At 47.9% G+C, this 70,803-nt stretch overlaps 3 protein-coding genes across 12 annotated transcripts; 2 read left to right on the forward strand and 1 right to left on the reverse strand.

Moving 5' to 3' along the window:
- The first annotated feature begins 17,227 nt into the window (after window positions 1–17,227).
- On the forward strand, window positions 17,228–20,474 carry LOC123410207 (aspartyl protease family protein At5g10770-like). Its single transcript, XM_045103105.1, has 2 exons — window positions 17,228–17,441; window positions 18,902–20,474. The coding sequence occupies exons 1-2, from the start codon at window positions 17,345–17,347 to the stop codon at window positions 20,182–20,184; spliced, it is 1,380 nt and encodes a 459-aa protein (XP_044959040.1). The 5' UTR covers window positions 17,228–17,344; the 3' UTR covers window positions 20,185–20,474.
- Window positions 20,475–20,708: 234 nt separating this feature from the next.
- On the reverse strand, window positions 20,709–25,925 carry LOC123410208 (uncharacterized CRM domain-containing protein At3g25440, chloroplastic). Of its 6 annotated transcripts, XM_045103106.1 has the most exons (7): window positions 25,788–25,925; window positions 25,348–25,702; window positions 24,851–25,252; window positions 24,485–24,723; window positions 24,109–24,413; window positions 23,344–23,633; window positions 20,709–21,193 (listed from the first exon to the last, which is right to left on the reverse strand). In XM_045103106.1, exons 1-4 carry the CDS (start codon window positions 25,859–25,861, stop codon window positions 24,532–24,534), a joined length of 1,023 nt encoding a protein of 340 aa, XP_044959041.1. In that variant the 5' UTR covers window positions 25,862–25,925; the 3' UTR covers window positions 20,709–21,193; window positions 23,344–23,633; window positions 24,109–24,413; window positions 24,485–24,531. The 6 variants fall into 6 exon arrangements, with proteins under 6 accessions (XP_044959041.1, XP_044959045.1, XP_044959043.1 ...); XM_045103110.1 differs by lacking the exon at window positions 24,109–24,413 and having other exon boundaries at window positions 23,344–23,622; XM_045103108.1 differs by lacking the exon at window positions 24,109–24,413.
- Window positions 25,926–26,169: 244 nt separating this feature from the next.
- Window positions 26,170–45,395, forward strand: LOC123410210 (aconitate hydratase, cytoplasmic-like). 5 transcript variants are annotated; one of them, XM_045103115.1, is made up of 21 exons: window positions 26,170–26,356; window positions 26,615–26,725; window positions 33,413–33,573; window positions 33,660–33,752; window positions 33,848–34,033; window positions 34,103–34,264; window positions 34,960–35,104; window positions 35,210–35,352; window positions 35,534–35,590; window positions 35,670–35,749; window positions 35,820–35,895; window positions 36,289–36,474; window positions 36,596–36,663; window positions 36,788–36,906; window positions 36,991–37,112; window positions 37,324–37,422; window positions 37,797–37,932; window positions 38,035–38,276; window positions 38,440–38,538; window positions 38,616–38,858; window positions 44,865–45,197. In XM_045103115.1, the coding sequence occupies exons 1-21, from the start codon at window positions 26,353–26,355 to the stop codon at window positions 44,937–44,939; spliced, it is 2,607 nt and encodes an 868-aa protein (XP_044959050.1). In that variant the 5' UTR covers window positions 26,170–26,352; the 3' UTR covers window positions 44,940–45,197. The 5 variants fall into 5 exon arrangements, with proteins under 5 accessions (XP_044959050.1, XP_044959049.1, XP_044959047.1 ...); XM_045103114.1 differs by adding an exon at window positions 45,226–45,395 and having other exon boundaries at window positions 26,192–26,356; window positions 37,797–38,276; window positions 44,865–44,973; XM_045103112.1 differs by having other exon boundaries at window positions 26,193–26,356; window positions 37,797–38,276.
- The last annotated feature ends 25,408 nt before the right edge of the window (window positions 45,396–70,803 follow it).

The following is a 70,803-nucleotide window of genomic DNA, read 5'->3' on the forward strand; positions in this document are numbered from 1 at the left end:
CTCAAACATTGAGCGTGTGCTCAGATTATCTGAGTATGACAATCACTTGAATCAAGTGGAGTTGATCTTCCAGATAAGATAGTGATGGTTCTCCAAAGTCACTGCCACCAAGCTGTGAGAGCTTCGTGATGAACTATAACATATCAAGGATAGATACAATGATCCTTGAGCGATTCGCGATGTTTGACACTGCGAAAGTAGAAATCAAGAAGGAGCATCAATAGTTGATGGTTAGTAAAAGCACTAAGTTTCGAGAAAGGCAAGGGCTAGAAGGGATACTTCATGAAACGGCAAAGCAGTTGCTGCACTAATGAAGAGACCCCAGATCAAACCCAAGCCCGGGACTAAGTGCTTCTGTTATGAGGGGAACGGTCACTGAGGCAGAGCAACTCTAGATACTTGGTAGATAAGAAGACTGGCAAAAGTCGAAAGAAGTATATTTGATATACATGATGCTGATGTGTACTTTACTAGTACTCCTAGTAGCACGAGGGTATTGGATACCGGTTCGGTTGCTAAGTGATTAGTAACACGAAATGAAAGCTACGACATAAACGGAGACTAGCTAAAGGCGAGGTGACGATACGTGTTGGAAGTGTTTCCAAGGTTGATATGATCAAACATCGCACACTCCCTCTACCTTCGGGATTGGTGTTAAACCTAAATAATTGTTATTTGGTGTTTGCGTTGAGCATGAACATGATTGGATCGTGTTTGTTGCAATACGATTATTCATTTAAAAGAATAATAGTTATTCTATTTTCTTGAATAATTACCCTCAATGGTTTATTGAATCTCGATCGTAGTGTTACACATGTTCATAATACAAGTGCCAAAAGATAAAAAGTAATAATGATAGTACCACTTAGTTGTGGCACTGCCACTTGAGTCATGTTGGTGTAAAATGCATGAAGAAGCTCCATGCTATGGATCGTTTGGACTCACTTGATTTTGAATCACTTGAGACATGCAAAACATGCCACATGAAACAAGTAGAGTAACTTGTTGGGAGTAATGCATTTTTGATGTGTGCAGTCCAATAAGTGCTAAGGCACGCAGTGGATATCATTATGTTCTTACTTCACTAACGATTTGAGTAGATACAGGAGTATTTACTTGATGATTCACAAGTCTGAAATGTTGAAAAGTTCAAAGCTATTTTAGAGTGAAGATCGTCGTGACAAGAGGATAAACAGTCTACGATATGATCATAGAGATGAATATCCGAGTTACGAGTTTTGGTACGCAGTTAAGACAATGTGGAAATTGTTTCGCAGTTCATGCCACCTGGAACACCATAGTGTGATGATGTGTCTGAACGTCTTAGCCACGCCCTATTTGATATGGTGCATACTATGATGTCTCTTATCGAATTACCACTACCGTTTATGGGTTATGCATTAGAGACAACCGCATTCACTTTAAATAGGGCACCGCGTATTTCCGTTGAGATGACACAGTATAGACTAAGGTTTAGAGAAATCTAAGCTGTCGTTTCTTGAAAGTTTGGAGCTGCGATGCTTATGTGAAAAAGTTTCAGTCTGATAAGCTCGAACCCAAAGCGGATAAATGCATCTTCATAAGATATCCAAAACAGTTGGATACATCTCCTATCTCAGATCCGGAAGCAAAGTGTTTGTTTCTAGAAACGGGTTCTTTCTTGAGGAAAGGTTTCTCTCGAAAGAATTGAGTGGGAGGGTGATAGAACTTGATGAGGTTATTGAACCATCACTTCGACTAGTGTGTAGCAGGGCACAGGAAGTTGTTCCTGTGGCGCCTACACCAATTGAAGTGGAAGCTAATGATGGTGATCATTGAGCTTCGGATCAAGTTACTACAAACCTCGTAGGTCGACAAGGTCGCGTACTACTACAGAGTGGTATGGTAACCCTGTCTTGGAGGTCATGTTGTTGAACAATAATGAACCTACGAGCTGTGGAGAAGCGATGGTGGGCCCGGATTCCGACAAATGGCTGCAGGCCATGAAATCCGAGAGAGGATCCATGTATGAAAACAAAGTGTAGACTTTGGAAGAACTACTTTATGATCGTAGGACTATTGAGTAAAGATGGATCTTTAAAAGGAAGACAGACGACGATGGTGATAAGTCACTATTAAGAAAATCTCGACTTGTCGCAAAGATGTTTCCGACAAGATCAAACAGTTGACTATGATGAGACTTTATCACTCGTAGCGATGCTAAAAGTCTGTTAGAATTATGTTAGTAGTTGATGCATTATTTATGAAATATTGCACATAGGATGTCAAAACATTGTTTCCTCGACGGTTTCCTTGAGCAAACATTGTATGTGATACAACCAGGACGTTTTGTCGATCCTAAAGATACTAGCAAGTATGCAAGCTCCAGCGATCCTTCAATTGACTGGTGCAAGCATCTCGGAGTTGGAATATACACTTTGATGAGATGATCAAAGATTTTGGGTTTGTACAAGGTTTATGAGAAACTTGTATTTCCAAAGAAGTGAGTGGGAGCACTATAGAATTTCTGATAAGTATATGTGGTTGACATATTGTGGATCAGAAGTAATGTAGAATTTCTGTAAAGCATACAAGGTTGTTTGAAAGGAGTTTTCAAAGGAATACCTGGATTGCGCTACTTGAACGTTGAGCATCAAAGATCTATGGAGATAGATCGAAAGCGCTTGATAGAAGTTTCAACAAGATGCATGCCTTGACAAGTTTTTGAAGGAGTTCAAAATAGATCAGCAAAGAAGGAGTTCTTGGTTGCATTGTAAGGTGTAAATTTGAGTAAGACTCAACACCCGACCCCGGCAGAATAAAGAGAATAGACGAAGGTCGCCTTCTATGCCTTGGCCGTAGAATCTGAAGTATGCCATGCTGGGTACCGCACCTGATGTGTGCCTTGACTCAAAGTCTGTTGAGAGGTACAGAGAGTGATCCATGATTGAATCACTAGCAGCGGTCAAAATTTATCCTTAGTAACTGATGGACTAAGGATTTTTTCTCGATTATGGAGGTGGTTAAATCGTTCGTCGTAAAGGGTTACGTCGATGCAAGATTTGACACTAATCCGAATAACTATGAGTAGTGAAACGGATTCGTATAGTAGAGTAGATATTTGGAGTATTTCCGAATAGCACGTAGTAGCAGCATCTATAAGATGACATAAAGATTTGTAAAGAACACACGGATCTGAAAGTTATCAGAACCGCTGACTAAAACCTCTCTCACGAGCAAAACGTGATCAGACCCCAGAACTATATGGGTGTTGGATTCGTTAGAATCACATGGTGATGTGGACTAGATTACTGACTCTAGTGCAAGTGGGAGACTGTTGGAAATATGCCCTAGAGGCAATAATAAATTAGTTATTATTATATTTCTTTGTTCATGATGATCGTTTATTATCCATGCCATAATTGTATTGATTGGAAACACAATACTTGTGTGGATACATAGACAAAACACTATCCCTAGTAAGCCTCTAGTTGACTAGCTCGTTGATCAAAGATGGTCAAGGTTTCCTGACCATGGGCAAGTGTTGTCACTTGATAACGGGATCACATCATTAGGAGAATCATGTGATGGACTAAGACCCAAACTAATAGACGTAGCATGTTGATCATGTCATTTTGTTGCTACTGTTTTCTGCGTGTCAAGTATTTATTCCTATGACCATGAGATCATATAACTCACTGACACCGGAGGAATACTTTGTGTGTATCAAACGTCACAACGTAACTGGGTGGCTATAAAAATGCTCTACACGTATCTCCGAAGGTGTCCGTTGAGTTAGTATGGATCAAGACTGGGATTTGTCACTCCGTGTGACGGAGAGGTATCTCGGGGCCCACTCGGTAATACAACATCACACACAAGCCTTGCAAGCAATGTGACTTAGTGTAAGTTGCGGGATCTTGTATTACGGAACGAGTAAAGAGACTTGCCGGTAAACGAGATTGAAATAGGTATGTGGATACTGACGATCGAATCTCAGGCAAGTAACATACCGAAGGACAAAGGGAATGACATACGGGATTATATGAATCCTTGGCACTGAGGTTCAAACGATAAGATCTTCGTAGAATATGTAGGATCCAATATGGGCATCCAGGTACCGCTATTGGATATTGACTGAGGAGCCTCTCGGGTCATGTCTACATAGTTCTCGAACCCGCAGGGTCTGCACACTTAAGGTTCGACGTTGTTTTATGCGTATTTGAGTTATATGGTTGGTTACCGAATGTTGTTCGGAGTCCCGGATGAGAACACGGACGTCACGAGGGTTTCCGGCATGGTCCGGAAACGAATATTGATATATAGGATGACCTCATTTGGTTACCGGAAGGTTTTCGTGCATTACCGGAAAAGTTTCGGGCTCATCGGTAGTGTACTAGGAGTGCCGGGAGGGGTGCCGGGGACCATCGGGAGGGGTGTCACGCCCCAAGGGGTCTCATGGGCTATGGGAAGAGATAAACCAGCCCCTAGTGGGCTGGAATAAGTTCCCACTAAGGCCCATAAGGTTTGAGAAGGAAAAAACACAAGGTGGAAAGAGTTTCCAAGTGGGAAGGTGGAATCCTACTCCAAGTAGGATTGGAGTAGGACTCCTCCACCTCCAATTTCGGCCAAACCTTTAGGTTTTGAGGCTGCCTCCTCCCCTCCCTCCCTCCTATATATAGTGGGGTTTTAGGGATGATTTGAGACAACTTTTGCCACGACAGCCCGACCACATACCTCCACGGTTTTACCTCTAGATCGCGTTTCTGCGGAGCTCGGGCGGAGCCCTGCTGAGATTAGATCACCACCAACCTCCGGAGTGCCGTCACGCTGCCGGAGAACTCATCTACCTCTCCTTCTCTCTTGCTGGATCAAGAAGGCCGAGATCATCGTCAAGCTGTACGTGTGCTGAACGCGGAGGTGCCGTCCGTTCGGCACTAGATCGGAGCGGATCGTGGGACGGATCGCGGGACGGTTCGTGGGACGGTTCGCGGGGCGGATCGAGGGACGTGAGGACGTTCCCCTACATCAACCGCGTTTCTTAACGCTTCTGTTGTGCGATCTACAAGGGTACGTAGATCGGAAATCCCCTCTCGTAGATGGACATCACCATGATAGGTCCTCGTGCGCGTAGGAAAATTTTTGTTTCCCATGCGACGTTCCCCAACACTTCGTCCCCAAACATGTGGACATGTTTATGGAACTTGGTTTTCGCTTGAGGACAAGCGAGGTCTAAGGTTGGGGGAGTTGATACGTCCATTTTGCATCATGCTTTCATGTTGATATTTATTGCTTCTTGGGCTGTTATATTACTTGTTGTATCATATTTATGCCTTTTCTCTCGTATTTTGCAAGGATTATTTGAAGAGGGAGAAGTCAGGCAGCTGGAATTCTGGACTAGAAAAGGAGCAAATCCTAGTCCACTATTCTGCACATCTCCAAATGCCCTAAAAATTTACGTGGATTTTTTCTGGAATATATTAAAAATACTGGGGGAAAGAACTACCGGAGGGGGGCCACCAGGGCCCCACAAGCTTGCCCACCGCCACCACCCCCTGGTGGCGCAGGGAAGGCTTGTGGGCAGCCCACTGGCCCACAAGCCCCCCTTTTTTTCTATATGATGCATCCTGATCTGGAAAAAATCATACGGGAGCTTTTTCGTGGTTTCGCCGCCGCCACGGGGCGGAACTTGAGTAGATCCAATCTAGAGCTCCGGCAGGACGATCCTGCCGGGGAAATTTCCCTCCCGGAGGGGGAAATCGTTGCCATCGTCATCACCAACACCCCTCTCGTCGGAGGGGAGGCATCTTCATCAACATCTTCATCGGCACCATGTCCTCTCCAATCCCTAGTTCTTCTCTTGTAACCAATCTTCGTCTCGCAACTCAGATTGGTACTTGTAAGGTTGTTAGTAGTGTTGATTACTCTTCGTAGTTGATGCTTGTTGGATTACTTGGTGGAAGAGTTTATGTTCAGATCCTTGATGCTATTCATTACACCTCTGGTCATGATTATGATTATGTCTTGTGAGTAGTTACATTTGTTCTTGAGGATATGGGATAAGTCATGCTGATAATAGTCATGTGAATTTGATATTCGTTCGGTATTTTGATATGATGTATGTTGTTTTTCCTCTAGTGGTGTTATGTGAATGTCGACTACATAACACTTCACCATATTTGGGCCTAGAGGAAGGCATTGGGAAGTAGTAAGTAGATGATGGGTTGCTGGAGTGACAGAAGCTTAAACCCCAGTTTATGCGATGCTTCGTGAGGGGCTGATTTGGCTCCACTAGATTAATGCTATGGTTAGACTTTGTCTTAATTCTTCTTTTGTAGTTGCGGATGCTTCCGAGAGAGGTTAATCATAAGTGGGATGCTTATCCAAGTAAGGGAAGTACCCAAGCGCCGGTCCACCCACATATCAAACTATCAAAGTAACGAACGCGAATCATATGAACATGATGAAACTAGCATGACAGAAATTCCCTTGTGTCCTCGGGAGCGTTTTTCCTCCTATAAGACTTTGTTCAGGCTTGTCCCTTGCTACAAAAGGGATTGGGCCACTTGCTGCACCGTTGCTACTACTTGTTACTTGTTACTTTTTGCTCGCTACGTTTCACCTCGCTACACAATCACTCGTTACCACTACTTTCAGTGCTTGCAGTTATTACCTTACTGAAATCCGTTTATTAGAGCCTTCTGCTACTCGTTGGGTTCGACACTCTTACTTATCGAAAGGACTACGATTAATCCCCTATACTTGTGGGTCATCACTTATTTGTGGACCCTCCGTTGGTTGAGCCCTCCATGGACTCGCGCGACCGTTATCCTCCGTGGGTTGAAGTCTCCACTAACGTGGACGTACGATAGCACCACCTATCGGAACAACGCCAAAAATTGTCGTATCAACCTTTGTGTTTGATCTACCTATCCCTACCCTCTACTTACTTTTGCATGTCATTGCTTTCCGCTGCAATAGACTCTTAGATATGCATGTGGACGGTGTGCTTGACTAGTTACAATTGCTAAAACTGGCCCACAACTAAAATTGGGAAAGGGCTAAGTGTTTATTTGGTCAAGTAGTCTAATCACCCCCTCTAGATATACTTCGGATCCTACAATAGCCGATCTCAAGAACGACGACAGATCTCATCTGCCGCCTCCACATATCAAATATGCATCCGATCTAAAACGAAATCCTATAGAAGAGGCTCTGATACCACTGTCGGGTTCTACCGTAGGTGCATCGCATGCGAATTGAAAATTTCCTACGCGCAGAACAACCAAGAACATGCTACAGATATGGATCACATGTTGGTACCACTAGACGCGTAGTGCCATGGAGCGGAAGTAGAATTTTCGTAGCATGTCTGCGTGGTCTGTCTCCTCCTCGTCCGATCTTCCTCAACAGTCGGTCACCGGATCCTCTCCCTCGAACAGTCGGTCGCCGGATCCCACGTACAGGTTGCTGGAGTGGCGCATGTGCACCGCCTCTAACGGTATCCGCGTGTGCAGGAGGAACACCGTGCAGCGGACTGCTAGGTCCGATCACACAGTCGACAGCTGGTGGAAGTGGCTAGTTTCAACACATGTAAAGCGATCAACTCATTAAGTGTGTCGCACCTCCACTATATATAGGCATATGGCGCAGGCTCAACTCTTGGGCCTCGCACGGATCCTAAAGCCCATGTGTTCCTCCCCTTAAGCGCGCGACCCCTTAGGTTCTCGTTCACTAGGTCGCGAGTCAGACCACATCCGACTCATCTAGTCGGTAGCAACCTCTAGAAAAGCGTGCCGACTCCAAGTGTCCGATGAAGCTGGTTAGGCGAACGTGTACTTCATACTTTGGTTCCCTTTGCCACACGATATATGTTGTCGTGCACAAGGTGAGATGGTCATCCTTGTTGCAGTACAACCTCTTTCTCGTTCCGGTGAATCCGACCAACATTCGGATTATCTCATAACCCTCATCGCATGGCCATGCTTATCCACGTCAGATCACCCGAGGGGCCCAGAGTATATCTCTCCTGGTCGGAAGGATAAATCCCATCTTGCTCGACCATGTCTCGGAGCATGGGTCTGGACAAGTCTGAAACCAACCTTTGTAATTACCCAGTCACGGAGTAGCATTTGATCGGCCCAAAGCAAGTCTGTCACCATCCCTAGTACATGTACTGTCTTAGATCTTAGGACACATAATGTATGTTGTATAGAGACTCACAGATGACCTACCGCTTCATCTCTTAGTTGGGTCTGTCCAAGTCAGACCTTATCTTGACTCAGATCCAAGATGTCGAATCCAACAAGATCTTTCTGAGTCCATATTATCCATCTAGCATCCAATGCTACATGGTTAGTGAGACCGAACCATCTGTCGTGTCATATGCTAATATAAATGGTTGTACATCCACACAACCCTTTCGATTAGGATCCTTTTAGGACAGTCATCATACAATGCATAGTCTTACAAACAAGTCACGTACTTGTTGATACACACCATTGACAATGTCCAAGGACTATCTTTGTTCATAAACTTCATACATGATTGCCTCTAAGGCATATATCCAACAGTGGGTTTGATCAAAGCTATATTCGTCTTGGTATGTGTTTTGGTGTAAATCATGGTGATATTCCACACGAAAGTTTAAGAGCATGTATACACGTGCTCTCACACCGGCTACACGTAAGTGTACACACCATGCACCTCTGGGAGGGGGCGGTTTGCAAGGTGACACGTCAAAGCTGTGCATTGGGTATTCAAAACATCACACGTCACCTTCGTACATATGTTAGGATGGGATGGAGGCGGTGATTATCGTTGCACATCACCCCCTCGCGCAGTTATGAGTGTCGCTTCCATCTGTGGCCTCGTGTGTGGTCCATCACTTTGACCGCAACAAGAGAGATTAATTACTATGGATTCTTTTTTGGTTTGTGTTTACGATAGGTCATGGTGTGAGATTATTACTTGGTATAATTTGAGCGCATGTGTACCCATGAATGCCTCCCGTCGGCTTGAATTGGGGGCATATATATACAATATATGTGTCGTGAACCTCGCTCCCTGTGGGGACTTTGTGATTAGCAAGAGTGCCACATCAAAATTTGTGTGTTGGGTATTTAAACATGACACAACATTTCCATACATATGTTGATCCACGCTTAGACAATGGTTTTCTTCAGACATTCCCTCATGAGGTTGTCGATGGGAATCCATTAATGGGCTCGCATGGATGTCCGTCACACTGACTGACAAAGAGAGAGTGGTTACCATGGTGGATTCTTCTTGGTTTGTGTTATGGTATATATATATATATATTAGGTCAATGAGTTTCCAAATTAATTATGAAAGTCTGAGCACACGGATACGTACGCGTGAATCATTCCCATCAGAACTCGACAGACCAGCTATTCGCGCCATGAACCCTCGCTCTTGTGTGTGGGGGGGGGAGGGGGCTTTTTGGTTCCAAAGCATGTGCCATCAAACTTGCGTATCGGGTATACATATATTAATTAATTAAACACAAAACAACAATTATGTACATATGTGTGCCACATGCATGTGATGGCTGTCTTCGAACACTCCACCGCGTGGTTATGGGCGTCACACACCATTCGTGGGCCTTGGTGGACGTCCATCACTTTGATTGACAGCGAGAGAGGTTTGACCAAGGTTGATTCTTTGGTACGTGTTAGAGTAAGTCTTAGTGAGATGCCCTCCAACAGATCTCAAATTCTCTCTCTCTCTCTCTCTCTCTCTATCTATCTATCTATCTCTGTGGGGGGGGGCTATAATGCGGACGTATGTCATGAAGCTCGATGGGGTTATGAATGTCCGTGTTGCGAGGTGCATGTGCCACCGTCCACCTTCGACCAGAAGTGAGACGAGGGTGGTTTGACCATGCTGGATTCATGTAGGTTTCATTTTTCGTGTTACGGTAGGGTAAGACACGAGACCTAGTTAGGGGCATGTATTCGTAGGTAGGATTCCCTCTCGCCGACACAATGTGGCAGCACACGAGACATGTGCCACATCAAAGTTGCGCATTGGGTATTTGAACATATAAAACCACCCTTTGCATACATATTTTTGTTCCACATGCATATGTGTTTGTGATGTGACTTATTTCCTGCATTGCTTTGGCGAAATGCTCATTTATATTATTATTATAGGAGCAGAAAGCAGACAATTCAAAAAAACGGTCGTTTGCAGTTGTACACTCAGCAGACACCATTCATCCGACTACCCATGTGCCACGGCCATGCCCTATCACATCAGCACTGTCACACGATTGGGCTCCATGGGATCTCCCTCACAATCTCAAAAATATCTACCGCCATGAGCGATTTGAAAAATGGCGGTTTTGCGGGTTTTTCCAGTGTGACAACACACACTTATTATGCTTGGGCAGTGTGTGATGTTTGTTGCTCCCGCGCGGGCCGTGTTGCTTAGTCCCGTAATCTAAATTTTCAGTAGCTCCGGCATCCCGGCATTACACTCCCGCCTAGTAAAATTTTCAGTAGCCGCGACATTTCCTCAAACACTACCTCACCCCCACCACCACCACAGAAACTTTGGTCAGATTACATCAAAAAAGAAAAGGAAAACCTCCGTTCTCTCTCTCTCTCTCACACACACACTACTCCTCACTCGCTGGAACCCTAGCTAGCTCACCGCCACCGCCGCCAGACCCGGCTGTCCTCATGAAGATCCATCACAAGGGTTTGGGCTCTCACACATGTCTATATGTCACAACAGTCGGCTACAACATCGAGCTCGTCGACAGCGACGGTTTGATGCGGGCTATCCCACAGGTTAACTCGCGCACCCGCACCCCTCGGGTTTAACCCCTGTGGATCTCCTCCATGGACCCACCACTGATCTACTCTGCTTTGTTTTCAGAAATTTTCCTTCATTATTGAAGGTCGCGTTCCATGGCGGTGTCCCGGCATCGTCAACTGCCAAGTCATGCCTCACTGATACCAACAACGATGACAAGGGTGCCCTATCAGTCTCTTCCAAGGGGAAATAGCCCATCCACGACATCAAGGAGGGCACGTTGCACCCGTTCTCTTCTAAAGGGAAGGAGCCAAGCTGCGGCAACAGGGAGAGGGAATGCACGGTGCGCAACCACCTTCCGGGCTCTTTCAAGGGGAATGATCCCATATGTGAAAAATGAGGAAATCCATGATTTGTTTGTCGTGCCTCCTCAAAGGGGGTAAACTTTATATGATCGTGCTTATAGATGTTGCCATGCTAGGTTTTGACCATGATGTGTTAAACATTTTCAGTCATGCAAAATGTAATGTTCAAAAGTGCAATTTGATATGATGGAGTATGAATTATTCAGTTCAATTCCACGAATGCATATGTTTGATTGTCTATAGTGAACATATACATTGTTTAGCTATTTTTGGTTGTTTGTAGTGAACATATATCCAGTTTCAATTGCTAGATTTAGTTGTTCAATCATACACTTGGCTCCTGTTAAAGTTGGTGTAGTTAACACGCCCCTGGTTATTTCAGTTTTCCCATAATGTGATGTTCAATCATACAATTTGGTGTTTAGACACATGGTATGTTCTACCATTTTCAACAATACCGATATGAATGACTATTTGGTTGATGTTAAGTCTGTTGCAGTGAGCATATGCCTCCTTTAAAGTTTTTGGTTGTTTCTGGTTAGCATTTCTCCAATTTCAATTGCTATATTTGTTTGTTTGTAGTATGCCTTGTTTATTTGGTTAGTCACAATGTGCAGTACAATTTGATCAATACAAGTTCAATGGCCCTAGAAAGCATCCCATCCCACCATTCTGTTTTTCCTTGCATAGTTTGCTTGTTTTATTTCACTCTGTGATGTTCAATTATACAATTTGATGTTTAAGTACAATCTTTGTTCTATGCAATCTCAACAATAACATTATGAATGAATATATTTGGTTGTTGTTAAGCATGTTGTAGTGAGCATATGTCTATTTTGGTTTTTGGTTCCCATGGCTATATTTGTTTCCCATGTTATACTCCCTCCGCCCATAATATAAGATGTTAATACATCCAATATGTTAGTATATTTGATGTAATTATATCGTATATAATGGTTCAGAGAGGGTATTGTACTACATCATTGTGCAATTGCAGTTTACCTTCTAATATTACTTGTTGCTTGTAGGTACATATGTGCAAGGTCATATTTCTACCCTAGTGATTTTGGTGATTGATGGCCATGCGTTTGCAGACTAATCGTGTGCACTAAGCCTTTCAGGTATTTCTTCATTTAGCACAAAGACGATTCATGCCCCTCGGTGTATTGATATGAAGACGGATTTCTCTCTTATGTTTCGTTGTCGGTGGACTTCAGTCGTAAGAAAGGCCTTACTATTAACAGGGGGTCCACTTCAGAAAGGTCTGGGTGGAATCATCACGTGCACATTCCTTCAGACCCTCTTTGTCGCCTCAATGGAGCATCCTTCCTTGCCCTATCCAACCTAGAAAGATCCAAGTGGTAGTACCGCTCTGGTGAGCAGTACTACCTCTTATCATCGATAGTACCACCCAGGCCGGCGGTAGTACCACTCCAGGGCGGAAGTGGCCTAGCTAGTTCCGCTGGCTAGTGACATTGCCCATGGGTCTCGACACTTTTCGTGTCAGACTGAGCGGTTTCTGGAGCGGTAGTGCAGGACGGTAGTACCGCCCAGTGGGCGGTAGTACCGCTTGTTACTATCGCGCCAGAAACCCTCGGTACTTATCGCCCAGGCCTGCAGCATATCCCGAGCGGATATATGAGGCGGTACTACCTCTTATGAGCAGTAGTACCGCTCCTGGCAGCAGTAGTACCGCTCCGGCCGTACTACCGACCCCTGCCTTCCTCTCTGGTTGTCGCCCTCTACCACATCGGTAGTACCGCCCCTCTCTGGATCGGTACTAACTCTTATCATCGGTAGTGTCGCTCCCTAGAGCGGTTGTACTGCTCTGGTGTGGGCAGAGAAAGTGGGTAACGGTTGGATTCGTTCCCCCACTATATAAAGGGGTTCTTCTTCCCACAGAACTTTACCTTTCCCAACCCTACGCTCCATTGTTGCTCCAAGCTCCATTTTCGCCCGATCTCTTTGCCTAGCCAACAAAAGTTGTTGATACTCTAGGGTTTGCTTGAGAGGGCGTTGATCTACACTTCCACCAAAAGAAATTTGATCCCCCCCACCAATCCCTCACGGATCTTGTTACTCTTGGGTGTTTGAGCATCCTAGACGGTTGAGGTCACCTTAAAGCCATATTCCATTGTGGTGAAGCTTCGTGGTCTCGTTGGGAGCCTCCAATTCAGTTGTGGATATTGCCCCAACCTTGTTTGTAAAGGTCCGGTCGCCGCCTTCAAGGGCACCACTAGTTGAATCACGGAACCTCGCATTGTGTGGAGGCGTGAGGAGAATACGGTAGCCTCAGTGGCATCTTGGGGAGCATTGTACCTCCACGCCGCTCCAACGGAGACGTCCTTCCCCTCAAAGGGAAGGAACTTTGGAAACACATCCTCGTCTTCATCGGTTCCACTTGTGGTTACTTCTTACCTTTACTTGTATTTGTTACTAACTTGTTATTCTTGTTGCTAGCATCATATAGGTTGCTCACATTAGTTGCATATCTAGACAACATATTTGTTGCTAATATTAATATGTTTAAGAAAAGCTTAAAAATTCTTAGTTTCCTATTCACCCCCCTCTTGTCAACCATATCGGTCCTTTCAATATGTCACTCATAAATATCCGCGTTTAGGCCCTTTTTGCGTATGGGGCAATGAGATATTCATGAACTAGCATCGTGCGAGGTAAGTAATAAAGATTGTTAGGACAATGAGCCAAAATGTGGCAATTAAACTATTTATTTACACTTTGTTCAAGCAACAGTGATCTACAGTATATGAACTCAGAACTATATAGCCTTTTTACTACCCGTAATGAGTTGTTAGCTGACAATGTCTGTATCTTTTTTCCTTTAGAGTGGTTCTCAACGTAGTTTACTCAAGACCACCTCTAAAACTATATGATTGTTGGACATGCAAATGTACATGTATTTATACCAGATTACAATGACTATTTGAAAGTCCTCATGAAGATATTGAAAGATGGGCTAGAGTCGTGTGTGCATTCAAAATGAAGGAGGGTACACTACTAGCATTCCGCTTTACCTTTTACAGCAACCCAGATATCTTTTTCCTCTTTCTTCACCGTCTTTAATACAAGTATTCAACCGTCATTCATCATCATTCTTTATTTGGTGCTTATGTAATTCTCTTATTGACGTAATTCTTGAACTTTGTACGTATGAATCGAATAATGCATTAGTTGTTGAACCTATCTGTCTATGGATATGACGATATGTAAAAAGCTATTCCCTATGTTTAAATTCAAATTATGTATAATTTTAAATTGCGGCGATTAAAATAGAAAAAGATTCTCTGTGGGTCATTACGCCGCACACGGTTTGTAAATCTCAATGTTTGTGAAATACCTCATGACCCGCAGGTTTCATAGATAGAAAACATGTGCTACCATGAATTCAATTGTGGTTTGCAAACATGTGTGATGAAAGACAATATCGCAAACGGTGCAACCAAATTCAGTGTTGGTGATAGAATCTCTATCGCACACAGTTCACAATTATAAATTGTTTGTGACGCACATTGTAAACGTTGCACCACAAAATTAGGCGTGCGATATTTATCCTGTCCGACATGAGTACGACATTCAGATGTTTCTTAAACTCATTCGATGCTCGTACGACGGTTAAATTATCTTCTTAGTTATAAATCACTAACGGGTCAGAAAATGTGTGTGTTTGTGATATACTCCTTATCCTACACGATTTGCAATTATGAACTGTTTGTGATGTGGCACGCATCGGAAACGATATAACACAAAGTAGCGTCTGTGATGGTAATGTGATTTCACACGAGTAGCAAAGATGAGCCGTATGGAAAGTATGACTAATCTCAAACAGTTGACCGATGACTCTGGTTTGTGATACATGCAGACATCCCATACGCTTAGTTTTTCCAAACGTTTGCGCTCATTGGTCACCATCACCGACGATTTTTCCGTGTCGTGAAAAAGGATTAAAAACCCTTTGTATAACACGTCCCTGCACCAGTGAGACTAAAGAACAAATGTGTACAATGCTGAATATAATGATTGAGGCCCTCAATGATAAATATTTAGGTCTTCCAGCAAATGCGGGATTAGATAGAAACAAATTGTTTCCATTTTTTTATTGAACAATTTTTTAAGAAAATTAGTGGTTGGAAGGAAAAGTTACTATTTGTCGGGGGAAGGAGATCCTGCTTAAATCTGTTGTCCAAGCCATACCCACCTATGCAAGGTCGGTCTTCAAAATTCCTAGAAAGATGTAAATGAATCATTAACGCGATAGCGCATTTCTGGTGGGGAGATGAGGAGAACCAGAGAAGGATGCATTGGATGGCCTCGTGGAAAATGCGCGTACCTAAAAATAAAGGAGGCATGGGATTTCGTGATTTTCACTTCTTTAACTTGCATTGCTCGCCAAACAGGCGTGGTGCCTTCTTGATAAGCCCGATTCCTTGTGTGCTACCATCTTAAGGGTTAAATACCATCCTGATGGTGAATTTTTGAACACCAAGCTGAAGAAAGGCTCTTCCTTACATGGCAAAGTATTATGGAATGCATAAATTCTCTAAAACGTGGCTATATTTGGTGACTGGGGACTGGACAAAATATCAACATTTAGGAAGATGTCTAGATACCAAATTGGGCAACAAGGAAAATAGTAATACCTAAGAGAGACAACTGCCATCCAAGGCGGGTGATCTTATTGATCCAACCTCTAATAGTTGGGATGAAGAGACCTGATTAGACAAACTATGTGGCCAATTCATGCACAACAAGTCCTTTCAATACCACTCTCGCAACATGATATGACAAATTTCATTGCTTGGAGTTATACGAAAAATGGTATGTTCTCGGTTCGGTCTGCTTACTCTATGGAGTGGGACCATCAGTATAGAAGTAAATTAAGACATTTTAATGGGATGGGCCGAACCACAGTCAATCCTATTTGGATTAAGATATGGAAGTTATCCTATTCGGCAAAAGTCAAAATCTTTATATGGTGTACAATACATGGCACACTTCCATGCCGGGTTACGCTCGCAAATAGTCATATGAAGATCTCACCCGTTTGTCCTACTTGCTCAGAGGGGTTGGGAGATATAAAGCACATGATCTTCTTGTGCAGTAAAGCAACGGAGGTTTGTAAAAGGCTAGGGATGGATAATATTATTGATAAAGCTTGTGAGGTCGACCGTGCAGGAGAGGCGGTAGTGGAGTACTTACTACTTCTGCCAGATCAAGAATTGTGGATTATGGGCCATCACAATATGCGGGAAATGATTGATGTTTCAGCATGGTATTTATGATGAGAAAGACGAAAATTGGTGCATAAGGAGGCAACTGAGAATGCTCATCAGATTTCAATGGAGATCCTAGCCCTTACATCAAATTTCGACAATGCATGATCCCCCAAGATTTCTATGAAAAAGGGGGTTGTCTTGTCCTCCTAGGGATTTTGTAAAACTTAACGTCGACGCTTCTTTTGACCACGACCTACTTAGAGGTACGATGGGAGCAGTTATGAGAGGTGATAAAGAAGGTTTATCGCTGGAGGGAATATGAAGATTGGCTAGGACGTTGTGACGGCGGAAGCATTAGCTCTAAAATTTGGCATATCATTGGCCTAAAGGGCAGGATGTAATCGCCTTATTATTAACTCGGACAGCCTGGAGGTGATTGAGACTATGTAGGGCGGAGGACGATCAGCGGTGCGGTGGTCGTAATCTTCAATGATTGTTTTCATTATGTATGTGATTTCATTATTACTAGATTTGAACATTGTAATAGAGAAGCAAATAAAGTAGCGTATGAGCTTGCTAGACTAGTTAGATTTTCTTTAGTCGATCATTGGTTTGAGGAACCTCTAAATGAAATTGTAATGCTCCTCACAAACGATGTAACTGTTATTTCTAATGAATAAAGTTTTGGTTTAACTAAAAAAAAGAGGGGGGCTTGAGAAACCACGCCACGGTACTCGTCAATAGAGTAAATCAGTAATCACTTCGCCCAGATCATCGTCACCACAGACAATAATTTGTGTCCCTTCAGAATAGAGTATTCATTTGGGTGGATAAACTCAAAAGTATCTATTGTGACAAACCATATGCGTTGAAAGCTACCGGAAAGATTCCAATGAACCACTCAAACACACTATATAGAGGCCACAAGAACAAAGCCCACTGAAGGTCCTCAAGAAGAAGCAGAAGCTTTTAGCCGGCAACACCATGGAGTTGCTTCATCTTCTTCTCGCATGCTCTCTCCTCTTCCCTCTTGCGGCTCCTGCCAGGGAGATCACCAGCGCCTGCCCCTCACAAGCTAATGGTATCCCCGTGATACTCAGTAATACTGGCAGTATATTTATCTCTTCCCGAATAAGTTCTCCATCAATTATAGCTTGTTGCAGTTTCATCATCGTCACCTCGTCAGATACCCTGTTGTTGCGCAGTACAATGATAAGTAGACGGATGGATGGTTCATGGTTGAATCAGGGCTAGATACCTAAGTCCTTTGTCCTTCTGGAGCGAGTTGTAGAGCTTAGAAAGAAAGGATGTGGCGGTAGATGGTGTGTCAATTGTCAGGTCCACAGAATTATCCTTCCGTAACCATCTTAGAATCAGTTTGTATCGCAGATTTCAACTTTGCTATAGAACGATACCTATGTCCTTTGTCCTTCTGGAGCTGTAGAGCTTAGATAGACAGGATGTGGCGGTAGATGGAATTGTATAGCAGATTTCAACTTTGCTAGAGATTAGCATATACATTTCGTTCCAAGAACATGTATAATATGTCAAATTCATAACGCAAATTTCTATAGAAACTCAGGCGCCAGATAGCCAGCGAAGCAGATAATTAGCAGGGATAGCAACCACTAATAAGCTACAAGTGACATCTCTTTTCCTAAGCACCGTTGCTTATTTTCCAAGGGTGGCACGAATGCGTGAAGCAGCCTGACTCTCCCTTCCCGTAACTGTCGACGAATCAATCCAGTTTACTCCGTTTGACGGGTTTCCTCTGGCGTTGAACTTTTGGGTGGTACAATCATGGACAAATTGGTAGCCTGTCAATATATTTGATAAAGACTTGAAAGTTGTGATGTGGAGACAGATGAGAGGACATGGCAACGACTGGTGCTCCATTGGATGGGAGCATCGTTTGTTGAGAGAAGAAAGAAAAGCAGGAGATTCGGCGGCCAATTTCTCAATGCAGCTGGTGACAAAATGAATAGGGTTTTAGTACAGTATATATCGTTACAAAGTTGTGTAGTACTAATTGATAAGAACATCACAGGATTGTGACGAAATCCATCGTCGTAGAATATTAGCCAGATTCTCCTGTTTGTTTGCTAATCTGCTGATGATACCTTTCGTTTTGTAATTCTCCACGTCAACAGCAGACCGTGACTCCGTACCAACTTACTCGTATATCCAAACGTCGCTGGAATGAATAACCCGACGCGTCATAGTCGTGTGCGTACAAATATTACGTGCAGTCCGCTGCCACCAAAATATGCAGGGGCTAGCAATCATCGGTTGGACGGACGGACTAGCCCCATCTGAAAGCAAACCACATTGAGTTGAGTAGTCAGAAAACATATGCAGGGGCAAATCTTCATGATCCCCTGTGTGTGAAGAGTGCAAGAGTAGAGATGGAAATTTTATTAAGCTAAAAAAAAAGATGGAAATTTTATAAACCACTACTACCAGTTAATCCCAGCAAATGGTAGCATGTGAAAGTAGTGACGTGAGTAATATCTAATCTAACTATGCCATGGTTTAATGCAGATTTTCAGCACGTGAACGGCACCGGCATGCACCTGACGCTGCACCACTCGCAGAGCCCCTGCTCGCCGGCGCCTCTGCCGTCGGACCTCCCCTTCTCCGCCGTGATCGCCCACGACGATGCGCGCATCGCCCGCCTCAGCGTGCGCCTTGCCAAGACACCCTCCAGCCGCCCGACGTCGCTCCGCCAGAGCACCGGCGTCCCCAACCTGGCCGACTCGATGGCCACGTCGGTGCCTCTCGCGCCCGGTGCTTCGGTCGGCGTGGGAAACTACGTCACCCAGCTGGGTCTCGGCACACCGGCGACCACCTACGCCATGGTCGTCGACACGGGGTCGTCGCTCACGTGGCTCCAGTGCTCGCCCTGCGTGGTGTCGTGCCACCGGCAGGCCGGCCCGCTCTACAACCCGCGCGCGTCCGGCACGTACGCCGCCGTGCCGTGCTCGGCGCCGCAGTGCGGGGAGCTGCAGGCCGCCACGCTCAACCCGTCGGCGTGCTCCACCTCCGGCGTTTGCATCTACCAGGCCAGCTACGGGGACAGCTCCTTCTCCATCGGGTACCTCAGCAGGGACACCGTCTCCTTCGGCTCCGGCAGGTTCCCCGGCTTCTACTACGGCTGCGGCCAGGACAACGAGGGCCTCTTCGGCCGGTCGGCCGGGCTCATCGGCCTCGCGCGCAACAAGCTGTCGCTGCTCTACCAGCTCGCGCCCAGCCTCGGCGACTCCTTCTCCTACTGCCTGCCGACCTCGGCGTCCACCGGGTACCTGTCCATCGGGCCGTACAATCCGGGACAGTACTCGTACACGCCCATGGTGTCCAGCTCGCTCGATGCTTCGCTCTACTTCATCAGCCTCGCCAGCATGTCCGTCGCCGGGAGCACGCTCGCCGTGTCGCCATCGGAGTACGGCAGCCTGCCCACGATCATCGACTCCGGCACGGTGATCACGCGCCTGCCCACGGCCGTGTACACGGCGCTGAGCAAGGCGCTGGGTGCGGCCATGGGCGGGGCTCCCCGCGCGCCGGCGTACTCGATCCTGGACACGTGCTTCAAAGGCCAGGCATCAGAGCTGCACGTGCCGGCCGTGGACATGGCGTTCGCCGGAGGCGCGACGCTCAAGCTGGCGCCAGGCAACGTGCTGATCGACGTGGACGAGTCCACGACGTGCCTCGCGTTCGCGGCCACCGACAGCACGGCGATCATCGGGAACACGCAGCAGCAGACCTTCAGCATCGTCTACGACGTCGCGCAGTCCAGGATCGGCTTCGCGGCCGGCGGCTGCAGCTGAAGACTGGATGAAACGAACCGCAATTGCATTGCATGAAAGGAGAGCACGCCAAGCTACATGCAAATACAATTACACGGAAGAAGATAAACAATGTCATGAAGCAATGATGCATGCGAAATACTAGTACTGTGTCAAGCACAAGCAGGGCAACTGGAGTATTTGCTCTTGTCTTTCTGTGTACAAGTGCTTCAACCACTGTATTGTAAATGTACAAAAGTATTGCAATGGCCTTAAGATTTGGGACATGGTAAATTTATGACTTGTTATAATGCGCATTCTCCAACGATTCATTGTTGTTTTCCCGCTTCCATTCGACGAACAGTTTCCTTGTCATAAATTTTTGCAACAAATGACAAATGCAAAACATCGAGACAAACTAGGGGGTAGAGGACACCAATAACTGATTTCAATTGGTTTGGATGTTTTGCAGCCTTCAATAATTGCTACTCCATCTATTCATAAATATAAGATGTTTTGGATATTTTATAATATGAACGACATACAAACTGACATGAGCAAACAAATACACTAAAACATGTCTATATATACATCTGATTCAGAAAAAAGTTAGAACATCTTATATTTGTGAACGGAGATACATGGATGGATGACAAGTACTTCTCAATGTGGAGGGAGCTGCACAAAATGGATGGCAAGAGTGCCACGACATGCATACATCGATAGTGACAGCAAAACAAAGATACTGATAACTAGGCCGAGTTATTCTCTTCTTCTAATAGAATTGCAATCTTCTTGATAAAGTCCATATAAGAAAAAAATTAACACCAATTATACGAAAAAGTACAGCTAGTTTACATTTACGTGCAGATAAGGACTTCGTCCATTTATAACCAAAAGTTTGTGAAGCAGCACATTCATCTTTGTGTGATCCAGAAATGCTGCTTTACATATAGAATAACCAGTATGCTCTCATTTCAACGGTCTGTAAATCATCTCTTCAGTGGTCAAGAAATCCCCAATGGGCATCCATTACGTCTCCAGGTCTTCACTGTTACAAGGGTACAATCAGTTTCGGGCACTAGATTGTGGTTCCTCATAAGAAAAACAGTAGCTTCCGAATTGTAACTAAATTTATGCACACATGTTATAGGAATGTTCTTTACGTGTCATACGATATGAATTGGTTTCGGACAAAATCCACAGAAGTAATTCATAGTTCATAAAGTACACATGGCCAACCAATCAACGTCATATGGTATCGCAGAGAGTAGATGATGTAAAATGCTGCAGGATGACCAGTTCTACATGATGAGTGATTGCTTTCTAGGGATCCACAGATCTCGCTGCTGATGAACCGATTTAATCATCTTTTGGAGTAGAACCAAAAATGGAGACTAGGAATCATTCAGAGCCAACTAGTAAAGGGCTCATGTCAATGGCTGGGGCCTAACATAAATTGTTCGTCAGCATACACCATAAGACAGCTGAAAGGGACCATATGAGTCTTGCATGTGGGGTAATGGCAGCGGTGTGGAAGACATCCAAATGGCTTTGGGGTTTGCTTTTGTCTTGGAGTTGGCTATGGCCTACAGATAGGATAATATGAAATGGTTCTTCGACATTGACATGTGAGCTATGAAAGTGGCACACTTCTATGTGGTACCCACCAGGCAACTGGCTTGACAAGAAAAATTTATAATATTCAGTTTCTTATTGTTGGATTCTTTATATGGTATTATGTTATACAGTGAAGGCTGCACAAAATAAAAGAAAAGAGCAACAAACATGTGCTGGTTGGTGTTTCAGTTTCTGATGTTTCCACATTAAACATATTTTAGGAATGTGACTTGGGGCCTTGAAAGGCTTAGACTGATGGGTCATGGCTGAGCATATTCCCGTGCTCAATGCCTCAGCCACTCAAGCAGCGGATGCAGACTTCGGCCTCCGGTCTTAAAGGCCGCGGGCATGGCGTGAACACTGACCAAACCACCGTAGGCCTGGACATGAATGATGAGCCACATGGCTAAGATGAAGGAGGTGAGGGTAGTGGGAGTGGAGAGATGAAGGTTGTGAGAGCAGTGGGCTTGGACATGGAGGTGGTGAGACCAGAGGGTGGACAAAGAGGATGTGCAAGGTGATAACGGCACAGGTAATTGTGTGCTCATGAGTGTAGGAGCAAGTGATGTACTCATGATGTAGGACAGTAGGAGTAGAGATCATGGTCAGATTTCTTTAGAATGTAGGAGTAGTCGGCGTAGAGACCATGTTCAAGTTTTATGTGTATGAGCACTTTTATGGAAAACACTGCCATGGAGAGAAACCCGAGTACAAATTGCTATGATCATCAAAGTCATGGCCCTGCTTGTGACTCCATGTATTCCACCTTCTTCCTTTCATCTCATTCATATGTTCTACACCGTACGCAAGAAACAACCGTTGCTTGTGCCACTTCCAAAAAACATTTTTTTAAGTAGGAACTCCCATTTAGACCACACATATCACATCCTTTTTTCCACCGTCAAAAAAGGAATCTCTAACAACTAACTCAAATAGAATAAAACTCATCCACAATAAATCTCCAAGAAAGATATGGCAAAACAGGTATGGCCACTTAACATTGAGTCGACAGCGATAGCATGCCACGCTTGGTTATAATTCTTTATCAATTGGAAAGCGTGGGCATTTCACTAGTTATGTATAGTCCTCCACTTGACTAGTATCATAAAGTGAAGAAGTCAAGCAATAACTCCATTTCCTTTTGGGGGCCATAAGTCAGTATTCCCCTAGGTGACACATCCATTGCTGGAAGTCGGGAGATCATCAATTTGAATCTATCTTTGGAAAATATAGTTGCAAAATCAAGCATTCGATCAAATGTGAAATATTAAAAAGGGCTGGTGAGTAGTAAGAAGATAAACCAAATTCAAAAGGTTGACTGTCTCGACATTAGGGCTGAACCCATTCACGGCAACCATAAGGAAAACAATAAGTAGAGCAAAATGTTTCTGATGAGTAACATGGTATGAAGTATGAACTATATAAGTTCGCTACTGTAAAACCATGATTTCTTCATTTGACATTATCTTGACTTAACCGCTGGTATAGTAACTGAGCTTACAAAAGTAAATTCTTATCTGAAAACATCAATCTTATGTATGTTACGTTAGTCTACTCGTTGAGATCCAGGTAAGAGCTTACCAGTTTCCATTTGAGAGGCTTCCTTTGCAACAGATAACCAAAGTTGATTTTTCAATATTGAAGCAACAAGCAAGCCCATCTGTCACACAAAGTTCAACTCATGTCCTCCACCATCAGCATCCACTGCTACCTTAAATCTTCAAACAGTAAACTTTACCAACTTTCAATGTGACCATCCCATAAATATGTTCATGGTACTTGATTCCTCATAGGGTACTCCAGCAGTATAATAGCTCTTGAACTACTAGTTGGCCCTTTTTCCATTTTATGAGGAAGCGCCTACACAAGGGCTATTACAAAATTGTAAGTCACATGTAATTATAAAATATAGAAGGATGATGGTGGTAAGGCAATGTACAAGAGATTCTAAAAGAGAAGGCCACTTATTCTTAGGATTCTAAAAACAATGCAATGGAACTAATCAGACCAATATTTCTAGCATTAAAGCAGCAGCAGCAGCAACAACAACAACAACAAACAAACAAACAAAGCCTTTCAGTCCCAAACAAGTTGGGGTAGGCTAGAGTTGAAACCCATAAGATATTGAACAAAAACAGAACAAGCTTTTTACTCACTACCAGCCCTATGAAGATCAAACGCTGACAACATTGATCTTCAAGTAACAGATCTTTCATTAATTGAATGTATCAAATCCAAGACCACATCAAGACACAAACAAAGAACATTCGTACCAAGTACCTACCAACTACCCGGGCTAGTAATTTCAAACATATACTCATGAATATGCTACCACTCTTTTAATACCTGATTCCAAGCATTGAAGCAAGCTGTTTAATTTCCATTGCACCCTATCTGAGGGCAGGCTTCTCAATTGAGTATGAATATAAAGCGCTGCATCTAAGGGCATGTTTGGCTGCCACCCGCAAATTACCTCACTTTTGTGTAACAGTTATGCCAAGTGGCAGTTTTGTGGTGATCAAATTGGTCGCCACACTTATGACAAAACTTGGGTAAATAAAGATCTATGATATTGATAGGTGGGGTATAAATACAATGTTAGAGAAGTGTGATACACAGCAACTGTGGCCGCAACCAAACGTCTCTTGCACCTGCCAAACATTTGGAAGAGTGAAAAAACAAACATGACATAAGTTTTTCGGGTGGTGAGATCTTCTCAAACCTTCATTGCGGAGAGAATATGAGATGTCAATTGATGAAGAAGGTGATTCAATCAGTATCTGAGCTAGTTGTGAGGTCATCAACAGCAGAGTCTTCATTACTGATTTGCTCAGAATTAGCTCCCTCGCGCTTCTTAAATAAAGCAACATGCTTCTGGTAATCTTCAAGCTCCTGTTCCAACTGCTCAATAAATTTACTGGTATGTTCAAGAGACTGTTCATACCTATATTTCTCCAAGGCCTGTGGACATGGAGTATAGATACATGATGTCAAGTCAACTGAACCAACTAAAAGGTAGTATGCTCAGATAGAAAAAGAGTAGCATGAGAACAAGCAGGTTTGTCGGTACAGGACTAGTGATGATTACCTTCTGCTTAGAAAGAGTATCAGGAGGTGACATAACCTTTGGCTGCACATAGTTCTTCCCACGATAAAAGATAATGGTATTATTGGGTTTAATATCAATGACTGTCCCTTTGCTGAGCCTCGCCAGCTCCTCCGCGTACTCGTACACTTGCCCAGGCCGACAGGGCTTGCAGACCACTTTCATAGTCTCATGCTTCTTCCAGTGGAGGTGCATGTTGAGAACCACACCACCAAACACCCCTCTCCTCCCAACAGGAACATAGTTCTTTTTCTTCTCCCCAGTCCGTTTCAGATAAAACTTCTCCTCCTCGGTCAGAATCTCAGGGTCGTGAACAGGCTCCGGAGCCCTCGGGGCCTCGTACTTCCTGAGTTTCTCAATCAGCCACTCTTCTTTCCTCTTGGCCTGAATCCACATGACAAACAAATTGACAATGCAACATTTCAGCATTTCTTCTTAACCACATACGAAAGGTAATAACATGTTGAAAATGAAGTGACCTTTTCGAGCTTGTATCTTATCCTGACTTCGGGGTTGGGCGACTTCATCTTCTTTTTGGCCTTGAGGCGGAACCACTTGAGCTGGTTGACCTTGGACTTCTTGGACATCTTCTTCTTCTTCTCCGCTGGCGGCTGATCCTGCCCCCCATTCTGCTTCGTCGTGCCCGGATCTCCGAACGAGAAGCGGGCAAAGCCGCCGCCCGTGTCCAGCGTCACCGCCGTGCTCCCGTGCCTCACCGGCGAGAGAAACCAGCATATCCCCGCAGGTTCCCCGCGTCCATCACCCCCCAGGGAAGGTCGGAACAGCGGGCAGGGGCGTGGGGAACTTGCGCCGCGGAATCGCATCCAAGGATCGCTGGTTAGGAGGAAATGGATGAACCAAACCTAAGATACAGGACGGCGATGGGAACATTACTGGAGTAGGATATTTGGAGACGAACCATGGAGAGCATAGAGCGACGGCGGGTTGCAGGATCCGGCGGCGGGAGAGGAGCCGGGGCACGAGGGACGCCATGGCGACCGAGCAGTGAGGCGCTCCGGCCGCCGGACACCCGAGGGTTTGGTTAGGGCCAGCTGGGTTAGTTTGTGTGTTTGGGCTAGCAGGGCCTGGTTGGTCAATCTTGGATGGGCCCATGATGGGCCACGCGGACCGCGGGTCGGGGATCGTTGGCCGGAAACTCAAAATTACACTAGTCCACCGTCCGATCATGAATGGACGGCTGCGCAACTTCCTTCTGCGCAGAGCGGTTGCGGCCCAGCCAGGCCCGCGTTTTGCTGGGACTTTGTCTCCTTCCTTCGTTCGTGTTCCTGCCGCCGCTCCAGGTGGGGAATGCCGCGGGGCGACACGAGGCGCGCCGCTCGCGCCCCCACTCCTCGCCTCGCCACGACAGCACCTCGACCTCGACACCTCCCCGTCCTCATCGACGCCACGCGCCAAATGCGAGCCCCGCCGCCGCCAGCCGCCCGTCGTATTGCTCCCCTTTTCCTCCGATCGGTCCGGTGGGCATGGGTACGATTTTCTGCTTCATTTTTCCGATTTCTGTGCTTTCACTTTGACCATCGAGCGGACGTCGGGTCCGCGTTGCTCCTTGCTGCACAAATTTTCGCCGTGTTTTCTTGTTTATTTAAGTCTATGCGGCTAATTTCATCGGTCTGGTTCGTAACTCCGCAACTTAGGTGATCGGCTCTCACGTTATTTTGTATTGTAGGCAGTTGATGGGATCAGTTTAACTAAACCAAACACTTTTGATGATGATTACGTGTGCAGCTACCAGCAGCAGCAATCCATTTGGCTTCGCCTTGAAGGGGCTCCGAGGCCGCGACGGTGGCAATTGTGGCAGCTACTACAGCATCCCCGACCTAAGCGATCAGCGAATAGGTAATGCTGGGTTGGACAAAATACCATTTCACATACAAATTAATAATGCTTTCACGAGAGAACCGGTCGCTAGCTAGCTCGGTGGCTAGAGCTTGCGGCGGTAAACTCGTTTGCCTCGCGTTCGAATCCGCAGAGCGCTATGCCGCTATCGGCGTGAAATTCAGTGAAAGGTCTGGACAAGATAACATTTCACATAAATTAATGCTTCTACGACCACGCTAACGGTCAAACCGGTTCATACAAATAATGCTTCCACGACCACCCTAACGGTCAAACCGGTTTGTTATTTGGATAATAACACGTGCTTGTGTAAACCGCATGAAAACAATACCATAGAAAAAGCGATATAGATTGGAATATATTGTCGCCTGCAAGAATGACATGCAGGGCCAGGCGCATGTTACATGTGGGTGACAGTTGAGTAATAATGATATTCTCCAACTTTTATGTTTTAACATTTGTACCCTAGGCTTTTATTTTTACAACAATTCTGTCGCAGTTTTTTTGTAGCAAATTATCTATTTTTAACCCTGAGCTATGGTTCTTGGTCCAACATAAACTCTGCACTGTCAAACTGACTATGTGAAACACTGAACTTCTGAAATCATTTAAACTGAATCCTACCCTGGCTTTGTATAATTTTTTTGTAATCTGTGGTTTCCAAAAAATGTAAAACAATTCATGCCCGGAAAATGCTATAAAGTGAGAACCATCAAAACTTCATCATACAGTATAATATTTGTGTTCCATACAAAAAAAACACACACACAGAAGAGATAAAGGAATTTGTCTTGTCGCTTTTACACAGGCCACAAATATTCATATTGTTGATTGAATTTTCACAGATTATCATTCCACACACACTCTCTACCCCTATGAGTTTTCTACATTTTAAAAATTCTAAAATACAAAGTCAACTATCAAGTATCAGGCTATGGCTCAGGCTAAACGGTTTTATAAAGTTCAGCGTTATTATAAACAGTTGTGTAGGTTCAAATTGTTAGACCTTTCAACCTGAGCATTGATAGTTGTGGATGACACTAGGAGAGTTGGGACAATTTTCGTTGGTTTATTTCTCACACAATGCCATGCCAACCTGAGGGGTTGGGGATACATATTTATAGGCTGCTAGCCAGCCAAGCATATGCTAAGATGCTAGTCTAAGATGCTAGTCTAAGATGCTGCTAACATGCTAGTCCAAGATGCTATCCTAACTGCCAGTCCTTGATGGTCAAGGATTCTATCCTAACAGCCACAAGGACCATGTGCTGCAGCCCTACAAAGGACTATGTGCTGCAGCCCCACAAAGACCATAGTACATAGACTTATCCATCATTCTCCCCCTAAGTCTTGTACGTCGTCTTGTGGGAGAGTCGAATCATCCCAATCCTGGAGCAGAGTTCGAGGAACTTGATCCTCCCAAGAGGCTTGGTGAGCAGGTCTGCGAGCTGGTCCGTGGTGTTGATGTAGCTCGCCTCGATGCTCCCTTCTTCCAAGCAGCTGCGGATGAAGTGATACCTCAATCGGATGTGCTTGCTCCGTTCGTGGAAAACGGGGTTCTTTGCCAGAGCCAGGGCGGACTTGCTGTCCACCAGGAGCTGCACCGTTCTGGTGTCTCGGACGAGGAGATCACCAAGCAGTCGAGCGAGCCAGAGCGCCTGAGTGCAGGCGGTGGAGGCCGCTATATACTCGGCCTCACAGCTGGACAGGGCCACCACCTGCTGCTTGACCGATTGCCAGCTCACGAGACACTTGCCGAGGAAGAAGAGGATCCCGCTCGTGCTCTTGCTGGTGTCGATGTCGCCGGCGTGGTCGCTGTCGCTGTACCCGACGAAGTGTGCCGCCCCCGGACACCTAGGGTAGTGGAGGCCGTGGTCGAGGGTCCCTGCCACGTAGCGGACGATCCTCTTCACTGCCTGCTGGTGCTCCGACGTCGGTCGCTCCATGAACCGACTGACATAGCCGACGGAGAATGCCAAGTCCGGCCGTGTGTGAGCAAGGTAGCGAAGGCTCCCCACAAGGCGTCGGTACTGCGTAGCGTCCACTTCCTCCGTCGTGCTGTCGCGGCTCAGTTTCAGCCTCTCCTCCATCGGAGTGAGAGCTGGGTGGCAGTCGGTGAGCCCAGCTAGCTCAACGATGCGCTTGGCGTAGGCGGACTGTCGAAGCGCGATCCCGGAGTGATCCTGGTGCACCTCGATCCCTAGATAGAAGGAGAGGAGCCCCAGATCACTCATCTGGAAGGTGGCCTTCATGTCTTCCTTGAACGCCGCCACCTCTGCATCTTTGATGCCGGTGATCACCAAGTCGTCAACATAGACGCCCACCAGCAGGGCATTTCCTCCGCTGCCCCGTCGGTAGACGGCCGCCTCATGCGGGCTTTGCTTGAAGCCCATCTTCTTTAGCGTGGAGTCCAGCTTGGCGTTCCACGCCCTAGGTGCCTGCCGTAGGCCGTAGAGGGCCTTACGCAGGCGGAGTACCTTGCCCTCCTGGCCAGGGATCGCAAATCCCGGTGGTTGATGCACATAGACTTCCTCCTTCAAGTCGCCGTTGAGGAATGCCGACTTGACATCCATGTGATGGACACGCCAGCCCTCCTGGGCAGCTAGCGCAAGGAGAAGTCGCACGGACTCCATCCGTGCCACGGGAGCGAAGGCGTCGTCGAAGTCGACTCCTTCCTGCTGCAAGAAGCCTCGAGCCACCAAGCGAGCCTTGTGCTTGATGATGGCGCCGGCTCCATCCCTCTTCAGCTTGAACACCCACTTAAGGGTGATTGCGCGGTGACCACGAGGGAGGTCAGCGAGCTCCCAGGTGCGGTTCTGCTCGACCGCATCCATCTCCAACTGCATCGCGGCGCGCCATGCCGCGTCTTTCTCGGCCTCTGCAAAAGACCGAGGTTCGCCGTCCTCACACGCGAGTTGTAGCTGTGCCTCCAGGTCGCGTGGCACCAGTCCCGGCACCGGCTGGTCGCCGAGTAGATCATCCATCGTACGATACCGTAGCGGTTCGCCGCTATGATACGCGTCGATGCGTTCCTCGTCGTGAGTGAGCGGGGAAGCGAACTTCATCGGGTTGTGCTCTGCGTGAGCTGGTGCTGATGAAGACGAGCCCGGAGTGGTGACTGTCGGGGCTGGAGTATGCGGCGTCGCCGGTTGTGGTGCCGTCGGCGTAGCAGGCACCGGAGTCGATGTAGTTTTGGGGGCTGGGGTAGACGTGCTCGGCGAAGAGGAGCTGCTTGCTCCCCCAGCTTCCTTGAAGTGGACGTACTCGACAATGAAGTCGTCATACGTCGGCGTCGAGCCGCCGTCCACCGCCTTGTCCCATTTCCACCCTCGCCCTTCGTTGAACACGACGTCTCGCGCCGTGCGCACACGCTGTGTCTTTGGGTCGAGGATGCGGTAGGCCTTTGAGCCCTCCGCATAGCCGATGAAGACTCCCGGAGTACTCCTGTCGTCGAGCTTGCCGATGTGGCCGAGCTCTTTGGCGAACGCAAGGCAGCCAAAGACCCGCAAGTGAGAGACCGCCGGCTTCCGCCCATGCCAGGCCTCGTACGGCGTCCTGCCGTCGAGTGCCTTAGTAGGCGAGCGGTTGAGGATGTAGACGGCCGTTAGCACCGCCTCTCCCCAGAAAACAGCCGGCATCCCTCTCTGCTTGAGGAGAGCCCGAGCCATCCCCACAACCGTCTGGTTGCGCCGCTCGACGACGCCGTTTTGCTGCGGGCTGTACGCCGCGGAGTAGTGGCGCTGGATGCCCTCATCAGCGCAGTACGACGCGAATTCAGCCGCCGTGAATTCGCCACCGTTGTCAGTGCGCAACACGCGCAGTTTGCGGCCGCTCTCCGCCTCCACAGCAACCTGCGTACGCCTGATGGCGTCCGGCGCCTCTCCCTTACTGCCGAGGACCATCACCCACATGTAGCGAGAGAGGTCGTCGACGAGCAGCAGGAAGTAGCGTCGACCTCCTGGTGTGGCTGGCGTCACCGGGCCGCACAGATCTCCGTGCACGAGCTCCAGCCTCTCCTTGGCCCGAAAACTCGCCTGCTGGGGAAAGGGGAGTCGTCTCTGCTTCGTCAGCACACAGATGTCGCAGAACTGCTCCACATGGTCGAGGCATGGCAGGCCTCGCACCATCTCCTTGGCACTTAGACGCTTCAGGGCCTTAAAATGAAGGTGCCCAAAGCGCTCATGCCATTGCCACGCCTCGTCGTCCCGACGGACAGCGAGACAGACCGGTTGTGCCACCTGCACATCAAGGACGTAGAGTCGATTTTCACCTCTGGGTACCTTGGCGAGAAGGCGACGCTGGCGATCCCAGATGCGTAGGACCCCATGCTCAATCAGCACGCGTGAGCCGTTCTCATCCAGCTGTCCCAAGCTGATGATGGAGTTCCTTAGCGCGGGGATGTAGTAGACACCGGTGAGCAGCCGGTGCTCTCTCGTCTTGGTGGTGAAGATGACGGAGCCGACGCCCTTAATTTCCACAGCTGAGGCATCCCCAAACTTGACGGAGCCTCGCGCGTTGGAGTCGAGCTCGGCGAAGAATTCCCTTCGACCGGTCATGTGGTGGGTGGCGCCGGTATCGAGGCACCACCCCGCAGTCTTGTCCTTCCCGGAGCCATCGCCGAGAAGAGCGTGTGCTTTTGGCTCGTCGAGGTGGAGGGGAGCCTTTGCGACTGGTGTCGCTGAAGGTAGCTCGATGCTTGCATGCGCCATGAACAGAGCCGTCTCCTCCTCCGCCGCCTGTGCGACGTGAGCCTGGCCTTGTCGTGGTTGGCGACACTCATTGGCCCAATGGCCAAGCCGGCCACAGTTGTGGCAGCTGTTGTCCTGTGCCGGCTTGGGCTTGCCAGCGACGCCGTCCTTGGTGCCTCCGCGGGCGTCACCTTCGGCACGTCCTTGTGCCTTGCCGCCCCTTCGCGCCTTGCGCTGCTTGCCGCGCTTGCGGCCGCCCGTCGTGGAAGAAGGCTCCCCCTTCTTCTTGTCACCAAGGCTGGCATCCCACTGCTCCCGAGTTAGGAGCAGCTTCCCGCCGGTGGTGATGGGCCCCGAGGGAGGCTGTGGCTCGTCGGTGTCGACGACCTTGAGGCGACCTATCGCCTCCTCGATCGTCATCGTGGAGAGGTCCAGCAAAGACTCGATCGAGCGAGCCATCTGCTTGTACTTCTCGGGAATGCACCGGAAAAGCTTCTCGACAGCTCTCTCCTCGGTGTAGGTGGCATCGCCGAACTTCACCATCTTCTGCAGTAGAGTGTTGAGACGGAGAGCAAAGTCATCAACGTCCTCACCTGGCTTGAAAGCCAGGCTCTCCCACTCCTTACGAAGTGCCTGCAGTGTGGACTTGCGAGCACGGTCGCTGCCGATGCGTGCCGCGGCGATGGCGTCCCAAGCCTCCTTGGCAGTCCGCTTGTTGGAAAGCGAGAACTGCATCTCGGACGGGACTGCGGCGATGAGGGCGTCCAACGCCCGTCGATCTTCTTGGTGGTCGACGTTGCTGTCCTGGACTGCCTCCCACAGCCGCCGCACCTGGAGCCTGATCTTCATGATCGCGGCCCACTCGACGTAGTTGGTTTTAGTGAGGGTAGGCCACCCAACACTGGGACCAACATCCCTGACCACAGTCCGGACCTCGTAGAGGCCGCGGTCCTGGTCGTTGCAGCCGCCGTCGCCGTGCGCACCTGCACCTGGAGCGCGGGCGTGCTCGGCTGCCCACTGCGCTGTCCGCTCTTGCGCCACTTTGGCACGGTCTGCGTCGGCACCGTCGTCCGCAGGCGCGGAGCCGTTGGAGCTGCTGGAGCCGACGCGGAGTGCCTTGGCACCCGCTGTAGCCTCACGTGCTGCCTCCGCTGCTGCTGCTGCTTCTACCTCCGCCCTGGCTGCTTCTACCTCCGCTCTGGCTGCTGCCAGCTCCGCTGCAGCCAGCCTTGACACCCTTGCTGCCGCAGCAGCTGCTGCTACAGCTGCTCGCTCACGCTCCTCTGCCACGGCGCGCTCGGCCTCCTGCCGGCGCCGTATGCTCGAGGTAGCCGTGTGCTGAGAGCGACCTGCAGACATGGCTCGCTGCAGGGGGGCTGTTGCGTGAAGAGGAGGTTGTTGCTGACGAGCTGCTGCTCGACAGTCCGGAGGGAGGGAGGTAACTAGGGGCAGTCGGAGCAGCTGCTGCTACCGGCTTAGGCTGCTCAGCTCCCGGTGAGAGAGGTGAGCAGGAAATGCTCAGGGTGCAAGATAACGAGGCTCTGATACCACTTGTTAGACCTTTCAACCTGAGCATTGATAGTTGTGGATGACACTAGGAGAGTTGGGACAATTTTCGTTGGTTTATTTCTCACACAATGCCATGCCAACCTGAGGGGTTGGGGATACATATTTATAGGCTGCTAGCCAGCCAAGCATATGCTAAGATGCTAGTCTAAGATGCTAGTCTAAGATGCTGCTAACATGCTAGTCCAAGATGCTATCCTAACTGCCAGTCCTTGATGGTCAAGGATTCTATCCTAACAGCCACAAGGACCATGTGCTGCAGCCCTACAAAGGACTATGTGCTGCAGCCCCACAAAGACCATAGTACATAGACTTATCCATCACAAATTGGACCAAATGACATATTTGCAAATATATTGAAAATTATAAGAAAATGTTTGTTAAAGTGAAGGAATTACATCACTTTACAGACTGCTTTGTGATCCTTCTCCAGATACACTGCCATACACTATCCGTGTTCTTCTTGAATCTGCGGTGCGCAACTGTGACGAGTTCCAAATAACCAAGGAGGATGTAGAGAAGATCATGAGTTGGGAGAAGACCTCCCTGGAGCAAGTTGAAATCCCATTCAAACCCTCACGTGTGATACTTCAGGTATGTCTGTACAAGGATCTAGCATTATTTGATTTCCCATATAAAACTCTTTGCATGCAGGATTTTCTAATGATACCTTGGCTCAGGATTTTACCGGTGTGCCTGTCCTTGTTGACCTTGCAAGCATGCGCGACGCAATGTCGGAATTAGGCGGCAACCCTGATAAGATTAATCCTATGGTATTAAATTCTTTCCTAGACTATGTTTAGCCAGAGGATATTTCCTTTCACATATTCTTTGTAATTAGTATACAGTTCCGTGTTTCTGCTTTTAGGTTCCAGCAGACCTTGTAATTGATCACTCAGTAACTGCTAATGTGGTGAGGTCAGAAAATGCGATACAGGCCAATATGGAACTGGAATTCGAGAGAAACAGGGAACGGTTCGCCTTCCTTAAATGGGGGTCTTCTGCATTTCACAATATGCTTATCATACCTCCTGGTTCTGGTATTGTTCATCAGGTGAAAGGAATAACATCAAGAGTTCCCTTTTGTATGTCTGAACTCTCGATCTTATTTTATCTGGTGTAGGTAAATCTTGAGTATCTTGCCAGAGTTGTTTTCAACAGAGATAGCCTTTTTTATCCCGACAGTGTTTTGGGGACTGATTCCCACACTACAATGATTAATGGACTGGGTGTTGTTGGTTGGGGAGTTGGAGGGATTGACGCTGAGGCAGCTATGCTTGGTCAGGTGCATGCTTAAATTCTTTTGGCATTTACATGTGCTTGCATATGCAACTTCCTAGAAAATTTCTAGTGTGCTGAGTGATATTTGCCTATTTCTTGTGCTAGTTCTTCAGTTTGAAACAATTTGTTGCAGGGACCAGTTGTTTGACTATTGCATAAATGGTGCAAGGAACCTGTTTTGCATGTTTTGCCTTGCTCGGATTTTCAGTTATCAGCATACTTTTTTTAGTTCCATTATCACCATACTTCATAGAAAAGCATGATTGTTACTACAGCAGGAATTGAACGTTATTGGCAACCTGGTAATCTGTAATGTGGACATAAATTGCTTCCGATCAGAGTCTGGAGACCTCAACTTTCTGACTAACATGGTGGCCATTTGTTTCTTTGCAAAGATAGCGCCTTTAGACGATTCTTGATGTTATGTTCGGAGCTCGAACCACCTTCAGGCCATATAATTTTATTCAATCAGGAGTACAGGGTTACAAGAGATTAAATGATCAATATAATAATTAATTTTAGTCTAGGTAGTTGTTGGGAACATGTAAATGATCCTGTCAGTCTGTTGCTGCAGTTTTGATGAACATCAAATGTTCAGCGAGTACCGAACCATGACCCGATAGTACATGAGAACAATTTTTTTTCCCACAAACTCAGTGAATGATTTATATATTTACCTCTTCTATCTTTTGTCCGCAGCCCATGAGCATGGTGTTACCTGGTGTCGTTGGATTCAAGCTGCATGGAACACTGAGGAATGGGGTCACAGCAACTGATTTAGTTCTCACGGTTACCCAAATGCTTCGGAAACATGGTGTTGTTGGAAAGTTTGTGGAGTTCTATGGTATTTTATTTTCTACTCCTAGATCATTGGCAAATATCATTTGTCCTGTCACAAACAGTTAGCGGCTATGATCAGGAACTTAGCTTTGTTACTGTGTAAGTGTAGGCCGAGGTATGAAAGAGCTTGCATTGGCTGATAGAGCAACGATTGCAAATATGGCACCAGAGTATGGAGCAACTGTTGGTTTCTTTCCAGTTGACCATATCACCTTAGAATACCTTAAAATGACCGGAAGAGAAGATGAAACTGTGAGTATAATGGTTGTTTGTTCTTTCAAAATGACTACTACATATACATTACTACTCTGCAGATGCTCTTTGGAACAAAAACGTACACTAGTGTATCCATGTCCAGATGGTTAACATAATTTCTACTGAGGAGTGAGAACTACATTTTTATTTGGTAACGGTGAATGCTTCGACCATGTAGGTATCAACAATAGAGGCATATCTACGTGCAAACAAAATGTTTGTGGATTACAATGAAGTAAGTTTAATTCTTTACTGTTATCAATAAAGTAAACACCATGCAGGAATATTGACTGTGTATTCCATTGTGATTTTAGCCTAAAATAGAACCGACATATTCATCCTACATAGAATTGGATCTGGGAGATGTTGAGCCATGTATTTCTGGTCCGAAGAGGTAATTTATCCCGTTATGTTGTGGTATACTTCCATTCTCTTACATGGTTTAATACAAGCTCTTCTTGCAGACCTCATGATCGAGTCACCTTAAAAGAGATGAAGGCAGACTGGCATGCATGTCTGGAAAACAAAATTGGTTTCAAGGTGTGGAGATCACTGGACAAAGAAATTTTGTTTGCTCATGCTAATTGAAGGAATCTTGATGCCTAGATTATATATTTAAGTCTATTCCGGGTGGTTGAGGTGTTGCGCAAGAGAGCAAACACAATATAGTTATAGCCTATAAGTGTGCCTCTTGTCCTGTCTTTGCAAACAAATCCCAGAATTCTGGTCTCAAGTCTGTATTCACAGGAAGTTTATGGGCTGTGCTGATAAATTTTAAAATTACAAATTTTACCCTTTTCCGATAGTTTCATGCGCTGACTAATATCCATGGTATTTTTAGGTCATAAAATATATTGAGTGTGTTTGCTTTACCTAGTGTAATTATTCTCTTGAGAAGACAGAAGCAAGGATGTTTCATTCTATTTATTTCAGGGTTATGGTGTCCTGAAAGATCTGCAAGATAGAGTTGTGAAGTTTAATTTTCATGGGCAAACTGCAGAGCTTAAACATGGGACTGTTGTCATAGCTGCTATCACAAGCTGCACAAACACATCAAACCCCACCGTTATGATTGCTTCTGGGTTGGTTGCAAAGAAAGCTCATGAGTTGGGCCTTGAGGTCAGTACTTAGTTAAATATGGTCAATAGTTTATAGTTACTGTAGGTGTGGGTCTTCATTCTTTCCCTTCTCTGCCCTTGTGGCTAGCCAGGGCACTCAATTACTACTTTTGTTTGGTAAGGTCAAACCATGGATTAAAACAAGTCTTGCACCTGGATCAGGAGTTGTTACCAAATATCTGCTTAGGAGGTATTTTTCTACAATGTCACTTGATTCATCATATGCCCCCTATTTCTGTTCCTGTAATCCTGCATGCAATTATGTATTGTATCCTCCAAACATAATGATCATGGATGCAATATAACATTTTCAGTGGTTTGCTGAAGTACTTAAGCGACCTGGGTTTCAATTTAGTTGGGTATGGCTGTACTACTTGTATCGGAAATTCAGGTGATCTTGATCAAATCGTTGCAGACGCAATTACAGAAAATGGTACCATCTTCTTGCATGTGTCTCTTCACTCCTTTCAGAGTATCATACTGAAGACACTAGTATAATTTTGTCTCTTTTTGTTAGACATCATCGCGGCTGCTGTTCTTTCTGGAAACCGTAACTTTGAAGGGCGGATACATCCATTAACTCAAGCTAATTATCTTGCTTCTCCTCCTCTAGTCGTCGTATATGCTCTTGCCGGCACTGTAAGTGGAAACATTGTAAATATTCGCATTGATGCTTTCCAACCAACATAGATCTGTAACTTACAGGGGTATTTTGTTATGCATGTTCCGCAATTAATACCCTTTTGTAGTTAAATCATGTTGCCATTTTGAAACTGTGGTAAGAGAAGAGGAAAAGTGGATCCTGTTCCCCAAAACGTATGGATTCTTACGTTTAGAGTGTTGTGTTTAGGTTGACATCAATTTTGAAGAGGAGCCAATTGGAACTGGAAAGGGCAACAGACCAATTTTCCTTAGGGACATCTGGCCATCTACCGATGAAGTTTCAGAGGTAAGTAAGTTTGCTGGAAAGCAATTGATGCACATCACATTGCAGAGGTTGAATAGGCAACATCTACATATGCACCTTTCCACACACTAGATTCACCTTAGCACTCCTGTTGGACTATTGGCGCTTCTAACTGTTAAGAGACACACTCGGGTATCACCCTCATACACACGGGTGCTACCCTGGCTATATATAGTACAAGAGCTGGGATACCACAAATATCCTCACACATACACACACACAGAGCATACTCAGACACACTCGGGTATCACCCTCACATGCACGGGTACTGCCCTCACTACCTCTAGCACTAACGGCGTCCATGAATTTATTCAATGGTGATTTTAATTGCTGTGTGCTGACAATGCAAACCACAGATTGTGCATTCCAATGTCTTGGTTGATATGTTCAAAAGTACTTATGAGGCAATTACGAAAGGCAATCCCATGTGGAACCAACTGGTGGTTCCAACTGCGGATGTTTACTCTTGGGATCCTAATTCAACCTACATCCGTGAGCCTCCTTTCTTTAAAGGCATGAGTATGGCTCCACCTGGGCCGCATAGTATAAAGGATGCCTACTGCTTGTTGAGCTTTGGTGACTGTGTCACGACAGATCATATTTCACCAGCTGGGAGCATTCATAAGGATAGCCCAGCTGCCAAGTATCTTGTTGGCCATTCTGTGAAGCCCGGGGACTTTAATTCGTATGGCAGCCGTCGCGGAAACTATGAAGTAATGATGAGGGGAACCTTCGGCAATATTCGGATTGTAAACAAGCTTTTGGATGGTGAACCTGGACCGAAAACAATTCACATTCCAACAAGAGAGAAGCTTTATGTCTATGATGCTGCCATGGTTAGTTCCTTTGTAGAAAATGACTGGTCTTGGTCTTCTCCACTGTCCATAGTTCCCATCTTCATGAATTAATTGCTGGTTATTTCTCCTGCTGCAAAAGTTTTTAAAACTTCTTATTTGTTTGTGCTACTCATGTTTCTTCTTTTCGCCATACTATTGATAGAGGTATAAGACTAATGGGCAAGACACAATTGTATTGGCGGGTTCTGAATATGGGACTGGAAGTTCGAGGGACTGGGATGCAAAAGGCACCATGTTGCTGGTAAATATTTTAGTACGGAAGTTCCGCGCCTTGCACATCCTCACTTTGTAGGTTCATGAAATAATGTGTCACTGCAGGGAATAAAGGCTGTAATTGCCAAAAGTTTCGAAAGAATCCATCGAAGCAATTTAGTCGGGATGGGAGTAATTCCTCTGTGCTTCAAGTCTGGAGAAGATATGGACTCAATTGGTTTGACGGGACAAGAACAATACACTATTCATCTTCCAAGCAGTGTTCATGAAATGCAGCCCGGCCAGGATATTGTTGTTACTACAAGCACACGAAAATCGTTTACATGTACACTTCGCTTTGACACAGAGGTAAATGGAACCTTTACTTATTACTCCTTCTGTTTCCCTGAAAACTGTCGTATTAGACATAGATATGATCTCTGAAACACAACTTTGATCAATAAAATATCATAATATATTTATTAAATCCAATAACAAATTACATACTGTGAAATACTTCTCAGAATATACTGCATATGATTTACAAGTATCTAATCCTCTAGGAGCCTTTCTGTAAACTAATCATCTTTTTAAGGATGCTAACTAGGTCTGCTTCTGTATGAAATGAATGTGAAGTTGAAAAGTAAATTATTTCATATATATTCTGGAGTTGTTCGTGTGCTGAAAATACTCCATGCCATCTAAAACCACCACCCTTCTCTCTTTTGCTACATCTATTTGTGCCCTATTATTGACGCCAATTAGGTTGACATTTGATCATATAAAAGATACGAGATAAACATAACTCAGGAAATTCTTGAAATTATTATGAAACTATAGAATATATTTATAAGAAATGTAGAATAATAATAATAATTTAAGTGTATATTTTTAAGATCATGTGAGAATTTATGCTAACAAACAACAACAACAACAAAACTTTCAGTCCAAACAAGTTGGGGTAGGGTATAGTTGAAACGCTAAAGATCTCAAAACCTAGTCATGGTTCTGGTACGTGGATAGCTAACTTTCACGCACCCCTATCCATGGATATTTTTTGGTGATATTCCAGTCCTTCGGGTCTCTCTTATGAACTCCCATGTAAAGTTTTGTCTACCCCGAGCCGGTCCCAGGCACAAGTTTTTTTTTTCTTTCGAGAAAACGCAAATAGCCTTTGCGTTTCATTGTATTGAAAAGAAGGGGGGGGGGGGGTTACATCCTCCTAAGAGGCTAGTACAGCAGCGTTACATGAGGATTAGTGAACATCCCAGGATGTGGGCAAGACTACCCTGAGCCCTTTGGCCCCGGCTCTTGCCCAACATCTGGTCTCATCCTTGATCCTGTCCATGAGCTCATCGAGCGATGGTGTTACATGGTCAAAAACACATGCGTTTCTATGCTTTCAGATCATCCAGGGCACCAGGAGCGCGGCCGACATCAGCGCCTTGTGAAGCGATGGTGGCGTGGCATCCCTCGCCCTCAGCCACCAGTCCTGGAGCGAGGCGTCGTGTTCTGGTGACGGGGCCGACAGCCGCAACCAAGATAGGGTCTTGTGCCAAGCCTGTCCCGCGAAAGGGCATGTGAGCAGCAAATGCCAGATGGTTTCCGGCTCTTGGTCGCATAGTAGGCAACGAGGGTGGTGATGAAGGCCGCGGCGAGCTAGCCGCTCTGCTGTCCAGCAGCGGTCCAGGTTAGCGAGCCAGTGAAAGAACTTCACTTTTGGCGGCGCCCAACCCTTCCAAATAAGCTTCCAGGAGCGGCATGACATCGATCCGTGGAAGGTGGCCCGGTAGCAGGACCTCGCCAAGTAAACGCCATTGGCCGTCCAGTTCCAAACGATCTTGTCCGGCTCGGTAGACAGTGTTATGTGCGTCACAAGCTGCCATGTCTGCAGGTACTGCCCAATCTCTTGCAGGCCTAAAACTCCGCGGATGTCACGAGCCCAAGCGTTGCCATCGATGCCCTCCGCCACCGTCCGCGCTCTTCTTCTGTTTTTGGGGATGCATAGGTAGAGCAGGGGCGCGAGCTCGCGAATGGACTGACCGTGGAGCCAGCGGTCTTCCCAGAATAGGGCTGTCAAACCATCCCCTACCACCATGGATGTGGAGGCGTAGAAGAGGCCCTGCTCCTCAGGTGTGAACTGCAGGTCGAAGCCCTGCCAGGCACGGCCGATGTCCGTCCTCGATAGCCAAAGCCATCGGAGTCTGAGGGCGAGCCCCGTGCGCTCAAGGTCTCGGACGCCCAGCCCGCCATATGCGCTCGGTCGGCAGACCATGCGCCAGTTCACGTGACAGTGCCCTCCATGGCGACCTCGCGGCCAGCCCAAAGAAAACCGTGTTGGATCTTCTCGAGTTGCTTCAGGGTTTTCTTTGGGGGCGCCAGGGCGAGCATCTGATGTATGGGGATCGCACTGAGCACCGACTTAACGAGCGCCAGCCACCCGGCCTTGTTCATGAGCCAGGCTTTCCATGACGGGAGGTGCCCATCCACAGCGTCGACAAGCGGTTGCATCTGTGCCGCTGAGGGGCGGCGGGTGGTGAGCGGAATGCCCAAGTAAGTGATGGGCAGGTCCGCTGTCTGGCATCCGAGAACCTCCAACAGAACGGCGCCTGACTCGTCTCCGTGCAGTGTCGTGGCTGAACTCTTGCCGTAGTTGACCTGTAGTCCTCATGCCGTCCCGAAGATATCCAGGATGCTCTTCACGGCGAGAACCTCATCCATCTCGGTGTGGCAGAACATCATCACATCGTCGGCGTATAGGGATATGGCCGGGATGTTGCGGCGTGGGTGAAGGCGCCGAAGGATGCCGGTCTGGAGTGCCTGGTGCATGAGGCAGGCAAGCGTGTCGACCGCCAAGACGAATAACTGCGGGGATGTGGAGTCGCCTTGGCGCAGCCCGCGACGGTGCCATGTCGGGGGGCCGGGCACTCCATTGAGCAAGACACGGGTGCTGGCCGAAGAAAGGAGTATGGCCAGCCATTCCCTGAACCTGTCCCCAAATCCATATTGGCGCAGAACCTCAAAGAGGAATGGCCATGATATGGAGTCGAAGGCCCGCGTGAGGTCGAGCTTGAGCATGATGCGCGGCGCGCCCAGGTGGTGAAGCAGCCTTAGGGATTGCCGGACAAGGACGAAGTTGTCGTGAAGCGTGCGTCCGGCAATGAAGGCGTTCTGGTTGCGGCTCACCAGGCTGTCGAGCTTAGGAGCGATGCGCAACGATAGGACCTTCGCGAAGATCTTGGCCACGATGTGGATCAGGCATATCGGCCGGTAGTCGCTGAGCTTGTGGGCGTCCGCGCGCTTTGGCAGCAGGGTTAGCAGGGCTTGGTTGAGCTTGCTGAATCCTTGCCCGCGCAACGTATAGAGCAGCTCGAAGGCGTCGATGATGTCCTGCCTGATAATGCTCCAGCAGGCACGCATGAATTCGGCGGTGAACCCATCCGGACCTGGTGCCTTGTGCGCGGGCTTGCGTCTGACCGCTGCCCAGATCTCCTCGGGGTTGAATGGCGCCTCCAGGCTGTCCAGGTCGCCAGGCGTGATGAGCTGCTCGAGGTCGAGCGTGTGAGCCCGGTCAGCGGCAGTGCCCAGCAGCCCCGTCAAAGTGCGCAAATGCCGCATGAGCCGTCTCCTCGTGATCACAGAGCACATGCCTGTCCACGAGCAGGCTATGTACTTGGTTCTTCTGCCGGCAATACGTGCATTGCCTGTGGAAGAAGCTCGTATTCGCGTCACCGTCCGCGAGGAAAGATATGCGGGCGCGCTGCCTGGCAATAGTGCGCTTAAGCGAAGCCATGCCAAGGTACGCCATCTTTAGTTGTTTGCGCAGCCAGTCTTCCGGCGGGGTGAGCTAGCGGCACTCAAGCGCTTGGTCGAAGCGGGAGATCAGCTCGCGAGAGATGGCCAGCTTGTCCCGAATGTTGCCCGTGGACTTGGCACTCCAACTAGTGAGGGCACGCGCCGTGGCTTGCAGGCGCCTAACCAGCCGCCGAAAGGGATCAGGATCGTGCACCGAGCTCCAGGCCGTGGCGACTGTGTCGTGGAAGCCATCGAGACGCAACCAATAATCCTCGAAGCGGAAGCGCTTGTGGGCCACGGGCATTGGAGAGCAATCCAACATCAGCGGGCAATGATCGGACACGACAGACGCAAGGCAGCGAAGATGACATTCAACATGGTTGTCCTCCCACTCCGCGGTGCATAGAACCGGGTCAAGGTGCACAAGCGTCGGCGGCGATTGCTCATTCGACCATGTAAAGCGGCGCCCGTTGAGGTAAATATCCTTCAGGGCGAGGTCGTTGATGGTGCGCCGGAACCTTCCCATCATGCGGCGGTTCAGGCTACCGGAATTTTTGTCCGCGTCGCGATAGATGAGGTTGAAATCACCGCAGAGCATCCAGGGGCCTGGGCAGGCGGAACGAATGTCCCTCGGCTCCTGTAGGAACAGGAGCTTATCCGGGTCGCTTTGGGGGCCATAAACCATGGTTAGCCACCACGGCGTGCCGCTGGCCACGCACACCTTCACCGTGATCGCGTTCTGGGTGAACAGGGGGTCGGAGATGGTGACAACCCTGCTCTTCCAGGCGAGGAGGGTGCCTCCTCGAGTGCCGTCAGCCAGGAGGTAAGTGGAACCATCGAATTCAGACCCAAGGATATCCAACACAATCGATGAGCAGATGAACGCCATTTTCATTTCCTGGAGGCATACAATGGACGCACGGGTGGTACAAAGCAGCGAGCGGATAGCACAGCGCCTAGCGCGCGAGTTTAGGCCCCTGACGTTCCATACATCAATTTGAGGTCCATGATTCATGAGCATGGGGTCGACTGTGGTGCTCCGTCCGGGCTAGCTCGCGCATACCACGGCATCGCCTGCTAGAAGAGCCAGGCCTGCAGGAACCGTTCGGTTGACCAAAGCAGCGATGGCCTGCAATACCGGCATTCTGATCGGCGTTGCGAACATGTCGTCATAGGCCTTCATCTCGGCATGGGAGATTCGCTGGTTGGTGCCACGATCCCGAGTGCGTAGGATCTGCACAACTGCCCTCCGGTCAGCCATGGGTGGAGCAGCAACCCATGAAGCGACGGCAGCGGAGCGTCCCCGCCTGGGGCTGAAGTTGAGGGGGGGGGGGTCGCTTCCTAGGTGAAGGCAGAGCCGCGTTGAGTTGCTTCGTGGCCGCGAACAGGAACTCGCCCAACGTCCAGGACTGACTGACGGGGGCACTGCTGCGTCGTCTCTGCAGGGTGACTGGCGGCGAAGCGAATCGTCCAGGGGCGGGCGCGCGAGTGGGTGCGGCGCTGGTGCCACAAGCATCGCGATTCGCGGGTCATTGCAGGATCGTGGGAGGGGCGGGGCCGCAGCAGCCGGGAGGCCCCGTAGCTGGCATGGGCGAGGCGGGCCCTTCCGGTAGCGGCCCAGGCTCAGCAGGCCTAGCTGCAGACGTGGCATTGGGCACGGGCCCAGCTGCAGTCGTGGAGGCAGGCGGAGGCTGAGCAAGCGCGGCTCCGCCCAGCTGCAGTCGTGGAGGCAGGCGGAGGCTCAGCAAGCGCGGCTGGCGCGGCGGGAAAGGAGGCTTTGCTTCCCGCCTCTCCTCAATGGCACGTACGTGGGGCCGCGGCGACTGGTCAAGGGGGGTGCATGGCTGAGCGAGGGCGACAAGGGTGAGCAAAGCGACACTTAGCCCCAACCGGGCAGCAGGCGGGGCAGGCTCGACAGTCCCCACAGGCAGCGAGGCTGGGCCCTGGCTCAGATGGCAGCGATCCCGACAAGGCATGGGATCGGTCGTCGCAGGAGTGGACCCGACCGGATCCTCCTCGGTCATGTGGGGGGCACCAGGATTCGAATTAGCGGGTGCTTCTAGACTACCATCGGCCAACGACGGTCCGCCAGCTGTCCCGACGCCATCAGCCGCGTCGCCATCGCCCGAAGAATGGGCAGCTTTGTGCGTCGGGGCCACAGGCAAAGCAACTTTGGGCAGGCCTTTTCTGCCCCCCTTCCTTCCTTTCCTGACACGGTGACGAGATCCTGCGGGGCCCTGCTGACCTGGCCATGTCAGCATGCCCTTTCTCTTTGGGCGCGTGAACTGCGGCGGCGCCGCCGGGGATGGCCAAGATGCCGCCGTGCCAGCCCCATCGGAGCGGCCAGAGCGGCTGTGAGCGTGCAGCGCCGGCGCGTCAATGTCCTCACATTTCTTATTTACAATATCTTACGACGCAGATTGTAGAACGTTGGTTTTTGTATGACCAATTTCATTTCTAATGAAATATGCACAGTTTAGTGGACAGACTGTATGATATCGAATTATTTTTATTATATATTTTTTCTTCAAGTAGTATGCATGCAGAATTTAAGGTTTTTCGCTAAACATGATTTTGCAGGTGGAACTGTCTTACTTTGATCATGCGGGAATACTACAATACGTTATGCGAAAACTTATCAATTCAGCACGTTAGTATCTTCGAGACGCATGGGAAATTAAAGCATGAGGTCCTGAACTTTCTTCTTTTTGTGTTTCCTTGTATATATTAACTATGCCCTGTAGTATGAAATTTTATGATTTTTTTTATCTTTGCTTTGAAATAAGGCGATTACGATAACCCATCGATGTTGAAGCATGATTTGTATGCATCTGACTATCCTTTAGCATGCATGTGAGATTGGATAAGAAAGAATACGTCACATATGAATATTATAAGATGTTAGTTTGCACATGATAAGACTCAACATGTTCATTTGCAGGTACTTATTTTTGTTTGACTTTACAACCACACCATGTTAGTGAAGATTATAATAGAATTATATTGTTTTCAGTAGTTTTTAGAAACCATTAAGATTGTATATGTGCTGTTCATTGGTAGATAAATCAAGTGTATTAGACTTTAAAAATGATATAGTCTGGAATTGATTTACTGCAAGCATGATTTATTCTTCTATCTTTACTACAGTGGTATATAGTATTCTTAGTGTGTCATGGTTGCAAGTTTACGAGTGTTCACATGATATATTTTGTGCTGGGTATTGTTGGCAAGTATAGCTGTGGAGAGACGGTATATGATATTGTTGTGAAGGTACAAGATTCTCTCAAGATACATGGCAATTTGCTTGCCTACAGTACAGCATGGCTGTATTTATTCCTGCTTTTTCTTTCCTAAAACACACAAAAGGTATGTGTTTGTTCTATTCCTTTTCTGGAGCTACGACATTGAGGTCAATGTCAAATGGCCTGCGCCTACCTCCATCCGTAAGGGGCGGCGCTACCGATGGAGAGCCACCATCCTTCTTCTCAGTGTGCTGCCTCTTGGACCCTCCAGCCTCTTGCCTAGATTGCAACCCCTGGTTGAAGAGCTTGGTGAAGCGTTCCATAAGCAGTTCTCTGGTGGACATGAACATGCCGCCGCCTTGCCTGGGTTCCTCGCCGCCACCTTTAATTTCCTGCCTGTTCAGGCTCTGGTTTATCCCTGTCTGGCTTTGATGTGCCTCCCATGCTGGTTTCATGCTGCTGGTTACCAGCTTGTTCAGGCTTCGGTCTATCTGGCTCTGATTTGCCTCCCATGCTGCTGCTGCTTGCTCATTCTGGGCCTGGATCCTCTTGTCCTTATTGTGCGCAGCCATGTGCCCGCCCAGAGCTTGATGTGTGGGGAATTCTGCCTTGCACTGCTTGCATGTGTAAGGACGCTTGACCGTACTTGCACTGGGCACCTCCTTCTCCTTTCTATGTGCCTCTGTGCTTTCTTTGGACTTCTTCCTCCCCTTCTTCCTTGGTACCTCGACGTTGCCATGTTCAGTGTGGACTACAGCATCTCCTGCCGCCATCACTGCAATGGAACTGCAGTGCTCGTTCCGGAGCACCGCATCATCTCCTGCCATCTCCGCAAGGGAACTGCCTTGTTCGCTACGGTCAACCGCATCATCTCCTGCCATCTCCGCAAGGGAACTGCCTTGTTTGCTACGGTGCACCGCATCATCTCCTGCCATCTCAACAAGGGAACTGCCTTGTTCGCTACGGTGCACCGCATCATCTCTTGCCATTTCAGCAACTGAGGTGCTATGTTTATCACCGAGCACGACATCATCTCCTACGATCTCCGCAACTGAGGTGCTATGTTTATCACCGAGCACGCCATCATCTCCTGCCATTTCCGCAAGGGAACTGCCTTGTTCGCTAAGGTGCATCGCATCATCTCCTGCCATAACCGCAACAGAACCGTGGTGCTCGTTCGGTAGCACCACGTCATCTCCTGCCATTTCCGCAAGGGAACTGCCTTGTTCGCTACGGTGCACCGCATCATTTCCTGCCATAACCGCAACAGAACCGTGGAGCACCACGTCATCTCCTGCCATTTCCGCAAGGGAACTGCCTTGTTCGCTACGGTGCACCGCATCATCTCCTGGCATCTCAGCAACTGAGGTGCCATGTTCATCACCGAGCACGACATCATCTCCTGCTTTGCTCCTTACCGAATCTTCTTCAGGAACATCTAGTTCACGGGACTCGTGCTTTCTCTTGCGAGACTGATCCTGCGCGACCCCATCGCCGCGCTGCTTAACCGTGAGCATCACGTAAGCCATCATTACTTCAAATCTATTTAATTCTGGATCGCGCTGGCTGTACCTGGCCACGGGACGGCTGTCGTTGACAGGTGGCGATGACAGTCTACCGTTGCGGCTCGGCAATTGTGACGGTTTACCGTTGCGGCTCGGCAGTGGCTTGGACCTGGCAGGTGGCTTGTAGCCCCTGCTTGGACGGCTCTTGAGATGACCAGAACCCTTTTTGTAGCCCCTGTTGGGATGGCTTCGGAGATGGCCGAACATGGACTTGTCGTTCCTGAAAAGCTTCCCGCACTCGGGGCACTGCACGACGGCGCTGCTCCCGTTCTCTTCAGAGTTGTTGCTGCTAGGCTTAACTTGGGCGCCTTGTTTGACGCTGAAGAACAGATCATCTTCGTGCTCCTCTTCATCGCCTAGAAGCTCTTCTTCTTCAACAGATCTGTGAGGATCCCCTGCGTATCCATCACCGGATAGCAGTTCGTCTTCATCTTCTTTTGGGTATCCATCGCCGGATGAGAAGGCTTCGTCACCAAGGAAGCCCTCTTGGGTGAAGGCGGCAGCAGGAGCAGTGAAGCCCTCTTGGGTGAAGGCGGCAGAAGGAGCAGCAGCGGGGAGGCTGCTGAGCTCGTCGCCTGCATTGCTCGACATGAGGCTGCTGCTGCGAGGTCGCCCGATTGGATCTTGACACAAAAACTCGTCTCCAATCCGAGCAGCGGCAGCAGCAGCAGCAGCAACGGCCAGCTGGCGGTTGCTGCCTGCGGCCGCGGGCAAGCGGAGAGAGGCAGCCAGCAGCGACAAGAGCAGGATGCAGAGCAGGTCGCTCCGCTTACTCATGTAGAGACGACGGATCAGAGGAGGAGGAGGAAGCGGAGTGAGGGAGGGGAGGGGAGGGGTTGGGTGGTTGGGTGGGGAGACGAAGACGATGGCTGCTTATAGCTGGGCGCCGCGGTGGTGGTGGAGAAGTGGGACGGCCGCCGGCGCTTCGGGTAGGAGTATATGAAGTAGGAACGGACGCATGTATATGTATGAAAGAACGCGTTCCTTCCTCGGTAGACGGTAGTAATGGTGGTGGGAACTGGTAAATCCTTATCTGCGAGACAGGGAGGAAGATCGCTCCGTTGTGATCATGGGGCTGATGGCTCTCTTTTTTAGGAATAGAAACGGCTCCGATCGATCTGATTTTGATCGGTTGCCCGTTTCTGTTTTCCTACTCAAAATCGTCGTGGCGCCAGACCGTCGGGAATTTGGGTGGGCGGGTGGGTGCGTCGCCCCTGGACCGGACCGCGGCGTGGCCCCGGCCGGGCATTAAACGCTGGCGATATATATCCTGCTGAAGTATTTAGTGTACTCGATTAATGAGTTGCCTTTTGCATACATGCATACGGGGGAGTGCGGCTCCCGGCCCCGGAAGGCCTGGCTGGCTGGCTGGGTATCTGTTGCCCGTGGGTTTTCACGGGTTTTTTCGTGGGTTTATTGCTCGTATCTGTTGCTCTAGGCCCCGGAGTAATGATTTTATGGAAATATATATTTTTTTAACATAATTTTATGGAAAGATCTTTTGCTTTCTCTATCTGTCTACATTGCAAAATGAGAACATCTCATTACGTACGAATTATTATCGACGGGATATCGAGTTCCTCCAGAGCACGGCGATGTTGTTTGCTTGTGTATTGTGTGGTAGTAGCTGCCAAGGGAGCATGCAAGCGCGGGCTGTTGTAGATAATGCTTGCCTTTGACCATCAGAAATGCGCAAAGGAGCCATTGGCATATGTTCTATGGTCTGACTTTGATCACGGTGTTAGGCCGTGTACAATAGTAAGTGCTTACACATGGGTGCTTAAGGAAAAGGAGCCGTTCTCATATAAATGTGGTCTCGCAATGCAAAGCTGTTAGGCAGAGGTCTTGTAGATAATGCTTGCCTTTGACCATCAGAAATGCGCAAAGGAGCCATTGGCATATGTTCTATGGTCTGACTTTGATCACGGTGTTAGGCCGTGTACAATGGTAAGTGCTTACACATGGGTGCTTAAGGAAAAGGAGCCGTTCTCATATAAATGTGGTCTCGCAATGCAAAGCTGCTAGGCAGAGGTTCTTCACTTGCTTTTATCTAGCTTAAACGTGACTGTCCAGACGTATAGGGATGACGTTTTTTTCTCTCTTGTCCGGTTAGTGACCGCGTCTGGCTATCCATGCTCTTATATGGGTAGATATTAATTGCTAGATATGCCGAGTTGTGTAATGCTTTTTATTATCTTCTCTGTATAGCACAAAGGGCTAAGAGAAAAGCTGTTTCTCCCGTCACACCATGCATGCTCTAGCGGTCCAAGGAATGAGACTACATTGTGAATAAACTCGATCTACTCCTTGCACCCAGATTTGAAATTTATCAAATGCTTTCATCCTAAAATCGGGGATTAAAGGTCTACCAAAAATGTTTGTAGCGTGTTTTGGTGGTGAAACGCAAGGAAATCGGGGCAACTAGTTACCCCCTGCCATTGTATTGGGCCTTCCCTCGTCCCTCACTCCCCTTTTGTTTCGCTCTCGCACGCGGTAGGAGGGGAAACCCTAGCCGCCTCGCTCAACTCCCGCCTCGCTTCCTCCTTCCCTCCTCGCCGCCGCCTCGACGTACTAGCGAGTGAAGCGCGATCGTCGTAGGTATCGGCAGGGCCTTCCCTCTTTCCTCTCCTTCCCCTTTGTTTCACTCTCGTAAGCGACCGGACGGAAAACCCTAGTCGTCTCACTCCCGCCTCGCTTCCTCCTTCCCTCCTTGTCGCTGCCTCGACGCGCTGGTGGGTGAAGTGCATCCATCGTAGGTATCGACATGGCCTTCCTCTTCCCTCCTCCCTTTGTTTCCCTCCTCCAAGCGATCGGAGGGGAAACCCTAGCTGCCCCGCTCATCTCTCGCCTTGCTTCCTTCTCCCCTCCTCGTCGCCGCCTCGACGCGCTGGCGGGTGAAGCGTAGCCATCGTAGGTATCGACATGGCCTTCCCTCTTCATTTCCCCCTTTGTTTCACTCCCGCAAGCGACCAGAAGGGAAACCCTAGCCGCCCCGCTCAACTCCCGCCTCGCTTCCTCCTCTCCTCGTCGTCGCCTCGACGTATTGGGGGCTAAAGTGCGGCCATTGTAGGTGTCAGCATGGCCTTCCCTCTTCCTTCCCCCTTTGTTTCACTCCTCCAAGTGATGGTAGAGAAAACCCTAGCCGCCCCGCTCAACTCCCGTATTGCTTCCTCCTCTCCTCCTTGCCGCCACCTTGACGTGCTAGCGAGGGAAGCGCGACCATCGTAGGTGTAGGCAGGGCCTTCCCTCTTCCCTCACTCAGGGTGTAGATCGAGGCAGCCGGGTGGCGCCACATCGCTTGCATGGGGTGCAGTGACGCTTCTTGGGGAGATGGTGGTGGGTCGGCGGCCTTTGTGGAGGCAACGTGAAGGGTGGTGGGTAGAGGTGATGTGCCTCTTGCCAGTTGACCTTGCATCGTCGGGTGTGCTGTTCGGTTGTATGCGGGGCATGGGCGTGTTATAGTGATGCCTAGGCGGGAGCTCACTCGTTGTTGTAGGTCCTCGCGGTGTGTGTTTGCCAGATCCGGTAGGATATGGCACTTAGTCGTTGGTGGGCATCACTGGTGATGGCAGAGGCTATCGGGGCCGATGCATGGGATGTGGTTCGTGGCGGCCTATCGTAGGTGCGGCTAAATATGTTCCACAACTAAAGGGGAACTTGGCGTCGTCGTTGTCATTGTTGTGATGATTCACCCCATCCCACATATGACAACCTCCTTTCATCCCACCTCGTACGATCCACCTGAAAGAAAACCAGCGTCAAAATAGCCAATGCAAGTTGGCCCTAAACAAACCCACTTACACACGCATGACTCCCACGATCCCATCCCTCCCGACAATTCATAGACGGTCTTTGCAATCCCCCATGTCTTTCACGAACGTTGTCGTCCCTCTCCGCCGTCGGGATTATACGCGGGATGGAAGAGAGAGCAAGTACCAGCACTTGATCGTGCTTTATGATGTCGAGTTCTAACCAAGGGCGGGTGGTGAAGCTACTGTGCGGGCGTGCGCGGGCGCTGCCCGATCTTCCTCCTGCGGCGTCCTATGTGGGAGGCACGCCCTGATCCGGAACCCCATGACATCCTCTCTGCTTTCCCCTTGAAGCTCTGCTCATCGTCATGGCTCCTCGTTGGCCCTCGCCCGTGACATCGCTTGCAGCAGCTGTCCTTTCGTCCGCTCCAGCACCGTCGTCTTGCTCAGTTCACTAGTAGGAAACAAGGCTTTGGTTCTGGCCAGATCAGAGCATTCGTCCCGGTTTTGTTATGAACCGGGACTAATGTGAGCATCAGTTCCGGCTCGAGCGGTTAGGACATCGGCCGGGCCTCGGCATGCATCAGTTCCAGTTCGACTAGGACCTTCAGCTCCGGTTCCAGACACCAACCACGACTAAAGTATCTCACTCCTGACGCAACACCTTTAGTCTCGGTTGGTGTTTTCAACCATGACGAAATGTTTGTCTTTTGTCCCGATTTTAGACACCAACCGAAACAAATAAAATGCATATATATAACCCCTGCGCCCCTCGACTCTCCTCTGGTTTTTTGGTCATAAAAGGTGGAGGTGTGTGCTGTTGCTGCTCTGTTCTGCATATATGCACACACAAGAGGTCCAATAAAATGGGTGAGCCGTACTTAAGCTTTTTCATACATTGTTCTTAAGCAAAACTAGTTTAACTAACTATGTTAGTACTATTACTCTCGCTAGAGACGGTGCCATTAAATGCTGGAGATATATATCCTGCTGAAGTATTTAGTGTACTCGATTAATGAGTTGCCTTTTGCATACATGCATACGGGGGAGTGCGGCTCTCGGCCCGGAAGGCCTGGCTGCCTCGCTGGCTGGCTGGGTATCTCTTGCCCGTGGGTTTTTACGGGTTTTTTCACGGGTTTATTGCTCGTATTTGTTGCTCTAGGCCCCGGAGTAATGATTATATATATATATATATATATATATATATATATATATATATATATATATATATATATATATATATAAACATAATTTTATGGAAAAGATCTTTTGCTTTCTCTATCTATGTATATTGCAAAATGAGAACATCTTATTACGTATGAATTATTATCGACCTGATATCGAGTTCCTCGAGAGCACCGATGATGTTGTTTGCTTCTGTATTGTTTGGTAGTAGCTGTCAAGGGAGCATGCAAGCACCGGCAGTTATAGATAATGCTTGCCTTTGACCATCAGAAATGCGCAAAGGAGCCATTTTCATAAGTTTTATGGTCTGACCTTGATCACGGTATGTTATACGGGTATATATTAATTGCTAGATATACCCTGTGTGATGCCCTTTTATTATCTTCTCTGTATAGCACATAGGGCTAAGAGAAAAGGTATTTCTCCCGTCACACCATGCATGCTCTAGCGGTCCAAGGAATGAGACTACATTGTGAAGAAACTCGATATACTCCTTGCACCCAAATTTAAATTAATAAAATACCTTTATGCTAAAATCGGGGAGTAAGGGCCTACCAAAAATGTTAGTAGAATCTTTTTGTGGTGAAACGGAAGGAAATCGGGGCAACTAGTTATGCCCTGCCATTGTACTAGATGGTCAACAACTCATCAACCAGGTATATCTATGATAATATGGGATCTATGATTATATGGGTAAATTTCAGTTGACTACCACAGAGTATTATAATGTTTGGAATAACGAGACCTTAGTTTCCGCTAACTCGAGTAAGTTCGCTAAATTCCTCTTCTCCCCCATTCGTTTCACTCTCGCGAGAGAGCGGAGGGGAAACACGCCTTGCCTCGCTTCCTCCTCCCCTCCTTGTCGCCGCCTCGACGCGTTGACAGGTGAAGTAAGGCCATCGTAGGTGCCAGCAGGGCCTTCCCTCTTCCCTCTCTTCCCATTTGTTTCACTCTCGCAAGTGACCGGAGGGGAAACCCTAGCCGCCCTGCTCAACTCCCGCCTCGCTTCCTCCTTCCCTCCTTGTCTCTGCTTCGACACACTGGCGGGTGAAGCACCTCCATCGTAGGTGTCGGCATGGCCTTCCCTCATCCCTCTCTCCCCTTTTGTTTCACCCTCGCACGCGATCGGAGGGGAATCCCTAGCCGCCTCGCTTCCTCCTTCCCTCCTCCCCGCCACCTCGACATGCTAGCGAGTGAAGCGTGACCATCGTAGGTATCGGCAGGGCCATCCCTCTTTCCTTTCCCCTCCCTTTTGTTTCACTCTCACAAGTGACTTAAGGGGAAACCCTAGACGCCTCACTCAACTCCCGCCTTGCTTCCTCCTTCCCTCCTTGTCGCCGCCTCGACGCGCCGGCGGGTGAAGCACATCCATCGTATGTATCGACATGACCTTCCTCTTCCCTCCCCCTTTGTTTCACTCCTGCAAGAGATCGGGGTGCAAACCCTAGCCGCCCCGCTCAACTCCTGCCTTGCTTCCTCCTCCTCATCTCCTCACCGCCTCGACGTGCTGGCGGGTGAAGCGCAACCATCGTAGGTATCGACATGTACTTCCCTCTTTCCTTCCCCTTTATTTCACTCCTCCAAGCGACCACAGGGGAAACCCTAGCCGCTCTGCTCAACTCCCACCTCGCTTCCTCCTCCCCTCAACGCATTGGTGGGTGAAGCGCGACCATCGTAGGTGTCCGCATGGCCTTCCCTCTTCCTTCCCCCTTTGTTTCACTCTTGTAAGCGATGGCAGGGGAAACCCTAGCCGCCCCACTCAACTCCCGCATTGCTTCCTCCTCCCCTCCTCGCCGCCACCTTGATGCGCTAGTGGGTGAAGCATGACTATCGTATGTGTAGGCAGGGCCTTCCCTTTTCCCTCACTCAGGGTGGCTCGGCGTAGACCGAGGCAGTCGAGTGGCGTCGCATCGCTTGCATGGGGTGCAGTGATGCTTCTTCAGGAGATGGTGGTGGGCTGGCGGCCTTGTGGAGGCAATGTGAAGGGTCATGGGTGGCGGCGATGTGCCTCTTGCTAGTCAACCTTGCATCATCGGGTGTGTTGCTCCATTGTATACAGGGCATGGGCGTGTTATAGCGATGCCTAGGCGGGAGGTCGCTGGTTGTTGTAGGTCCTCGCGGTGTGTGTTTGCCAGATCTGGAAGGATATGGCGCTTGGTCATTGGTGGGCATCACTGGTGATGGCAGAGGCTATTGGGGCTGATGCATGGGATGTGGCTCGCGGCGGCCTATCGTAGGTGCGGCTAAAAATGTTCTACTATTAAAGGGGAATCTTTCATCATTGTCGTTGTGATAGTTCAACCCCATCCCACGTGCGACAACGTCCTTTCATCCCATCTCATACGATCCACTCGAAAGAAAACCGGCGTCAAAATAGCCAAAGCAAGTCTGTCCTTAACAAACCCACTTACGCATGCATGACTCCCATGATCCCATTCCTCGCAACAATTCACACCCGGTCTCTGCAATCCCCCATATCTCTCGCACGAACGATGTCGTCCCTCTCCGCCATCGGATCATATCCGGGATGGAAGAGAGAGCAAGTACCAGCAGAAAAAGAGAAAGAGGGGCGTCAGAGCTGACATGTCGGCCTACTCTTACACACCAACGAGACTAAACGACTTGTGACCTGTCTGGACCTGGTCGTACTAGTAGTATCTACTACCCCTAAAAAGGAAGAGAGGGCAGATCCAACCAAACGAATTAGCCGTCTGATTACTTGATCTAATGGTTTATAGTGTACTAATGAAAATCTGCTAACGAAACGCTGCTAATCCATGGGGAGTTATCGGAGACAACCCACCAAGGTGGTCACCGACTCAAACATGATTCAAATGCAATGAAGTAAAGTTCCATATGACATGCATAAAAATGGTTTCAAGACATGGTCAAGGGGCTGCTTGTGTGGCTCAACAAAGGCTACGGGATCTTCAAAGTCTTCTGGTCCAACTCCTTCATCAACAATGCATTCTATCTCGTGATAAAAATGGGCGGAAATAATACCACGACAAAAACTAGGAAAATATAACACTCAGAAAAATGTCAACCCATTTTTGTAAAATACTATGGTGAATATTAGCATTGTAAAAGTCATTAGATTTTGCTTTGAAGTGTTAAAAATAATAAAAGCATTTTAACACAGACTTCTAATATTCAAAACAAGGTTTTCAAATAGGTTGTAATACTAAAAGATTTAACAAATTGGTATCACTGGATATGGACTCTTATTTTAGCCATGGGAATTTTTGGAAACAATGTCAGAAAAAGGGCCAGTGTGCTCTCACTAGTAGAAAAAGTCCCATTTGTCCCGGTTTCAGAGGCTCATTAGCCCCGGTTCCGGAACCGGGACTAAAGGGTCGGGACTAAAGGCCAAAACCTTTAGTCCCGGTTCGCTTACCAACCGGGACCGAATGGTATCCACGTGGCCGCTGCGGGGAGCCTGGGCAGGAGGGCCTTTAGTCCCAGTTGGTCACACCAACTAGGACAACATGGTATCCACGCGTCAACATCTGGCCGGAGTTGGTTTTTTTTAATGGGGGGGGGGTGGAGGGTTAATTTAGTGGTTTCATATTGTGTTAGCTAGCTAATAGAGAGAAGTGTCCTCTCTTTCTTCGTGCTTGGTCGATGCTAGCTACTATATATATAGAGAGAACATGATGCTAGCTAATGAGAAAATGAAGGAAACCATTTACAATCCCTAACATCTTTTACAATATAACATCTTTTACAATGCCTAACATCATCTACCTAATATCCAATCACAAATAGCTCACATGGTATTCTCCGTCTTTAGGTATGACGTGGTCAAGAAAGAATCCCGCCAATTCCTCTTGAATTGCTCGTATGCCATCATCTGATAGGGGTTCATTCCGCTTCTTCCACATCTAATTTAAAGAAGAGGGTCAATACATGCATATATATGAATAAAACAGTGACAACCCGATGTCGACGTTCCAGAAGATTCCCCCTTATTTCCATTTTCGTCGTGTGTCTATTTTCTTTTGTCGCATCATCATCGCATCATGCGCATCATCTGCATTGCATCGGCATCTCCGTGCCGCCAGTTTTCAAAACTTGCATCCGTTGTTAGTTGCTGGTTATCGTCGTTGTCCGTTCGGAGCCCGACCGCACTCGCACGCGCCCGCGACATCGTTCGAAACCCTGTTTTAAAAGTGCGCGTAAAACTTTCTCTGATCGAGGTGAAACTTGGCACGCGGTCGCAATTAGATATAGCTAGGCCGCCTGTCGAATTTCGTCGCGATCGGAGACCGTCTGGTACCCGAACGGTTGACCGTAGCGGCACCGTATTCGGCCTACCGTCGGACATCTGTCGGTGTTTTAAAATACGTTGCTGGGTCGCCCGTTTTCCCTCTCATCTTCGCCTAGCCCCTCTGCACAGTGCGTCGACCCTACGCGCGGCCAGTCCGAAAACCTCCCGAAACCCGAACCGGGCGGTCGTGACCGTTGGATCCGGATCAACCCCGTTTTACCGCAAGCAGTCATCAGTTTGTCCATTGGACTCCCTAGCCTATTTATTCTCGACCGTCCGATTTATATCGAAGGGTCCAAATGCCCCTTTGAACTAACCAAATTATTATTTGTAGTCCACCTAGACCTAACCCTAGCCCAATCCCGATCCCCACTATTTTCCTCGATCTCCTCTCCCTCCTCCCGACAGCGTCGCCACCCTGCCCAAAATCCCACGCGCTCAGCCTCTCCTCCCGATCCCCTCCTCGACCTCGTTGCCCTCGCACCGCGTGAGAGTCCTGTCGAAGCCCCTCTCTTCTCTCCTTCTATTCCTGTCTCTCTCTCTCGGTCTCTCATCTCTCTCTCGTTTCTTATCTGCAGACCTCCATGGACGCCGCCAAGGAGCTCACCCTCACCATTCTCGCGGCGCCAGCCGCCTCCACCACCGGGAATGGATCCGTGACGCCAAGACCCCCTCGGATCTGCATCGAGCTCGCCTCCCTGCCCCATCCACAACGCGCCGTCGTCCTCCGTGGTGCTCCCCTGCTGTTTGTTGTTTCCTCTGTTCTTTAGAGAAAACGAGCAACACCAGCGCCCTCCTGCGCGTTGACCAAGCCGAGCGCCGCAGCCACATCACGAGCCACGCCGGTATCCCCACCTCTCCTCCTCTTTCCCCTGCTCCCCCTCTAACCCAACTTTCTCCCTCTCTCTGTTGGATGCAGCTTGGATGTGCTGCTCCGCCATGGACGTAGGTCCTCGAGCTCGCCCCAGGTGCAGCTCGTGGCCGTGCTAGGCCCCCCTCTTCCCTCGTTGCTCGTGGGCCAGGACGCCACCAAGCTCCAGCGCCGAACCCTCCCCATCCCGCCCTCGCCGAAGTCCTAGTGCCGCCCCTAGCGTGCATCCCCGCCGACCCTTCTGCCTGCTGTAAGGAAGTGTCCCGGTCTGAACTTTGTTTGTTTTGCCTAGATCCATTATGTCTGTCCAAATTATTCAGTATAGCCACCACTTTTGAGCACGAGCACAACGCTAGCCGAGCTGGCTAGCGCAGCAAGTCTACTAAACTGAAGGTCCCGAGCTCGAGTCCTTGGCACCCCAATTTTGCTGGTGCCTTCTATTTTTTTGCGCGCACACACGCAGACACAGTTCTTTGAGGCGACTTTAGCCCTGGGCCACTGCACTATGGTGCAATCGGTCCATTATGTTTTTTTAACGTCTTGTGATTTTCCAATTTTCAGGGATTTTGTTAATTTTAGAAAAAGGCATTGTTTTTTAAACGAGCGTAGTTTCTAAACCGTGCATCGGATCAGAGTGATTCAAATATGAAATTTGACTAGAATTTCGCGTAGGTTAATATTTTCCAACTCTCATGCATGATTAAAACTGTTAAGCTTGCTCGTTGCATCGTTTTGCGTGTCGTGCCGTGTTAATACCGTTTTACCCGTAACTTTTGATCCGTAGCTCCGTTGGAGATGATCTATATATGTAAATCGAGTAGAACGATGTGCAGAATCACATGCACCACTTTGTTTTGCCGTTTAACAAACATAAAATGTTATTAGGACAAATCTGGACAGAATTAGAATTTAACGCATGGGGTCATTTCGGAAACACTAGGTAGATTAATTTGCGCTTCACCTCTTGCCATGTTTAACAACATTTAATATTGTCGTGTATCTAATCAGGATAGAACTAAATAAATAAACGTGGAGTTTCGTCAATATGCAACTCGTTGCATATTGAACTTCACTTAATGTGTAGTGTTTGTTTGTCGTGAATTGTCATGCCGTGACTTGCATGTATTCAGCTGCTCATGCATCATATGTGGGTTGCATTTTGTGTTGTGCATCTTGTGGTGAATATCGTGTGTTGATGCTTGTTACCGGTTTCCGCCGTCTCGATAGAGCTCCGCAAGAGTGTCGGATGTGAGGACCCATTCGACTACGTCGGTTCGTCTGCTTCACGGAGTCATTCTTCTTCCAAGCGGGATCTCAGGCAAGATGATCATTTCCCCAGATACCATTACTATCATTGCCATGCTAGTTTTATCGTTTCTGTCGTTATGTCTCGTTGCCTACCACATATTAAATATCAGCCTCTCAACAATGCCATGGAACCTTCAACCTGTTCAACCTAGCAAACCACTGATTGGCTATGTTACTGCTTGCTTAACCCTGTTGATAGCGTTGCTAGTTGCAGGTGCAGATGCTTCCATGTGAAAACATGGGTTCCTTGTTATATCAACATATTAAATGCTATTTAATTTAATGCACCTATATACTTGGTAAAAGGTGGAAGGCTCGGCCTTTCTAGCCTGGTGTTTTGTTCCACCTTTGCCCCCTTAGTTTCGGCTACTGGTGTTATGTTCCATAATTGAGCGCTCCTAACACGATCGGGGTTGTTATGGGGACCCCCTTGATAATTCGTTTTAGATTAAAGCTGGTCTGGCAAGGCCCAACTTTGGTACTACATTTTCCTAACCACCTAATAAAATTGCATAGGGACCCGCCGCCACCCGCGGACTATTTTGATCAACCCCCGGGCCAGTGCTCCTCATGAGTGTTGGTCCCACCTGAGCGATGTCTGGCGCCCCTCTGATCACCCGGAGGTTTAGCGATCCCGACGTCTAGCACATCCGTCGTGTCCTGAGAACGAGGTACGCGACTCCTATCGTGATCGTCGACACGTCGGGCGGCCTTGCTGGATTAGTTTTACCTTTGACGAGATATCTTGTGCATCGGGATTCTGGTGATGCTTTGGGTAATGTCAGAGTTGAGGTTTTCCATTAGGGAATCCGACGAGATCGCGAGCTTCGTGATTGAGGATTTCTATGCGGCTTGTGGTAATTTGTGATGGACTAGTTGGAGCACACCTGCAGGGTTAAATCTTTTTGGAAAGCCGTGCCCGCGGTTATGTGGCAACGTGGAAACTTTGTTTAACACTGGTTCTAGATAACTTGAAGTTAATTAATTAAAATATGCCAACTGAGTGCGTAACCGTGACTGTCTCTTTTGTGAGTTCCTTCTCCGATCGAGGACACAATGGGGTTATGTCTGACGTAGGTAGGTGTTCAGGATCATTCTTTTGATCATGAGTAGTTCACGTTCGTTATGCGTAGATCTTGCCCTCTTATTTCTTGTACTCGTAAGTTTAGCCACCAAATACATGCTTAGCCGCTGCCGCAACCTCACCACTTAACCATACCTCACCTAATAAGCTTTGCTAGTCTTGATACCTTTGGAAATGAGATTGCCGAGTCCCTTGTGGCTCACAGATTACTATAACACCAGTTGCAGGTACAGGTAAAGGTTACTTGACGCGAGCGCGTTGATTGTTCATTTGGAGTTGCTTCTTCTTCTTCTTCATCGATCTAGGATGGGTTCCAGGCCGACAGCCTGGGATAGCAAGGATGGATGTCGTTCTTCTTTTGTCGTTTGTTTTCGTCCGTAGTCGGACCCTGCTCTTACTCTTGATGATTATGTAATGTACTGATGTGACTCTGATGTAGCTTGTGGCGAGTGTAAGCCAATTCTATTATATATCTCTTCTTTTGAGTACATGTACTTGTAACGATATCCATTCTTGCGACACGACGAGATGAGCTTCTATCCCTGACGAGGCCCCCATGCCAAATTCAGGATAGGGTCGCATCTTGGGCGTGACATGTTGGTATCAGAGCAGTACCGACCTAGGAGCCCCTTGATTGATCGAACATGGCCGAGTTGCTTTGAGTACAGTTATATATCGGAGAGTAGGATTATTTTTTCTCCTCTTCTATGCTCTGGTGAGGAATCTTGACGTAATAATTTAATTCTACTCCTCTTCTCGCTCAAATTTTTTTTAGGATCACACGGATATTTTTGGAATCTATATGATGCCGATGTGACGGAGTTCAGTCTTGGTGCCTCCTATCTGCTCTAAGTCTCAGGGGAGTTGAGCTCCAGGGGATTCTTGAGCACATTGTTATCATTCAGATTTCTTAGTATCTCAGAACGAAGGATGTTCGTAATTGTTTCAATACTAGTAGTGGCGAGATAACCCCGATGTCCCCAGTACTGGTGCAGATTGTTCGGGAGTACTGCCATACTTGTATCGTTGTGATCACGAGGGTCTGTTGTAGACGAAGGTTCGAGATTCTGGTTGTGTGTTGACGGATGTGATACAGGTGACGGGTTAGTATAGGAGTTGTGTGATATTACTCCTTTTATCCATGTACCAGATTGCATGACCAGATATTTCGGGAATTCTTAGGTGGGAATTCAAGTAGTTGCTTATAGGACAATCTTTCAACAAATGCATGATGTTAGGTTGGGGTTCGACATCTAGTGGATTCATGTTCACGAAAATATCGGACGAAATGTTTCTCATGAGTTTGTTCTGGCTTGTTTCATAAGCCTCACCCTTTGTTTTGTTGATTATGGTAATTCAAGTTGCTTCGATGTCAAGTGGTGATTTTAGATCTTTCCTAAGAGGTGTTCTCATATTTTTATGTGAATGCTAATTCTTTTGCTCAATCAATTGTCTTATCATTCTTGTCAACCGGAGTCGTCATGTTAATTCTTTTCCAACCGGTGTGTTTCTCTCCAAGTGGATTCAATCCTCTTAATTTTTGCAAGATCATTCTCTCATTGTATTACCGGAGTTGTCTCATCTGTCTCAAGTTGTCTTTGTTTTTCCCCACCCTCCCGCCCTTTTTCTCGGTGATTCAATTTTCATTCAAAAGTTTTCTTTTTATTGTGCTTCCGCTGTCTGTCCTTTCTCCCTTACCCGGTGATTCGTTGCGAAGATTAGCAGGAGCTTAGTGTTCATCTTTATTCAATCTTGTTATCTTTTCCGGCCAATCCAATTTAATTATCCGTGTCATCTTATCCATTCATCCTTGTAATTCTTTCCTATGTTGGAGATTCTTATCAGCCTATCTTGTTATTCATTTCTCTCTAGTCTATACAGAGTGCTGAAGTTATCTCAGAAATTCTTGTTTTCAGATCTTTCATTATTTCAAGCTTCTCAACCTCATTTAGTTCTCTTCATACCGGTGCAGTATCTCTCGTTCTAGCAATCTTTTCAACGGTGGTTTCTTCGAGTGGGCCCATAACCCACACGTTTTTCCCAGGATCTTTCCTGGAACTTTTAATCTCTTCCGGAGGTCTTTAATTCTTTCAACTATGACGTAAGTATGAATTTCATCAGTCATATCCCTTCTCCAAGATCTATTTGAATTAACTCTCATATTTTGCTCAACCTTGCATTCTTCATTATTCCGGAGTGTCTTAGTTATTCTTGGTGGTGTTCTCCTTTTCATTTCAGCTTTGAAGATTCGAAGGAGTGTTTCTCTTAATCTTTGTCCATTCTCTTGGAGATTCATCATTTCAGCTTGGTGTCGTCATTTTATTTGTTCCAATCATGAGTATCCCTTTCTTGCCATCCGTTGCGTTTCTGAGTTGTTTTTATTCTCGATCCTCCGAAGGCCATCATTTTAGAAGATTCTTCGTTCTCAGCTTTCAGCTTTCATCCTCAATTCTTGTCCATTGTTGTCTCTTCGTTCGTCTCTCGATTATCCGGTGCCTTGTTCAAGTTTTCTCTCAGGTGGCTCATGAGCTCTTCATTCTCATGTTTCTCCATTAATTCGTGGTGTTCCCATTCAATTGTGAATTCTTACCGGTGCTTCCTTCAATTTTGCCTCAAATTGTGCTTATCTCTCTGTCTCTTCAAGATTCTTTCAAGAGGAATAAGTGGTATGCTAAATCCGTTGCTTGTCATCAATTAAACTTGATGAAGGATAAGCATAACATAATTCTTATTCCTCTTTCATAATGATTTAAATTCTTCTTCCGGGGTGGCTCACGATATCAATTCCTTTTTCTCAAGTGTTCTTATCTTTTCTTTTCCGGAGTTCCAAGTTTGCTCAAGTATCTCTTCGTGAAGCTTCATCGAAGTCTTTGCAAGGCTTCAATCTTATTCTTTCATCCTTCATATCTTGCATCATCCTTTTGATACGGAGGTTCGTCTTGGTGGTTCTTCAAGGATGTGATTTTCTCAAGGTGTTCTTCAACATTCCTGATGGAGTACCTCAAGTTTTCTTCTCTTGCGTTTCCAAGTGCATTTGTTCTTCCTTTAGCCTTTGAGGTGGTATTATAGCATTTTGTTAGTGTAGGAGCCTTGAAAAGATTCCTTTCAAGAATGAGACAATTAAACCCACCAATTCTATGATCATGAGATATTTCAACCCATGATTTCTGCATTGAGCTATCTTGGTTTGGATTTCACCTAAAGCTTCTCCTATGGATTGTTGCTATCATGGTGCTTGTTATTAATCCTAGTTCTCAAGGTATCCTCTTGGTGTAAGAATTGTTCATATCTTGTTTCTCCCAATCTATCCTTGTTTCTTTTGGTGGTTGGTTGTCACCTCATATTGGTTAGATGATCTTCATAAGCCCACTTCTGTCTTGTTCTTCGTTGTTGGTTTTCCAACTACTAAGTCAATTCTCTGTCCGGAGGCTCTTCAATTCTATTGTGATGATAGTTGTCATTCTTTTGCTTCATTCTCTTCTTCCGCTTGAGCTAGTTCATACTCTCTTGTTCCGGAGGCATTGTGTTGTTGCTCTTTTGGGTCAATCTTGTTGGTCTATCAAGATCATGGTGTTCCCTTGCTCTATTTAGTTGTTTGTTATGAATATTGTCTAATTCTCTCTTCTTATCGAATTTTTTGTCCCATTTTCCTACCGAAGTGCTGCCGAAATTTTCCGTGAATTCTTGCTTGTTTCTCATATCTGTCCTCATCTCTTTGCAACCTTCAAGGATCGTTGATTTCACTCGTTTTTCAAAAAAGCGACTAAATTTCACCTCTTGTTCTTTCTGATCCTCTCCCCCTTTCATTCTTGGATCTCGGGGCGAGATCCTCTTGTAGTGTAGGAGAGTTGTGACAGCCCGATGTCGACGTTCCAGAAGATTCCCCCTTCTTTCCGTTTTCGTCGTGTGTCTATTTTCTTTTTTCGCATCATCATCGCATCATGCGCATCATCTGCATTTCATCGGCATCTCCGTGCCGCCAGTTTTCAAAACTTGCACCCGTTGTTAGTTGCCGGTTATCGTCGTTGTCTGTTCTGAGCCCGACCGCACTCGCACGCGCCCGCGGCATCGTTCGAAACCCTGTTTTAAAAGCGTGCGTAAAACTTTCTCTGATCGAGGTGAAACTTGGCACGCGATCGCGATTAGATATAGCTAGGCCGCCTGTCGAATTTCGTCGCGATCGGAGACCGTCTGGTACCCGAACGGTCGACCGTAGCGGCACCGTATTCGGTCTATCGTCGGACATCTGTCGGTGTTTTGAAATACGTTGCCGGGTCGCCCGTTTTCCCTCTCATCTTCGCCTAGCCCCTCTGCACAGTGCGTCGACCCTACGCGCGGCCAGTCCGAAAACCTCCCGAAACCCAAACCGGACGGTCCTGACCGTTGGATCCGGATCAACCCCGTTTTACCGCAAACAGTCATCAGTTTGTCCATTGGACTCCCTAGCCTATTCATTCTCGACCGTTCGATTTATATCGAAGGGTCCAAATGCCCCTTTGAACTAACCAAATTATTATTTGTAGTCCACCTAGACCTAACCCTTGCCCAATCCCGATCCCCACTATTTTCCTCGATCTCCTCTCCCTCCTCCCGACAGCGCCGCCTCCCTGCCTAGAATCCCACGCGCTCAGCCTCTCCTCCCGATCCCCTCCTCGATCTCGTTGCCCTCGCACCGCGTGAGAGTCCTGTCGAAGCCCCTCTCTTCTCTCCTTCTATTCATGTCTCTCTCTCTCGGTCTCTCATCTTTCTCTCGTTTCTTATCTTCAGACCTCCATGGACGCCACCAAGGAGCTCACCCTCACCGTTCTCGCGGCGCCAGCCGCCTCCACCACCGGGAATAGATCCGTGACGCCAAGACCCCCTCGGATCTGCATCGAGCTCGCCTCCCTGCCCCATCCACGGCGCGTCGTCGTCCTCCGTGGTGCTCCCCTGCTGTTTGCTATTTCCTCTGTTCTTCAGAGAAAACGAGCAACGCCAGCGCCCTCCTGCGCGTTGACCAAGCCGAGCGCCGCAGCCACATCACGAGCCACGCCGGTATCCCCACCTCTCCTCGTCTTTCCCCCGCTCCCCCTCTAACCCAACTTTCTCCCTCTCTCTGTTGGATGCAGCTTGGATGTGCTGCTCCGCCATGGACGTAGGTCCTCGAGCTCGCCCCAGGTGCAGCTCGTGGCCGTGCTAGGGCCCCCTCTGCCCTCGTTGCTCGTGGGCTAGGACGCCACCAAGCTCCAGCGCTAACTGCTCCCAATCCAGCCCCCGCCGAAGTCCTAGCGCCGCCCCTAGCCTGCATCCCCGCCGACCCTTCTGTCTGCTGTAAGGAAGTGTCCCGGTCTGAACTTTGTTTGTTTTGCCTAGATCCATTATGTCTGTCCAAATTATTCAGTATAGCCACCACTTTTGAGCATGAGCACAACGCTAGCCGAGCTGGCTAGCGCAGCAAGTCTACTAAACTGAAGGTCCCGAGCTCGAGTCCTCGGCACCCCCAATTTTGCTGGTGCCTTCTATTTTTTTGCGCGCACACACGCAGACATAGTTCTTTGAGGCGATTTCAGCCCTGGGCCACTGCACTATGGTGCAATCGGTCCATTAAACTCTCATGCATGATTAAAACTGTTAAGCTTGCTGGTTGCATCGTTTTGCGTGTCGTGCCGTGTTAATACCGTTTTACCCGTAACTTTTGATCCGTAGCTCCGTTGGAGATAATCTATATATGTAGATCGAGTAGAACGATGTGTAGAATCACATGCACCACTTTTTTTTGCCGTTTAACAAACATAAAATGTTATTAGGACAAATCTGGACAGAATTAGAATTTAACGCATGGGGTCATTTCGGAGATGCTATAAGTTGTTTCCGACCTCATTTAAAATGCCTAGCTAGGTAGATTAATTTGCGCTTCACCTCTTGCCATGTTTAACCACATGTAATATTGTCGTGTATCTAATCGGGATTGAACTAAATAAATAAACGTGGAGTTTCGTCAATATGCAACTCATTGCATATTGAACTTCACTTAATGTGTAGTGTTTGTTTGTCGTGAGTTGTCATGCCGTGACTTGCATGTATTCAGCTGCTCATGCATCATATGTGGGTTGCATTTTGTGTTGTGCATCTTGTGGTGAATATCGTGAGTTGATGCTTGTTACCGGTTTCCCCCATCTCGATAGAGCTCCGCAAGTGTGTCGGATGTGAGGACCCGTTTGACTACGTCGGTTCGTCTGCTTCACGGAGTCATTCTTCTTCCAAGCGGGATCTCAGGCAAGATGATCATTTCCCCAGATACCATTACTATCATTGGCATGCTAGTTTTATCGTTTCTGTCGTTATGTCTCGTTGCCTACCACATATTAAATATCAGCCTCTCAACAATGCCATGGAACCTTCAACCTGTTCAACCTAGCAAACCACTGATTGGCTATGTTACTGCTTGCTTAACCCTGTTGATAGCGTTGCTAGTTGCAGGTGCAGATGCTTCTATGTGAAAACATGGGTTCCTTGTTATATCACCATATTAAATGCTATTTAATTTAATGCACCTATATACTTGGTAAAAGGTGGAAGGCTCGGCCTTTCTAGCCTGGTGTTTTGTTCCACCTTTGCCCCCTTAGTTTCGGCTACCGGTGTTATGTTCCATAATTGAGCGCTCCTAACACGATCGGGGTTGTTATGGGGACCCCCTTGATAATTCGTTTTAGATTAAAGCTGGTCTGGCAAGGCCCAACTTTGGTACTACATTTTCCTAACCACCTAATAAAATTGCATAGGGACCCGCCGCCACCCGCGGACTATTTTGATCAACCCCCGGGCCAGTGCTCCTCATGAGTGTTGGTCCCACCTGAGCGATGTCTGGCGCCCCTCTGATCACCCGGAGGTTTAGCGATCCCGACGTCTAGCACATCCGTCGTGTCCTGAGAACGAGGTACGCGACTCCTATCGTGATCGTCGACACGTCGGGCGGCCTTGCTGGATTAGTTTTACCTTTGACGAGATATCTTGTGCATCGGGATTCTGGTGATGCTTTGGGTAATGTCAGAGTTGAGGTTTTCCATTAGGGAATCCGACGAGATCGCGAGCTTCGTGATTGAGGATTTCTATGCGGCTTGTGGTAATTTGTGATGGACTAGTTGGAGCACACCTGCAGGGTTAAATCTTTTTGGAAAGCCGTGCCCGCGGTTATGTGGCAACGTGGAAACTTTGTTTAACACTGGTTCTAGATAACTTGAAGTTAATTAATTAAAATATGCCAACTGAGTGCGTAACCGTGACTGTCTCTTTTGTGAGTTCCTTCTCCGATCGAGGACACAATGGGGTTATGTCTGACGTAGGTAGGTGTTCAGGATCATTCTTTTGATCATGAGTAGTTCACGTTCGTTATGCGTAGATCTTGCCCTCTTATTTCTTGTACTCGTAAGTTTAGCCACCAAATACATGCTTAGCCGCTGCCGCAACCTCACCACTTAACCATACCTCACCTAATAAGCTTTGCTAGTCTTGATACCTTTGGAAATGAGATTGCCGAGTCCCTTGTGGCTCACAGATTACTATAACACCAGTTGCAGGTACAGGTAAAGGTTACTTGACGCGAGCGCATTGATTGTTCATTTGGAGTTGCTTCTTCTTCTTCTTCATCGATCTAGGATGGGTTCCAGGCCGGCAGCCTGGGATAGCAAGGATGGACGTCGTTCTTCTTTTGTCGTTTGTTTTCGTCCGTAGTCGGACCCTGCTCTTACTCTTGATGATTATGTAATGTACTGATGTGACTCTGATGTAGCTTGTGGCGAGTGTAAGCCAATTCTATTATATATCTCTTCTTTTGAGTACATGTACTTGTAACGATATCCATTCTTGCGACACGACGAGATGCGCTTCTATCCCTGATGAGGCCCCCATGCCAAATTAAGGATAGGGTCGCATCTTGGGCGTGACAAAAACTCAACACAATTGAGTAATATATAAAATAAAATTGTGAATATTATTTACGTACTTCAAATTGTTGGTCAGAGATGCCCCGCCCAGAGGTCGAGAGGCGAATGAACTCGCATACATAGTATGCAGATTTTCAGTCCCAGCTACGTGGTACAAGCACTTTACGAGAATAGAGTTCAATCAAACTGATAAGCAAGCATGGTAATGATATATTGATGAAAATTTGAATCCATTAGAGATGCACGGAACTAGCTAGTACTACTTACTGGGGGTCCGTAAATTGCAACTCTTTGTTTAGACCGGGAGACTTTGAGGTGAATTTCTTCCAAACCCTGCCAGGCAAAGAAAATGATTACTTGATATCAGGAAATTAACGAAAGTTGCATGCCGGTATGGTCCCGGTATTGACTAGACTTACTTCTTGAGCATTGCAGTCATGTCCGCATAATCCTCGGGAGCTTTACATATCGAGTCTAAGACAATTACTTTTGCCCCGTTAAGCTTAATGGATAGCAGAATAAGTGGTAACTGCACGCGCATATATAACTCATCAATTACATTTACTGAACCTCGAGTAAGCGAAACCGAGTATACAGAGAAGACAACAACACTCACTTGAAGTTGTAAGGAAAGAGTATTTCCCTTTTGTTTTGATTTGCAAGCAATGAGCTTAGCAAGCTAACCTCAATCTCTTTGGTTTCATTTCATATCAACAATACATTTATGGCTTCTGGGCTAATGAACCCAACGTCCAAGATTCCTGCTTTTTTTACTTCGACGATCTTCAATCTGCATAATAAATATAGTGAGGATAATTATATATACATGCAATGAACGAGCTGAGCTAGAGACTTAACTATAGAATTAATACTTACAAACAGTAGGAAGTCAGGAGTTGTTTGTCGAGGGCTAGTTGATTGTATAACTGAAATAACTCCTCAAATTGAACAAGCAGCACTGAAGTTCCAATGAAATCGTGATCTTTTTTCACTATCATATAGATAGCGTCTTTCCCCGTGTCCCTGAAGATGTTCATGTACCACTCATGCAATTCGTGCATCCTCGGTGATAGAGGAGGATGACCAGGTTTGACGAGAGGCTTCCTGAGCACGTATTCATATGTTTCTTTATTTGTTACCTCAAATATATCAAAAATTACTGAACCCTGAATGTAATCACCAGGATTAGTACCGGGCAGCAACCCTGGATCATTAGCGACGACGATATCGCTAGACACCTTGAGTGGGGGGCACGATTGCTTCTTCTGTTGGCCGAGCTGGGGAATTGTTTTCCCACTTCTTCGCTTTGCTAACATTGCATCACTGCTAGCCGCCAGAGCGGCGGCGGTGTCTGTCTTCCACTTGAGAGAAGGAGGAGGAGGCTGCATCTTTCTTACTTGTGTAATTTTTGGCGGAGCAGCTACGACGTCTGTCTTCCGCCGTTGCGGAGGAGGCGGACTGCTCCGACGCGCCTGAGGAGGAGCCGAAGGAGGAGGACTGCTATGACGCGCCTGAGGAGGAGTCGAAGGAGGAGGACTACTCCGACGCGTTGGAGGAGGAGCCGAAGAAGGAGGCAGAGTGCTCCGACATGGCGGAGGAGGAGCACAAGAAGGAGGCGGACTGCTCCGACATGCCGAAGGAGGAGTCGAAGAAGGAGGCAGAGTGCCCTCACGCGCCGGAGGAGGAGCCGAAGGAGGCGGAGTGCCCTCACGCGTCGGAGGAGCGGGAGTGCCGTGATCACTCGCCGGAGGAGGATGAGGAGTGCCTTGATCACTCGCCGGAGGAGGATGAGGAGTGCCCTGATTGTCGTGGGAATAAGCCTGACAGTAGATGAGTAGGGTATGAAAGTAGAGGCCAGAGTCCTAGCTACGGCAAGGTTGTATGAGTTCAGACCCCTCTGCGGTGGAGGTAATAGCCCTACGTCTCAGTGCTATGGAGCTTTTGTGTCGAGTGGAATATAGGTGTTACAGAATGCGAACCCTTGTGCTAGAGGGGAGGGGTGGCTTATATAGAGTGCGCTGCCCCTCATAAGTGTCCAGCCTTCAAGGGTGCAATGAGTGAGAATAAATGCATACATTTCAGGTAACGTATGCCATAAATGACAATAACTATAGTAGTCTAACGTATGTCTGTTGGCCTCCCTGAGATGGCTTCTGGCTTTCTATGTCGACTGGCTTCCAGTCTTCACCGAGTGGAATCGAGTCGTCGAGTATAAGATAATCCTCCGAGTGGTTTCCTACCGAGTGGACAAGAGGTTGTCTTAATCCAGTCGGTAGGTATCTTGTGACCTTCAAGCTAATAATGAGGTGCCCTTGGGTAGGACTTATAGGTCAGGCCTATGAACCGACCCTGGGGGTATAACCCCATCATTAGCCCCCGAATGGATCGAGGTTCGAGTGGTGAAGGTGTAGCTGTAAATCTTGATATAGCGGACTGAACTTGAATACCCTTCAAAGTTTCGCTGAATTGGATGTCGATTGAAATCTTCATCATTCGCCTTGATAATTCTGCTTGGAACAAAATGTCTGAGTGAATTTGAGGATCCGAGTGAACCAGTGAATCGGCGCGTCTGACAGGTTCTTCTGATGTGACCAGTCACCCTGTCAGCCCCAAATTTTCCGGGATTTGAAAACTTCGGTTGCCGCACGCTACGCGGCGATGACATCATCGCCATCAAGTGGATCGCGTCGCCTTGATTCCCGCGCCTCTATCTCACACGTATCTCGTGATGGCTAGCGAGGGGATAAGCTGAGGGTCCACTTGCGAGAGACTCAGTCGGTAGGTTATAAAATCCGCCAACGCTAGGGTTCGGCACGACATCGGCTCTTTCTTCTCCTCTGCTTTTCCTTCTCCTTAGCCACCAGCGCAGCCCACATCAACCAATCTCGCCGCCGCAGCCATGACCAAAGGGAAAACCAGCAAGCTGGAGAAGGCGAAGAAGAAGGGTGGCTCCAAGCCCAGGAAGCAGGCTGTGCCGCCGGGCTTGATCCAGGGGGATTTCTTCCGATCCACTATGCGGAAGGAGGACCTCCTCGAACGCGTCGATCACGGTATGCTGGCGGACAAGTCTTGGAGGCTTCCTGGCGATGAGATTGAGCCAGAGCCGTGCAAGGGAGAGCGAGTCCTCCTCCTGACCCACGTCGAAAGAGGTTTCTCCCTGCCGCCTCATCCTTTCATTTGGGGGTTCTTGAACTTCTTCGGGGTGCAGATGCATCACTTCCCTCCGAATGCCATTGCCCACCTTTCTGCCTTTGTAACCTTATGCGAGTGTTTCTTGGGGTGTCCTCCCCACTGGGGACTTTTTAAATCTATCTTCACTGTGC

This window comes from Hordeum vulgare, chromosome 7H (assembly GCF_904849725.1).
Source record: "Hordeum vulgare subsp. vulgare chromosome 7H, MorexV3_pseudomolecules_assembly, whole genome shotgun sequence".
In the NCBI taxonomy this organism is placed as follows: domain Eukaryota; kingdom Viridiplantae; phylum Streptophyta; class Magnoliopsida; order Poales; family Poaceae; genus Hordeum; species Hordeum vulgare.

Excerpts from the sequence above, each read along its gene's own strand:
- LOC123410208 (XM_045103110.1), bottom strand. The coding sequence starts at position 25,861 with ATGGCGTCCCTCGTGCCCCGGCTCCTCTCCCGCCGCCGGATCCTGCAA. Across the intron at positions 25,703-25,787 it reads GTCGCTCTATGCTCTCCATG|CGATCCTTGGATGCGATTCC; the intron begins GTTCGTCTCCAA and ends CCTCCTAACCAG. Across the intron at positions 24,724-24,850 it reads ATACTCTTTCTAAGCAGAAG|GCCTTGGAGAAATATAGGTA; the intron begins GTAATCATCACT and ends CCATGTCCACAG.
- LOC123410210 (XM_045103114.1), top strand. Across the intron at positions 35,353-35,533 it reads CCGGAAGAGAAGATGAAACT|GTATCAACAATAGAGGCATA; the intron begins GTGAGTATAATG and ends TCGACCATGTAG. Across the intron at positions 38,859-44,864 it reads CACTTCGCTTTGACACAGAG|GTGGAACTGTCTTACTTTGA; the intron begins GTAAATGGAACC and ends ATGATTTTGCAG.
- LOC123410207 (XM_045103105.1), top strand. The coding sequence starts at position 17,345 with ATGGAGTTGCTTCATCTTCTTCTCGCATGCTCTCTCCTCTTCCCTCTT. Across the intron at positions 17,442-18,901 it reads CTGCCCCTCACAAGCTAATG|ATTTTCAGCACGTGAACGGC; the intron begins GTATCCCCGTGA and ends GGTTTAATGCAG.